At 35.4% G+C, this 72,089-nt stretch overlaps 3 protein-coding genes and 2 long non-coding RNA genes across 9 annotated transcripts in view; 4 read left to right on the forward strand and 1 right to left on the reverse strand.

Annotated features, from left to right (window-relative positions):
* The window catches only part of LOC132629251 (uncharacterized), a 2,828-nt gene extending 1,868 nt beyond the window's left edge, over positions 1-960 (forward strand). The window contains exon 3 of the long non-coding RNA XR_009578156.1: positions 412-960. This is a non-coding gene — a long non-coding RNA (uncharacterized LOC132629251). The remainder of the gene's footprint in view (positions 1-411) is intronic.
* Positions 961-2,699: 1,739 nt separating this feature from the next.
* Positions 2,700-17,212, forward strand: LOC132625981 (uncharacterized). Of its 3 annotated transcripts, none has more exons than XM_060340675.1 (17): positions 2,700-3,059; positions 3,563-3,785; positions 4,925-5,264; positions 5,352-5,423; positions 5,511-5,555; positions 6,399-6,608; positions 8,138-8,383; positions 8,482-9,237; positions 9,712-9,990; positions 10,871-11,295; positions 11,530-11,995; positions 12,505-12,741; positions 13,731-14,508; positions 14,595-14,653; positions 15,435-15,800; positions 16,003-16,041; positions 16,716-17,212. In XM_060340675.1, exons 1-17 carry the CDS (start codon positions 2,819-2,821, stop codon positions 16,896-16,898), a joined length of 4,965 nt encoding a protein of 1,654 aa, XP_060196658.1. In that variant the 5' UTR covers positions 2,700-2,818; the 3' UTR covers positions 16,899-17,212. The 3 variants fall into 3 exon arrangements, with proteins under 3 accessions (XP_060196658.1, XP_060196659.1, XP_060196660.1); XM_060340676.1 differs by having other exon boundaries at positions 8,144-8,383; XM_060340677.1 differs by having other exon boundaries at positions 2,925-3,059; positions 3,615-3,785.
* Positions 17,213-19,407: 2,195 nt separating this feature from the next.
* Positions 19,408-22,489, forward strand: LOC132629252 (CO(2)-response secreted protease-like). Its single transcript, XM_060344962.1, has 4 exons — positions 19,408-19,737; positions 20,584-20,764; positions 21,479-21,590; positions 22,197-22,489. Exons 2-4 carry the CDS (start codon positions 20,734-20,736, stop codon positions 22,417-22,419), a joined length of 366 nt encoding a protein of 121 aa, XP_060200945.1. The 5' UTR covers positions 19,408-19,737; positions 20,584-20,733; the 3' UTR covers positions 22,420-22,489.
* A 16,509-nt stretch (positions 22,490-38,998) lies between these two features.
* Positions 38,999-40,655, forward strand: LOC132629253 (uncharacterized). Its single transcript, XR_009578157.1, has 5 exons — positions 38,999-39,193; positions 39,292-39,390; positions 39,481-39,530; positions 39,961-40,024; positions 40,415-40,655. It is a non-coding gene; the product is annotated as an uncharacterized LOC132629253 (long non-coding RNA).
* An 11,104-nt stretch (positions 40,656-51,759) lies between these two features.
* On the reverse strand, positions 51,760-56,899 carry LOC132625982 (ETHYLENE INSENSITIVE 3-like 3 protein). Of its 3 annotated transcripts, none has more exons than XM_060340680.1 (4): positions 56,651-56,899; positions 53,766-54,528; positions 52,234-53,351; positions 51,760-52,151 (listed from the first exon to the last, which is right to left on the reverse strand). In XM_060340680.1, the coding sequence occupies exons 1-3, from the start codon at positions 56,683-56,685 to the stop codon at positions 52,266-52,268; spliced, it is 1,884 nt and encodes a 627-aa protein (XP_060196663.1). In that variant the 5' UTR covers positions 56,686-56,899; the 3' UTR covers positions 51,760-52,151; positions 52,234-52,265. The 3 variants fall into 3 exon arrangements, with proteins under 3 accessions (XP_060196663.1, XP_060196664.1, XP_060196662.1); XM_060340681.1 differs by having other exon boundaries at positions 51,760-52,164; XM_060340679.1 differs by lacking the exon at positions 51,760-52,151 and having other exon boundaries at positions 52,196-53,351.
* Positions 56,900-72,089: the final 15,190 nt, after the last annotated feature.

Here is a 72,089-nt window from a genome sequence, read left to right on the forward strand (position 1 = left end):
ATGATATCGTTCGCCGGTTCTGTTGTCGTGCGCTTTGTGATACATTCCGGTGTTATGCTGTGATTATGGTTCACCGTGCTCCTCGCTCGAGGGCCGGGTTCCACTTATGTTTGGCGTTATGATGTGTTTGGCGTTATGCTGTGTTGTGATGTGTGACGGGGATTCGGAGATTTGAAACTTTCTGGTGTTATGCTGTGTTATGGCGCCATCGACAGGCGGGCGACCACATTTTCCTGTGCCCTATGCATAATTTATACTTTGGAAATAAACATTTTGATTTTTTTTTTGTATTATTTTCTATATATCTGATTCGATTATTGTTCAGATTCATTTCTATACCTTCTGCTTTGCATACTCAGTACATATTTCGTACTGACCCCCTTCTCCGGGGGCTGCGTTTCATGCCCGCAGGTACGGACGCATAGCCTGGTGATCCACCTGTTTAGGACACCCTTTCTGCTATTCGGAGTGCTCCTCTCTTTCCGGAGCTTATACTTTTGGTATATATATTTTTATTAGTGCATTTGTATATATTCGTTCATGGGTACGACGGGGCCCTGTCCCGTCATATGATTCTGTCGGTCTGTTTAGAGGTCTGTGGACATGTTTGTGGGTTAGGGTCTTTCTGTATGGATGTATGTACATGTCGTTTGGGCGATCCCATACGCCGAGGCGGCCGGTCCGCATATGTTGTTTGGGCGATCCTATACGCCGAGGCGGCCGGTCCGCATATGTTTATATATTGCTTGGTTAGCCCTGTGTGGCTTTTGTTGGTATTTTCTGCGTGCAGGGTATATTGGATAGTCCGTAAAACAAAGGAAACTCTGCCGAAATTTTTCTGGAAATTACCTAAATTTGAAATAAAGCCTTGTCGGCTTCTGCTATTTACTTGAATGCATTTGAGAGATGGGTCTGGGTGCCCAAGTAGGGTGCCAGTCGCGGCCCACGGGGCTGGGTCGTGACAAGTCCGCAACATTCACCATATCAATTTGGGACATTAAACTCTCATTTCCAAACTAGAATTCATAACGACGACAACTAAAACACTAAGCGATATTGATTCATCCTTTGCCAAACATTGGGGCTATACACGGCCACACTACACACATATACATATATTGATGATTTTCATTCTCTTCTCCACTCTACAACAATCAAACATGCTACAAAAATTTTATTCATTAACCCAATCACACACCCATTTACACGGCTAGCTCCCCAAGCACACAACCCACTTCCAACATACAATATTTCACCAATTTCATCCATATTAACATACCACAATATGCATAAAACATTTATAGCCCATAAAACAATAGAAATTCTTACCTTTGTTCTTTACTCCACAAGAAAGTTAGGGTTTGCGATTTACAAAAAATGGATGGTTTGATCGCTCCAATAATGCTTCCACGCTACTTAGGGACCTCCAAATAGTGGGTTAACACCAAGGAATTATTTTTGGGAAGGCTATAAATGGGGTTGGATTTTTCTCTTCTTGGCCGTGAATAGTGGCGCCGTGAACAGTGCGCCTCCGTGAATAGTGGCGCCGTGAACAGTTCTGTCGTGAACAGTCGCCGCCGTGAACAGTTCCGACGTCATGAACAGTGCCCGAACTTCTCTCTCTCTAGGCTTGAGAGCCCTTCTCTCTAAAATCTAATTTGCAAGATTAATTGTAGTGTAAGTGATGACTTAGTCATCCACTTTGCTCATATATATCATCTTTGCAAAGTGGACATGTGTCAATTTTTTTTTTTGACATGTGTCCATCTTTATTCAAGTCCAACAATCCAATAATTTTTCCCACTTTTCGCTAATTAGATTAATTAATCCCTAATCCCTACTTAATAATCTAATCACAATTTATTAATTCCTAATCTCCAATATTAATATTTTTATGCTAAATAAAATTTATAAGCAATTTTTGTGATAATCAAAATTGAAAATTAAAAGCTCTTATTTCATGTCCGAAAATAATTCCTCCTTTAACTTGAGTCGATTTGCTTGCGGATAATTTGTCGTATAAATGTACGGGGTATAACATTCTCGAACACTAAAGATTGTGCTCAACATATACTTTTAAAATATACAAACAACAATAACAACAACAACAACAACAACAACATATCAGTGAAACCTCACAAAGTGGGGTTTGGGGAGGGTAAGATGTATAAACAGACCATACCCCTAGCTTGAGAGATAGAGAGACTGTTTCTAGTTGGCACAAGGAATATTTTTAAAATATTTATCTACAAAATATATATTATTTAATCTGAGATACATATGTGTCGCACATACTAAAAATTTAATACTTTAGTTTAATATATAAATTGCACTAACTGAGTTGATTTTTCCTTTCCCACCGTAAATTCCCGTGATTAGTCTTAACGGAGTAATATATAACTCCTTCTGTCCCAATTGCTTTTTATTTTCCGAGATTCAAAGTGCATGAACTTTGATCAACATTTTAAGATGTATTTTTCACCAAATTAATATGAGAAAAGTTGCAATTTAGTACTTTTCATGTAGTTTTCAAATATAAAAATTTTAATCTTGAAATATTGAGTTAGTCTAATCCAATTTAGCTTCAATGTTTGATCAACTTGACTCTCGAAAAATGAAAAGTGATACATTAATTGGGACGGAGAGAGTAATATTTTCCTTGTATAGAAACGTATAAATACCGGTTGAATTCTTACCAAATTTCGTTCTCTTCCTCCTCTCTCCAAAAACGCTTTGCTCTCTGTTTTTTTCTTTTTCATTCCAAAAACTCTTGATTTTCACTTAGGGTTTTTTCACACACAGATAAAATTATATATGTATGGACGCAATAGTGAACAAAGCCATTGAAGAACTCTGCATACAATGTTGCAAAGGCAGTAGTAATTCAGTTCCTATTCACAATCTATGGCTCAACTTAAAACCTTACCTTTCAAAAAATGGAATTTCGCTATGTGGTACCGTAAAAAAAGCAGTTTTGTCCAATCTTATTAACATTCCAGGTCTCGAATTCGAATCGATAGACTGCAGTATTACTAGCAGAGGCGGATCCACAGGTTCAGGTACAGGTTCATGTGTACTTAGTAACTTTTGCTCATACCCTATATATATATTAATAAGGGAAATGTTCAAAAATATACAGCCCAACATAAAATATTACGCCACGCAGTCTAATATACCTAGGGAAGCTTCTCTGCCTCCCAAGGTAGGGGTAAGATTTGCGCAAACTCTACCCTCCCTAAACCCCACCTTGGGGATTATATTGTGTATGTTGTTGTTGTTGTATACCTGGGGAAAGCATTATACATAATGTATTAACCTTGTATAAAAGTGTATAAAAGATGTTTATACACAAATGTGGGCTAAATTGGGTAACAAACTCAAAATATGGGCTACGTAGCGTAAATATTTTCTCTCAGTAAACATAGAGTGTAATTTTACCCATAAACAGAAATTCCATTAAAAATTTATAAATAGTTGATTGTGAACCAACTTATCATTGTAAGTTAATTATAAATTATTATAGGAACCCTTAAACCTTTGAGCAATCTTATTAACTTTCCAGGTCTCGAATTCGAATCGAAAGATGGCAACATTAATGATGTGGTTAAGTGCAGTGTGGAAGAATGCGAGAGATTGGATGATTTGAATATCGTTGTGCCGAAGAGTATGCTTGATAACTTTAGTAGGATTCATGAGGTTGAGGTTTCCAAATCTAAGCTATCTAAACAAGAGTTAGAAGCTCTTCATCTACGGAAAAGAGTCCTTCAACGCATCGCCATTGCAAGGTTTGGTTCATCTCCTCGATCTTTTCCTGTAATTAAGGCCAATTCAACAATTTAGGTTTAGTGAGTTTGAGTGATCGAAATTTGGTCTATTTGATATATATACATTTGTTACTATTATTATAAATGTATATATATTTAATGTAACAACAAAAACGACAACAACATACCCAGTGTATTTCCACAAGTGGGTTTGGGGAGAGCAAAGCTTACGCAGACCTTACCCCTACCTCGTGTAGATAGATTGGCTCTTTCCGAAAGACCCTCGAGTCAAGTAACACATAACAATGTAGTTTGAAAAAGACAATACAGAAGTAAAAAAGGCATAGCAAATAATAGAGAAAGCGTAACATGACATTCAGAGCAAAGTATGTGATAACCGAAGCACAAGAAACAACAAGTAGTAGCAAAAGTATATATATGCAATGTGCAAAGGAAAATTTAGGATTTAGAGTTCCTGATGCGGTATATATCTACACTTAGAGTAGGTAACTCTATTAAATATATAATCTTTAAAGAATTTTCATTTACTTTGACAATATACATGGTTAAGATAAAAGAATTGGTTCAGATGATGGATCCTGCGAAATTAAGATAAGGAAAGAAAAGACTGCTCAGTGAAGCATACTTGGTGCACTCGAAGACCTCATTTGGGTGTGCCTAGTTATGGATATTCAACATAAGGTCAAAATTAGAGCTTTTTGAACAGCTTTTGAGAGATAAAACTTAGGTAAACTTGTAAAATACAATATGTTCTTTATTACCCCCGGAATCCTATTTTGAAAATGGTGATATTCAGGCCAATGTGTGCCTCACCTCGACTATTCTATTGTATTCTTCCACCAAGTAACTCTACTTTTTCAAAGGTTAATAAATAAGAAGAGATTACCTAGCTTTTTTGCCTCTATCAAGATTTGAACCTTGGTCTTACTGAACCTGTCATGCTAACTGTGAGCAGAAGCAAAGTAAATATTTAGAAGCTTTTTTCTTTTTAATTTGTTTTTTGTTTGACCTCGACAACTACAAGTGTCTGTGCCCTCTACTCGGCATATTTAAGTTGAAGAGGCTTCTTTGTCTTTTAAAGCAAGTAACAAGACATTGCTTAACTAATTTGCTTATCATGGTTCCTTGTGCATTGACAGAGCAAATGGAATTACCCAGAGTGAGCTTACCAAGGAATTCAACACTAAAGCCAATAACTTCTTCCACATATTGAAGGAGCTTCAAACTCTCGGACTGATTCTGAGTCATCAAGTAACAGTTTGGGAAAATGAGACATCCAACGATGGAAAACTTATAAATAAGCATATTTCTACCAATATGCTTTATCTAAGCCTATATGGAAAGCATTTGCGCTATCAACAGAGACTTGAAATCTGGAAGAGAGGTTTGATGGCTGATGATAGAGAGAATGTGCTTATAAAAGATGATCTGCCCAGTTTGAGAGATATCTGTAATATTCTTGAAAAAGCTAAGGGGAAGGTCTGGCGTCTCTCGAATAATTGTTGGTATCTCAGGTTTTGTGAACATCACAATCCTAATCTTCTTTAAACTGTTTCATCTTTTCAGGTTCTTCGTATCTCAAATATTAAAAAGGACCTAGGTTATCGAGATGCTGCTGGACATAAAAGATGGGCAAATGTAAGTCTTTATTAGCTAGGATGCAATAAATTGAAATTCAAGCAATATTTATGAGTTGTACTATTTGTCTGATACATTTTCTGTCAGATCTTGCGCAAGTTGACACAAGCTCAGGTTGTGGAGGTAATTGAAGTAAGTAAAACAGTATCAACCAAAGATGCTAATAATATTTCGTCATCTTTAACTGCATGTTGCACTTCTCCATCTTCAATATGGATGATACTAATTTCATTATAATCCAACTTGTGGGGTTTCTGTTCTATGTTTTATTAACTGTTATACTTAGTTTCCTGTGTATCCAATAGCAGCATGAAATTTCAATGTGCAAAAAATTCCTAGGCTCATCATTGAAGTAGTAGTTTATATATTGATATTAAGATCGTCAAGGGGTAGAAGAAAAATGAGAAACGAAAGAAAGATGTAAAGTCATGGATTATGGATAAGGAGTCTATAATACACATGATGTTTTATACATGCTTTCTTTTTGTTTTTTGTTTTTTTCATACTAGAAATTAATAAGTAATGACAAATGCCTTGTGAAAAAAAGTAAATGCAGGGGAAAATAGCTTGAAGTGAATTGAAGGCAGAGGATGTATATAGGTTGATTATCTTGTCCTGGTGCTTGGAGGGAAATTCTTTCAGGTTCATGTAAGATAGATGACTTGTCATGTATGGTCTTGCGAAAATAAACTAAGTGACGGGCTAAAGATTTCATTAACTTTTCCATTTAAATCAGTAATTTTATGAATGGATTGATCAAAAGTGCTACTGATCGAGTTAGCAGTTCGGGGATGTTACATCATTGATATCAGCAAGGTGATTCAAATGGCACTTAACTATACCCAAAAGACCAAAATATTCTCATTCATTTTTAATAAAAGAGAATTTTCCTTAAAATTATTGCTGTTTTCATTTGGTAATATCAAATATGATCTGCATGTGGACTTTATTAATCAATTTATTCACTGTTCACAGAAGGACAAGTTTTTGCGTCTTTTAAAGGCATTTTCACCAATGCACTTCGATACTCGCAAACGTCGATCTGATAACCTTGGCCGAGAACAACCACCAACAAAAATAGAAAAGAGAGATCAGATTGGCCAACAGATTGTGGAGCTTCCCATTGAGCCTCAGACTTGTGGCATAATTCATGCTGAAGGATCCAGAGAGATCAGAGATGTTGAAGTGTGTAAAGTTCCTATTGTTGATATTACCATCTACCACTTTCATGGATATATTATTTGAATTTCAACTGCCTGGATCTTTCAGAATTTCTTCTGTAACGGTTCAGATATGGTCTTAAGAAGTAACAGTGGGTTACTTTGCTGCCATCTCTTTATGAGTATGAGTTTTTGCTGTGCTTTATATGCCATCCAGCTGTTTTACATCCTTCTTATTTAAGAGAAGTGTAGGAAGGGTTATAAAAAGAATAACAGAGAGTCGACTCTGGAGAAAAAGCATGAAAAATGCTGCGGTTCTCTTCTCCGTAGTCCTGGTTAAAGTCTGCTTAAATAGAAATATTTTTACTTAATAAAGTCTGTTGAGGATAACTGCTAAGATCAGACCTCAATTTGGGGCATAGATGCCTATACTTAAACCCTTTAGAAACATGACAACTGCTACGCCTTTAGTTTAATATCCCAGTCTTCAGAAGTTGATTTCTACTTTGTGAAATTTATCTTCTACCTTCTTGTCAGAACTCAAAATTAATATCCTTTGAAATATGAAATGGTACGAGAATACTAGTTGTCCTTTCCACCCAGTACATTTCTTAAGATTGTTTAATTAAACTACAAATTCTTGCATGAGGCACACTATCTCACGGATTCCATATGCCACTGTGTGATTTCTGCCTCTGCTTTTATCTGGATGAAGAAGGTTGTTTCCAACTTTTCTGTGGTTATCAGTCTTTCACCTTCAAACATAAGAGAGCAAAGACCAAATTATTTCTTATTACTTTGAGGCAACTTATGCATTTGTATAAACTTCACTCTTTGTTTGGTTGTGCGTTAGGATAGTATGGATATTTCTGGTGTAGATTTTACATGTTGAAGACATCTGTAGCAGAGCTTTCAGGGATTCTCATATGTTCATGCATCATACAGTTATAAATTGCATCAAAGAGGATAACGATCAACTTGGTGTTGAAAACTATTTTTGGTTTTGTGCCTTATTATTCGTTCCATAAGGTGATAAGGATCAAATTCAATTAACGAATAACAAAGTGTGAAATTATTTCAAGAGCATATCTTCTACTAGTAGGGGGCACGTAGTTTCTAGGTGAAAGGATAAACAATGGTTGATAATGATAGGTGAACTAGTATAAGGTTATCAAATAAGACGTATAGTACTTGAATCTTTATTTATTTATATATTTAGGTCTGCGATAATAAGATTAATGAGTCGAATAATTTCTGATTTAGTTCTTTCCATTTAGGGGTTGTGTTCTGGTTGCAGTAGGGAAACTATTATATCTCATGTTTGCAGTATACGGTTGTTTGTGGCTACTTGGGGTTCAGTGGTTATGGTAGTTTCTAGGTAGTTGGCATGTTTTTACCTATCACAAAGAAAAAAGGTAGTTGGTATGTTTTCTCAAGTATTGTTTGGCAGTGGGAACCAAATTTTTTATATTGATGCACATTCTTAGATTTACATTTCTGTACTCAACTTGTCCTGGTACACTTCTCACCTTTTTGTCTTTCTCTATCATGGAGGTCCAGTATCAGGGAAACAATAGAATGAGCACTGCACATTCTTCCACTGATGTGAGCAACACAGTTAATGACACAAAAATGCAGATAATGATGCGTTCTTCTGTATGTGACCTTGTTCCTGTAAAAACTTCGGCAACTGAAACAATATCCCCTAGATGCCAAGCATACAAAGCATATCCCAGTCATAAACTGCGAGCAGACTGCGCAAGGGAACAGAGGGAGCACTGGATACTTAAAATGTTGGAGGTATTGGGCATCTTAACTACTCTTTTGCTTCTGCATTGAGTATAGGTCTATAGATTTCAGTTTAGATGAATCAACTCGAGCTATTCTTCTTTGAGCAGGAAGAGAAATTTCTTATAAAACCTGACTTACAAAGACGACTTGAGAGACTTGAAAAGGGCAGGCACACATCAATGGATAAAAAGACCTTAGAACGCAGTTTGAATAAGCTTCAACAAAAAGGACACTGTAAATGCCTTGACGTTTTCTTCCCTGCTGTCACAAACTTTTGTGAGAACGCTAAAAGGGTCGCGGTTCTGCACCCATCCATTTATGGGTTATCTCCTGCACTGTTGGTTAAAATTTATGATAGAATTAGGTCCTTTGAAAGGGAATTGCGTGGAACAAGCTTTTCTAAGTTTCAGAAGGGGGATGCACTTCCGATAGTGTATGATGTGGGCAGAGGACTACAAAGAATAGAGATGGATGTCCAAGATGCACTAGTTAAAAAGAGTCGTGGGAAGAAGTCTCTGATGGAAAAAATGGCTCGTGCAAAGCTTCTTCACATCTATCTATGGGAGTATGTCAATAGTCTCCCTGATAGTGAAGATACTTCCTCATCTGGTAAATACGGTTATGATTTAAAAAATGATGACAGCAGTTGCAAATTGGTTGATATAGGTTCAGCTATCGAGGCCATGCAGCTTGAGCTGTTCTTACAAGTTTCAGGTTCTGCTCATATGCATGAGAATGTGTTTGAAAAATGTGGGGATTATTTACACCGTTCTGGTATTCCAATGAAGGACTACACGTGTTTGAAAGATACCCCTTCAATCAAGGAGCTCTCACTGTTGATTGCCGTTTTACAACGTTTTAAGGTATAATTGAAAATCATCTTTGAGATACTTGATATTTAAGTTCTAACCCTTATTTTAGCATATGCAACGCTCTCCCAAGTGATACAAATCTTGTGGTCCATTCTTTTCTAACTAAAAAAAAAAATAAAAAAATCTTATGTGTATGTACTCTGATTCCGGAAAATGATTTGAGTCCAGGATTTGGTCCATTATCTTGCTTCTATCCGCCAAACATAATATTTTTATTTCCTGGGAGAAGGATCCCAAATTGTTTTAATAAAATATTAAGAAACACCGAGTTTTTTTGTGTGGAAAATTTGCAAAAAAAAAAAAAAAAAAAAAGAAGTAGCTTGTTTTACAATTTGTAGAAATTGAGGATTTTGATACCATGAATATCTATAATATGGTTGAGGGAGTTGATTATGATCGAGTTATCACTCTTTCTTTTCTTTCTTGTTTTGGCAAGTAATGAAGTAGTTTCATCTTTGTTGGCAGTTGATCCGCCTTGTTTGTGGTGAACATATGGTAGACGCCACTCAGGTGACACAAATCACTCTTACTCATGCACTAGAGCTTAAGCCTTTCTCTTCAGCTGCAAGATCATCTTCCTTTCATGGTCCAGATTCTTGCCATCAAGTTAGACATGATTTTGTTCTTTCAAATAGAAAAGCCGTTGATGAGTACTGGAACACTTTGGAGTACTTTTTGGCTGGACCTAATCCAGAAGCTGCTTCAAATGCTTCCCCAGGAAATGATGTTCCTGCTGTTAAAGAGGTTTGATATTGTAAACACAACTTGCAATTTTGTCCTTCTATTGTTCTTGGATGAAGATGTTCCCCTATGGAAATGATGTCAATGTTGATCCTTTGGATGTTCATCTTGTAAAACTTTATAGGGCTAAGAAGCAGCGATAGGGCTCATTTTGCTATATCTGCACAAGAGCCCTCTCCTTCAAGCTTGAAGACACTTTACATCCTTTCTCTCTTTCTTTTCTTTTTCATTTTCTAAGCTTAATGTGTTTATAAGATTTTATCTTGTGGCTGGACCAAATAAGTTTGAGTTTCTAGAAAACAGCAAAGGTGTCTCGAAATCATTAAATAAAGATTGTCACTTAGCGTTATTATGAAAAATTTACACCCAAGTTATGCTTTTGGGGTTTGCAAGGTGGTGTTGTTGTTGTTTTTTTTTTTTTTTTTTTGGTTGAAAATATGCTCTTCCTGCCTTAAATCTGTTAACAGTATTTTTCAAATGAAGTTAAAGATCAGCCCGCTTGTCTGCCAATTGTGCTACTGCTTAGCAGTTAACTTCTACCTTTAAAAATATCAGTTTTATTGAACTTAAGCATGGTCACTTCCTTTCTAGAAATTGTAAGCATATTTGAAATTGCTTTTAACGGATTATGCATATACAAGAAGATGTAAGTGATAGAGAGAGGATATTGAAAACTGAGTTGAAATAAGAGGAGCAGGCCCATTATCTACCGAGTTTTTAACCATGCGCCAATTGGCCCTCGGGAATTTCTTGGTTATCAAATAAATAAATAAATAAATAAATAAGAGAAAGAAACAAAAGCTTAAACATTATTTCATTTTATCCTGCATTAACATATTTTACGCATTTTTATTATGAATGATTTAGAAGACACAATGTACAGGTACTTCAGCTTTTTCACAATAGGAAGCAAAAGCGTCTCTCTAGATCCCAAGGAGTTTTAAATTCCAAATGGATGGTTCACTTCATAAAAGGACGAAATAATTCTTCACGGAAAAGAAAGAGGTCATCAGGCGGAGTGCCGTCAAGACATGTAAAGCTACGCACTTCAGATGTACAACAAAGTGACAAGAGCACATGTGATACTGTTGAGCAATTCCCTGATGAACAAAATGCTTTCGTGGTTTCTCCAGGGGACATTGGATGTAATTCTCAAATAAATTGTGTTGGTGATCATAGGGAGGTTACCGAAGGGATAGAGCAATGGGAAAAAAATGAGGGCAATCACTCTTTCATGAAGCGAAGTGATCTCTCAAGTCTGAAGCCAACATGCAGAGCAATTTTCTCCTGGACCGAAGATGCAGACAGGTATTTGCATGTTCATTGTAGATAAATGATTTAGAGGTAGTTTATGGAGTAACACATTTTAGCTTCTTGTCTATTTGGTCTTGTTCTGAAGTATATTTCTGTGGAATATCCTATTTGCATGGTCTGCTATGGATCGTCATGCAGTGGGTGACTTACTGCAGCTTACTCAGCATATCTAACATATCTTAATAAATAAGTCTATTCTGGATCTTAACATATAATGAATCTGTCCAGGCAATTGGTGATTGAATATGTAAGACTCCGAGCAGCCCTTGGGCCATATTCTCGTTGTTTTAAATGGGCCTCAGTCAAAAACCTTCCAGCGTCACCTGATGCATGCAAATGTAGAATGGCCATTTTGATGAAAGGCTGTATACAATTCAGAAGTGCTTTAATGAAACTCTGTAATGTAGTCTCAGAGCGTTATGCACGGTACCTCCAGAACAGGTCCTTAGACTGCGGTGATTGTGAAGAGATGGTTCAGCGTGATGCCTCAGAAGATTTGAATCAAGGTGTCTCTGACAGCCCTGAACATTCTAGAGAGGCTGCAGAAGAGCGGTGGGATGATTTTGATGTCTACAATGTAAAGGTTGCCCTAGATAAGGTGTTGGAATGTAAAAAGATGGCTAAGTTGAATGGTAGCAATGGAGTTCAATCTGCCAACGCTAATTCAGATCTCAGTATAAATGCTGAAAGACCTGTAAGTCCTTCTGATGTTGCAATACGTCATATATGTGCATGACATTTTATGCTTGTCCAAGTTTGTTATATTCTATTTGCTATCTGCCCAGAGTTATTTAATCAGAGGTTTGACTCCGTAAGTTTAAGTTTGATATGTGAGCCATAATGTCCTCTATCACCTTGGTTGCCCCTCACCAGTAAAAAAAAAAAAAAAAAAAAGGAAAGAAGTTCACCAACTTTGAGGAAATGAAAAAAACAAAGGAACTCCAGATACGTAAGTAGAAAACTCCGAGGTCTGGACCCCTATTTCTATTTGATCTGTCCATCTGCGTGGGGAAGTATTGGTCAAGTTTTTGCATATAATATCTAATTTCAATCTGGCAAACTAGCTTCCCGCGGTTAATATTCTGTTTATATTCCCTGTCTCCCCCTTTGTGTCTGCATATCTGTTGCATGATTATCATTATGTTAAATTACAACCCCCCCACCCCCAACCCAAGAGTTTGACAAGATGAAACAAATTCTCAGGAGAAAAGCTCGCATTGGGTTCCTAAGAGGTGTGGTCATCCTTTAATTGAAAGCAACAATATACGCAGGCAACCATTTGAATCAGTTGCAGTTGCGAACGCAGTAGAGCTATCAAAGTTGGCAGTCCTGACCACCTCAAGATCTCAACTGGTGCCAACTTCACTTGTCGAAACATTTAAGCATTACTCGGAGCATGATAAAGTTCTTGCTTTCAACTTCCTGAAAGAGATGAAACTGGTAAATATTTTTTCAGGTCTTCTGATTATATACCCATTGCACTTCCTGACCATATTACCACTTCGCATATATAACCTGGCTGGCTGTTATCATCAAGTGATTGAATGGTTAAACTGGGAAAGCAATCAACGTATGCTGGAACTCATGATATTTGAATTTTAAGTACTTCCGTTCCAATGTATGCAAAGACCCTGTATTAGTAAAACCCTAAATTTTCTTTGCACTTCGAAAATAAAGATTCATGTTGAAATTCTAATTTGAACTATGATCTGAACTTATGCCTAAACTATGATCTGATCTTATGCCTATTGAACTAGCAATAAAAACATTATGATAGTACTTTTCTTTACTCTTAGCAATACCATATGGAAGTGAAATTGAGTTCGTGACTTTTGTCTAGTCAAATAGTGTCACATTAATTGCAAATCAGGAGAAGCATTTGATCGTAAAAGATGCAAGAAATTAATATCAGTACTATATATTTGAAAAAAGATCACGCCTTGTTCGTAGGCTGCAGCATTAGCAAGACATGATTTGAGCAAACATATTTTACTGCAAGTTCTTATGTTTGTTCAGTTGAGTAAAGGATTCTACAGAGGGGTTAACTATATCTGAAAGTGAAGTGTATACAATAATGGAGAAGTAATATATGTTAGCTGTTCAATTGTGTCTATGATTCTTGGATCTTTTCAACAGGAGAATTTAGCATTATGGCCAGTATTCCTGTCTAGATTTTAACAAGCATGTAGCTTTGTCAATACAAATGCCCGTTTGTATTATTAGCTCACTTTCTTGGATAGTAGTTTGCGGGTGAGACCAAGTTGGTCACCTACTTCTTTAAGCCGTTTCCTAACGTTCAGATGACTCAGTGACTTTGGTATATAAAGATATATGAAACAAAGTGCACATTTCATTTTATCAGTAGCTGCATCAGCAATTCTTTTCTCCTTATTATACACTTCCAAAATGTCCTCTTCACCTTTATGCAGATCGAGAGTAGAGCCAAATATCCTGTTGCGCTTTCTGGGAAATTCTTTGACAGTATGTTTTCATCTCCATTTCCAATCAAAACTGGAGAACAAGCAGCTAAATTTTCAACCTGGCTGCATGAAAGAGAGAAAGAGATGGTGAATGGTGGGGTTGTTCTTCCGCAGGACTTGCAATGTGGTGACGTCTTAAATTTATGTGGTCTATTGTCTTCAGGAGAACTGTCAATTATACCATGCCTGCCAGCTAAAGGTGTTGGAAAGGCGAAGGATGCCAGAACTCTCAAACGTAAAAATAATATTACTAACTTTCGTGATGGAAGCAGGGGTAAGACATACAGAATTGGTGAAAGTGAGGCTCGCCGAGCAAAGGGTTTTCCTGATATTAGTTTATCCTTGAGCCGTGCAACATTTTTCAGCAGAGAAGCCGTAGAATTTTTTAAAAATGACGAGAATCAGCCGTTGACACAAATTGGTGAAGAAAATCAAGTCAAGATCATGTCAGTTCCTGAATCTAGGAGCAGTGCATCTTACTTGGAAGGAAAAAATAATGTAGAGGAAGCACACGAGAATGGGAGTTATGGATACACAGCAGTATCTTCCAAAGAGTTGCTATGGAAAGCCATGGCAAGCTCTGCTGAACACTTCTGCTCTTTTTCTTCTAAAAAAGAAAGTTCTGCATTTAACCCAGAGCTCTTTAGGTCTTTACTTTTAGCCATTCAAAAGGCTGGTGACCAAGGTCTAACCATGAAAGAAATCTCAATGTCTGTGAATGTTCAGGGTATGCAACTCTTCTTTTTTCATATTACTTTTCTATTTGATTAAAATATCACAAGATTGATGCTATGAGTTTTTGTTTTTTATCAGGGGAAAAGATGCTGGATGTTATCATCGACGTCCTTGAAACTTTCGGACAAGTATTAAAGGTACTGTGCTTTGTAGTTGCCAATTAATTTATTTTCCTAGTGGTAATATTTTGAGATTAGACAAGCAGAAAAGAAAGTAAACAGAGAAGTAATCTCTCCATCCATTTTAATGGACCTCCTTTCTTTTTGGTCAGTCTGGAAAAGCTAGAACTATTTCGACAAATGGTAAATTTAAGTCCCACCAAAAATTCATACTTGTATAGGTTTATTATTACTAGTTTGTATTATTTCAAACTTGATGTGACATATTTTCAATTAACTATTCCAGTCTATCAAAGTTCAAACTATTATATAAGCACTTCTCTATTCACTTGGAAACATATTCAAACATGTTACTCTCTTAAACTCCACTCGGGTCCATGTAATGCTGTTTCCATTTTTATTGGTAATAGTGTCCGGAAAAATGTCCCCCTCTAGAGAGTGGATAGATCGTAAAGGTACCCAAGCTGTTTAATGAGGGTTGAGCCAGAAAATAAGAAAATAGTACGTTTGTTCAATGTAAGCTAAGTCGATGCGCTGGTGCTGGTAAATGTGTTATCCACCAGACATATTCGCGTGATTGATACACATGAGTAGTAGAAAAGGTGTAAGTTGGCAAAAGATGGACAACTTGACATTTATCTGATTTTACGATTGATCCTTTCTCGCGCTCCTTTAATCTTTGGTAAACGGGTAATGGTTTTTCTGTGATGCCACAGAGAGAAGATATGAAAGGATTAATTAGGGAGGTTTCCACTTTTTGTAACGCCTATAATTTCTTTTTATTGTACCCTCCATGCAGGTCAATGGCTATGATTCTGTTAATGTGGTTGATTCCTCATATCATTCCAAATATTTCTTATCCACCGTACCAGTTAATCGACAAGATTCTTTGGTCACTCTTGCGGGAGCTGATGATGCACAGAAAGAACTTGGTATGAATGCCGAGTTCCATAATCCCACTAATCGAGAGCAACCTTCTGAACCTTTACTTGAAAGGCAAAGCACAAATAGAAATGATTCATTGGAGTTCCAAACTGCAAAATCTCATCCATGTAAGCCAATATTGCCTTGGATCGATGGCGATGGTACTTTCAACAATGGTGTCTACAGAAAACTTGTGTCTCGTGCTTTGGGTATCATAATGCAGAAGCCAGGGATTCTAGAGGTATGAAATTTTTAAACTTATGGTATTTTATATATAAAATATGGTGCATAACAATTAATAATGACATGTAGCTGTAGACCATTTACATAAGTTATTTTGGCACCGTTAGATCACATGGATAGAAGGTGATTACTGCGGTCATTGTTTATGATCAAGTTGTTCTGATATGAACTTATAAATACATCTTTAATTTTTGTTGCAGGATCATGTTATCGACCAGATGCATGGAATGAATCCTCAGGTAAATATCCATTTATAAACCATCCATGAACAAACTATTAATCTGTGCCCCCAGTATACTTTTCCCATTGACTGAACAAACAGAAGTTACCGCGCGAAAACATCATAATGATTCCTTCATCTCACCTGAATTTTCAATTTATCAAGACTCACCATCACCTAAGGATATGATACTGAATTACATTGTCACATTTCTGATATAATAATATCTGAGGACATTTTCCACCTTGCCCACCAATAATGAATGTAATTTGTTGTTCTTGTTCAAAACTTATCAGTCTTAACTACGTCTTCTTGCTCTCTAGTATTTGTTGCTATAAAGAGGTTTGCAATCTAAGTTTAACTTGTACTAGTTTTTCTCCCATTTATCTACTCTTGGGCCCCACATAGTGGGATTATTCTAGGCTTGTTGTTGTTGTTGTTGTTGGAGCTAAGTATCTGAGAGCTTGACGTTCACGTTCTTTCCAAGAACTTCTGTATTTCTGGGATTTGCACTAAAGTAATGTCTATCGTAAATTGCTAACTAGATTTACTTAGCTGAGAAAGTAAAAGTTTTCTTTCTTAGTGACCACAAAGTGCCAGACTATGTAATATTGTATGCAAACTGTAACTTAGCATTAGTACATGCTTCGAATGCCTCTGAGAAATGTTAATATGTTGCTTTTTGTCTTAAAGAGTTGCAGAACTTTGTTAGAGATGATGATTCTGGATAACCATATCGTTGTGCGCAAAATGTTTGAAACTATAGCCGGGCCACCTGCCATTCTCAGTGGCCTTCTTGGAACACAATTCGTGAAGTCAAAGCTTATTCTAAAACGACATCTCTTCGCGAATCCCACGAGCACTTCCCATTTGTAAAGTTGGAAATCTTTATCTGTAAGTATAAGCAACAATTCATCAATGTTGTTATAATTTAAAGTCTTAAGTCTTTTTTTATTGCAGAACCACAAGTCTTTTTGGATGCTTATTGTGTACATTTTGGTGTTTTAAAATCTCAAAAGAGGAAGCTAGAGATGCATTAGTTTATCATTTTGTAAAGCTAATATATTGTTAAGATTGTAGATTATTAGTGCCATACTGGAAAGCCAATGAAAAGATCATAGTGTGCATGAGAAAACTGTATGAAAAGTTTTCTTGTAGTAATGAGCGGTAAAAGAAGGAATTAATTACTTTGGAAATAATACTTGGTTCAAGAGGAATATATAACGTCATACAATTACCAAAATTATAGATAGTATAAAGGTCAAACTTAGTGAATTGAAATACGTGTTATTTTTAACGAACACCGTGGAAGGTCTTAACTGATTCAAAATATTCTGTAGCAAGTAGCAACTACTTTTTATTTTAGAAATAATAGAAACTGTAGTTTTGATTTTTAGAAATAATAGAAAATGTAGCAACTGCATACACACACACACACACACACACACATATATATATATATATATATATATATATATATATATCATATGTGTGTATATATAATATATAATAGTGTATACCACTGTAGTATATGTAACATTTATATATAGCTATATAGAACAAATACATTATTCATACACTGTAATTTGAGTTGATTTCATGTGTTTATACAAAGCATATACATTATATTTACAAAGTATATTAATGTTTTTATATAGCTATACATAACAGATACATTATCTATACACCAATAATATCAACGGGCTATATCGGTTGCAAACTAGATACGTGGACTGTCTATATGAGTTATTTCCCTAACAATACGGACCAGTGGATACCTTTATTTATTTTTTATTTTTCTTTTGTAGTGATATCATATGCAACAACTGTTTAAATCAGAGAAAAAGTAGTTTGGGAGGTAGAGATTATTTGCAATAAAATATAGTTCCACCTAGTGCACATGCATACTATATTTTAATGGATACTCTTGTCTCCAATGTAGATATTCATAGATTAATTAATTGGACATCAAACATGTGCGCACTAAGTAAAGGAGATAACAAGTGTTGGTTTGCAATTTCGAGGAAAGGAAAGATTAGACATATTTATTCCTAGTTATGGATTAGTCATAATATCCAGTGTTATAAAATGCAAAAGCATGGGAAGGGACGTTTTACTTTTATTTAATTCAGAATAGGTTTAAGTAAAAAATTATCTCATCTTGATAATTATATCAAATAAATGAATACATAATTTACGTTTTAACTTATAGTCTTATACAAAATCATAGTAAAAATGTTCAGATTCTACCTTTAATTTTTTATTTAATCACGATAAAGTAATATGATTCATATAAATATCGGGTGGAAATGTGTTTTTACCAAAAAAAATAGAGTTTATTATTATCTTTTCATTATCTGCCACACTTATTTTTTAAAAATATTTAAATATTTTATTTTCAAGATCTGCCACATTTATAAAAAAAAAAAAAGAAAAAAAAAGGGATATTCTCTTCTTTTCAAGATCTGCCACACTCTTTTATTTATTTAATAAAAATAAATATTCTCTTTTCATGATCTCCCAATTCATAATGATTCTTATAGCATTACGATAATTAATCACGTGATCATCAAAAATAGCACACCACATTAGAAGTTTAGATTTGTGCTGATTGAATCGGTTTATTTTTCGGAGATGAATCTTAATTATTAAGTGTATTTGTTTTATTTCACATTCGCTTAATAAGTGAATAAATCTGAATGACTAAAATATAATGTTTTAATATAAATAAGATATCTATATAAAGATTTCTACATAAATGACATTCATCGCTATATATTCCGTACATGCACGCCAACTGTCACTGCCCCTTCCACCATTATCAACTATCACAACCCGTAACCACCACTATCCTCAGCTACCATCCTTAGTCACAAACCGCCACCGTTGGCAATAATACAATCAACCATCAGCACTGCTAGCCATCATTTACAATCATCACCATGAACCAACCTATCACAACAACCATTAATCACCGCCAACAATTACCACAATCAACGATCACTATATATTATCAACTACTGTCATCATTCACTACTCCATTAGCTATCACTATCATTTACCACAATTATCGGTCATCATCACCACCAACTACCACATCAACCGTTGTCCACTACTTTCCGCCACTATCTATTACTGATCACAACCGCTACCATCAGCCAACACCATCCACAATTGGCACTCACAACCATCATCTGCGGCCATTATCACTATCAATTCCCACATAATATATTTGAAAAGTATTATGTTGATCACATAGTATTATATTAATTTAATACTTCAATTACATTTTATATTAATTTACTTGTAAATGAAGTCCACTTTCATATTTTCATATGTGAGAAACCAAACTGTCTTAATTTAAGTATTTAGATACATTCAGACACATGAATTTCTAATGCATATTTTAATATTCAAATATTTATTGAGATTCATCAAACACCTTAAACAAATAAAGAGTGGGAAACAGATAGGAAGCATCACAAAACAAATCAAGCTTTTCCCCCTATTTATATAAACCACAAACTTTCATCAAGTTTCGGACACAAACATGAAAAATGTCTCTTTAGTTTTCTGGTTTTGTCTCTTCTTAATTTCTTTTCTAAGAGAATCCAAGGTAGCTTCTCAAGGAGAAGGCCATGGAGTTTACATTGTTTACATGGGTGCCAAGGGTTCATCTGATGATCAGCTTCAACTTATGAGCTCCCTAAACAAGGTAATTGGTTGTAACTTAGAGCGAGTTAAAGTAGGTTGAGTTAGTGCCCCATTCAATACTTACTTGGGCTGAAACAATGGGTCATAATCATAAATATTTCAAAGAGTAGCCTATTTTGACACTGTCACTTAATCTGTACCTAATTTTAAAAAAAGAATTTGTACATATAGCCATTTCAAATATGTGGTGTAAGAAATTAAGCTTAACAAAACTAAACTTAGATACAAGTAGTTGCACTTTAGTTACATATACCTGAAGTTAAGTCATTTTTGCCAGAAGTTGAGGCGATAATATTAGTTATACTTCAGTCATTTTTGTCTAACTTTGACCACTTTTGTCCAAAGTACATGCTATGTGCATGAAGTTCTATAAAATTGGCTGAAGCCAATCATTTTGATTGAACTTTAGTCATATGTTTTGAATCCCTTTAGTAAATCTTGGCTCTGACACTACTGCCCTACTAACCAAATTACTTCATGTCGTTAACTTGTTATTATATCTTTCTTTTGTAGTGGACAAAGAAGAGGTTGTTATGATATTTCTGAGAAATAACTCCCTCTAATTGAAAAGCAATTCACATTTTACACATAATGAGACTTCATTTCTGATTCTCAAAGGTCTGTTTACCTTTTGATTATAGGCTTAACACATAGCCAGCCCCTTAAATTTACCAGGATATTCTATTTAGATAATCGAACTAAGCATGCTCCGATTGAACACTTGAATTCCTAATAAAATGTTCCAATTGGACACTTTTGGTCCAAATTTTGAAAAATATTTGCGTGTATTTTCGTTCGTCTATTATAAGTAGTATAACATTATACATATACATATATATTGCATTAGGAGAAAGAGTGCAATGGTGCACAGCTACAAAAATAGTTTCTCAGGATTCGCAGCGCATTTATCAGACGTTGAAGCTCAATCGAATGCTCAACAACCCGGAGTTGTCTCTGTTTTTCCCGATCCAGCATTTCAACTCCACAAGACGCGATCATGGGATTTTCTGAACCATCAATACGATCTGGTACACAATTTCCTTTACAGTTCTGGCTCAAATTCATCCTCAAATGGAGCAGATACGAGAAAAGGCCATAAATAGTCCGTGAACTATGGGTGTAGGTCTAAAATGGTCCCTGAACTATACATTTACCAGATTTAGTCCTTTAACTATTCAAAAACTTATCAAATTTGGTCTCCGTCTATTTTTTATACAAACAGCGTACAAACTCATAAACCTTTGTGAGTTTATGAGACCGTCGGTTTTTTAAAATGACACCATCGGTTTTTATTTTTTTATTTTTTTTTAGCAAAACCGATCTACTGGGTCGGTTTTTCGTCGATTTTAACCGACGCAGTCCGTCGGTTACGAAACGCGAGAGAGATCTTGAGAAAAAAAGTTGAGGTTAGGGAACGAACTTGAGGAAAAGGAAATAGAGAGAGAGAAATATAGGTCTGAGAAATGGTTTAACGATTAATCTCATGATGATTTATGAGTTTGTACGCTGTTTGTATAAAAAAATAGACGGAGACCAAATTTGATAAGTTTTTGAATAGTTAAAGGACTAAATCCGGTAAGTGTATAGTTCAAGGACCATTTTAGATCTACTCCCATAGTTGGCATTTTTGACTCGGGTAACTATACTAGGAACCAAACTGCAAAATATTTCTTGCACTTATTTAGTTTGTTCTTTACTATTATTACACTAGTAAACTGAATAACATCACCGTATTATTGTAGGAATATGGCCGGAATCAGAAAGTTTTAATGACAAGGGAATCGGTCCAATCCCATCGCGATGGAAAGGAACTTGCACCCGAGGTTATGATTTCAATTCTTCCAGCTGCAACAGGTAAAAGCGTCTTTATATGCATCCAAAAAGTGGATCCAGTTTGTAAGCTATGGAGTCACGAGAACCAGTAATTTGTAAAAAGTGGATCCAGTTTGTAAGCTATGGAGTCACGAGAACCAGTAATTTGAGGTCGCTATAAAACCCATACATTTTAAAGGGGAATCTTCATAAATAGCACTATTTGTGCCCCTAGCAAATTATGGCTGTATTATTGAGTTTTTAAAACATAGCAACAGTTTTTTTTTTTTTTTTTGGCTTAAACAACATCATACATACACTAGCGAACATACATACATATAGTCATACATACATAAGTAGCGGTCTTAGATGCATACAGTCATACATACAAACATGCATACATACATAAATATATACAGTAAAAAACAGCTATCAAATGAAAATTTAGCTAGTTTTTATAATAATTTAAAATTATTTCTATAACGAGTAATTGGTGGGATTAAGTCGTTATAGCAAGTAATTTTTCCAATTTTGAATCCTGGATCCGTCTTTGTATCGAATATGGGCTATATGAAGTTTTGTAAGTGGTGTTGGAAAAATAAGTTTATGATAGAAATGTTAATGCATACATTCATGGACCTGAATCAGGAGACTGATCGGGGCAAGGTTTAATGACGATCCTGGCGAATTTAAAACGCCTGTTACGGGGACACCTAGGGACCACGACAGGCATGGTACTCATGTTGCAGCCACAGCAGCGGGGAGTCCAGTGGGAGGTGCATCCTATTACGGGTTAGCAGAAGGAACAACCAAGGGTGGGTCTCCAGGGTCCAGGATTGCAGTAGACCGTATACGTAGGTTTGAAGTTTGAGGGAATTGGGCAAATAAGGGGATATTATGAGTTATTATTTAGTTGGGTCGGGTTTAAATGATGAAGCGGGTTTAAAAAATAATTTTGAGTTATTTTGGGAGATAATTTCCGTCAAGACAGGGGTATATTTGAAAACTTTAAGAATGAGGGGTATTTTTTATCCAAAATAAATTCGGAAGATATTTTTAGCTCTTTTTTTAAAGTAGAGGGGTATTTTTGACCCTTTTTCCTAAAACAAAAGTAATTTTAAATAATTTTTTTGTGCGGAGTTCCCTTCAAATGCACTGGTCTTTAATTTTTGCCCCTCAAATTGCTGATCTTTAATTTTTGTCCTTCGCCTAAAACTTATAGGTTCCGGTTTCGAACCTCCGCTCAGTCAAAATTTTTTAAAAAATTCGCCAGGTAGAACTTTCATAACTCTGTCTTAAGGCAGAATTTTGCCCAAAACTCTGCCATAAGGCATAGCTTGCAGGCAAGAGTTTGTATCACTTTTTTGTGTGGAGTTCCCTTCAAATGCACTGGTCTTTAATTTTTGCCCCTCAAATTGCTGGTCTTTATTTTTTCCCTTCATCTAAAATTTCTAGGTTTCGGGTTCGAACCTTCGCTCAATCAAAAATTTTAAAAAAATTCGCCAGGTAGAACTTGCATAACTCTGCCTTAAGGCAGAATTTTGCCCGAAACTCTGCCATAAGACAAAATGTCTAACAAACTATGCCTTAAGGCATAGTTTGCCCCACAAACTCTACCTTAAGGCATAGTTTGTCGGCAACCTTTAGCGATTTTTTACCTAAGCAGGGGTTCGAATTCGAAATCCTGATGTTTTAAACGAAAGATAAAAGTTAAATACTTTTATTTTGATAAGCAACAATTAAAAATCACCCCAAAATAAGGGCATTACTGCGAATTGCCCATTTTAAATACTCTTTTGAATGACTACTTTAACTTTTAAAATATTGGGCATGTGCTAAGCGCGGGCCAAATCTCATCTAGTTAATGAAATAGGAGCTTCTTGTTCTCCTATTCACATCAGTAATTTTTTTTTTGGGAGAAAGTGCCTAAAAGTTGGACAAACTTTTCTTGGGGAAACCTCATTTCAGCTAATATTAAATGAAGCATTACTTAAAAAAGTGTGTTCGAATTTTATTAGCGGACGGTCCTAGAAAATTCAAGACTTGAAATTATTGAAGCAGTAAGAAGATTAAATTAATATCCAAAAAGAATAAACAAACAAATAGATAAGAGAAACAAGATGGAAAAAAAAGTGCTTTATTGAGGTAACTTAAAGCATGGGAATTAAAGCGGCAACTCAAGTTTTTATTTTTTATTTTTTCCTATTCAGTGTCCGGTACATGTATTATATCGTGCTGGAAGTTTCATATTAAAGATAAAATGCTCCCTAACAAAAATAATTTTATACCTAAAGCTCAAACTCAAAACCACTTGCTAAGGATCAAACTTTTCCACCTCTTCTTATAAATATTAACCGCACATGGAAACAGAAAAAAAAAAGAAAAAAAAAAAAGCAAGTTGTCAAAGTAATACACAGAAGCAGCTTAGGCTTGGAAGTGATATTGAACAAACTATTTCGCATGCTAGAAGAATCTTTTACAAGCTCAAATTCCAATATCATGTATAGTTCATTGATGAAACCAGAGCGATTTTGGTCGAACCCTCTAAAAATATTATTGTACCTGTGTTGGATATTGGGAAAATGTATAGCTTTTGGAGGATCCGACACATACTCAAAAAGTCCAAGCAACATAGCACATAGGGTGATGGGGAACAGAGATAATTAAACATTCTTCCCCTAAGGAAGTACTTGTATTTCCAGTTGGCTAAAGATTTACCTCCTACTTATGCGCCATTCAATTTTGAATCCCGAATGGGCCTTATGCGACATGAATCTGGATTTAATCGGGCTCCAATGCGAGTACCGGATACTGGGTGGGAAACCAAAAATAAAATAAAATTCAATTTCGAAATAAGTTGGTAAAGATTAATAAATTCTAAAAATTTCCACTTTTACTTTTGACTCCTATTTTATGGACAATCAATCTCTCTATAATAACTTGGTCGTTATAATATAGAAGATGTCTGTAATAGAGAGATTTGACTGTACTAGAAAGCTTTTCCATAACAAATAACACAAGTTTGGTCCAGGCTGCTTTTTTTTTTTAATTAAAGGTCACTAGGCTTTTTGTCACCTAGTGACTATTTTATTAATAATAAAAAAGGAACTATACAAAACAAGATAGTGTCTCCCAAAAAGAACGAGAAAAGCAAACTAAGAAAGAGAAAAACAAAATAAGAAAGCTAGCTATGTGTAGCTTCAAAAATCGCTTCCATCCCTCTGCTTGTTGCTTTGTATTTTCAGTGTTGAACATCCGTCTTCTTCATTTGAACTGCTTATGAATTGTTGATTTTTATTCCAAAATTACCCATTGTGAGATATTTGCAATTTGCTGATTTTTATATTTCTGGGTTTCCTGAATATGCAATGTTGAGATTGTTGTGCTGGTGTATCTTGGCTGGTGTTTCTTGTTTGACCCTTTCTTTACTCCTTTTCGTGTTTGAGGTAGCTGCAAAACAAGGAACTAATGTTAGATAAAATTGTTTCCCATGTTCTCCTCCCACAACAGGATTTGAACATGGGAAAAAAAGACTTGTCCTGCTTCCTTCAATGTGTCCATTCATCTCTTGCATGGTCTGATCCTTAAGTATGGTAATTGTAACTTATCATTGTTAATCCATCTCCTCCCCTGAATTCCCAACTCCTGGAAAGATTCTGAAGCCACTTCTCCATGATCTAGTGCCAAATTAGCCAGGTGATCCGCTAGCATATTACCCTCTCTCATTATATGTATCACCCTAACTGTTTTATTATTCATTAATCTCCAGATTTCCTCCACCATTTCAATTATCTGCCAGGGAATTTCCCAAACTTTGAGTATGATATTCTTTAATAAAAGAGAGTCTGTTTCAATTATAATCTGCTGATACTGCCTTTCTTTCATATATCTCAGAGCTTGTACTATAGCCATAGCTTCTGCCTGAGTATTAGTACAAGTTGGTTCTTCCATCTCCTTAGCCTTAGCAGCTATCAAGTCTCCAGTCTCATTTCTCACACAAAATCCCCATGATCCTCTTCCAGGATTTCCTCTAGACGCCCCATCGGTATTGCATTTCACCCAACCAGTATCAGGGGGCTTCCAGAGAACTCTAATCACCTTAGTTCTTGGGGTATAAGATTGCAAAGTCTGCACCAGTGTATTCCAGTTGTAGGCTGCCTGTTTGAAATTGCTTCTTCTTACCTTCATGAACATTATAATGTTGTGCATAATTTGATATATCAACTTTACCTTGGACATTTTCCCTCCATGTCTTATGGCATTTCTCCTCTTCCATAGTTCCCACACAATAATAGCTGGAACAACCTGAAAGATGTACTTCACATGATGATTAACATGAGTGTCCCACCATAAGTTAAAAAGCTGACTTAGATGTAGGTTTTGAATATTGATGCCTATAGGTCTGCAGAAGTACTTCCAGGTGTATTGTGCTACTGGTGACTGAAGAAACACATGAGATATGGTTTCTATTTCTGGTTCCTCACAACAATAACACCTAGAAGGAAATTGAAAGCCCCATCTCTTCACTACATCATCCAGTGGTACCTTTGTTCCCCATAATCTCCACAAGAAGAAAGAGATTTTGATAGGCAAACCTTTTGCCCACATCTTCTTGTAAAGTATATTAGGTTCCACCCTTTGTCTAATTAAATTAAAAGCTGTCCCAACAGTGAATTTGCCTCTAGAATCAGGTTTCCAGTGAGGTTTGTCCAGTTCCTCCTCTTGACCAGGTGGCTGCAGTTTCTGGATAATATGATCAGCTAGATTCTCTGGTAGCAACTCCCTTATCATGTCTTCTTCCCATCTTCCTTCAGTCACCACTTCTTTAATTAGTACCACAGTATTGCCCCTTCTGAAGTTTTCAGGAATAAGTTTGTATAGTGCTCCCCATCCTGTCCAGTTATCAAGCCAAAAGTAAGAATTTCCTTGCTTAGTTTGCCACCAGATTTCTGATTCTATCTCATCTCTACATTGCAACATTTTCTTCCATATGTATGTTCCTCTCTTCCAGTGGACAGTGACTGCATGATCTTTTTTTAGATACTTATTACTCATGTACATCCTCCACAATGATTGTTTGGTTCTGAAATTCCACCATAACTTTGAAAAGAGTGCCTTGGAAACATCTTGTAAGCTTCTAAAACCCAACCCCCCTTCCTCTTGAGGATGACACAAAGTAGTCCAGGAAACCCAATGCTTGCTAGAATTCCCAACTGAATTACTCCAAAATAATTTAGCGAACATTTTATGGATTTGTGCCAATACCCCTGAGGGAGGATCACAAGCTGATAGCAAATGAATAGGCATACTCTGTAGTACATGCTTTATAAGTGTAACCCTTCCGCCAATCGATAACAATTTTCCTGTCCAAGATTTAAGCCTATTAAAGATCTTATCAGTAATTTCCTTGTAATGTGCTATCATTCTTCTTCCATAATATATTGGTACTCCCAAGTAGGTGAAAGGAAACTCCTTTCTAGGAATTCTGGTAGCGTTATTTACCAAGTTTTCCACCTCTTGCGTAACATTATGATGGAGAAATACTGCACTTTTTCCTTTATTGATCTTCTGCCCACTCACTTTCTCATATGCTGCTAAAATTTCCATTACCACTTGTAGAGATTGTTCCTCAGCAGAAGTAAAGATGATGGTGTCATCTGCATATGCCAGGTGATTTATATAGGGGCTCCACTTAGGCATTCCAAAACCCGAAAACCTTGAGTTATAGTGCAACGCATTCAGCGCCCTAGATAAACATTCCGAAGCAAGTATGAATAAAGTAGGAGATAGAGGGTCTCCCTGCTTAACACCCCTTGTTGATTTGAAGAAGCCACAAGGCTGACCATTAATAAGAACCGAATACCAATTGTTGGAGATGATTCTATAGACCATGTCTATTAGAAATTCTCCAAAACCCATTTTCCTCAGCACTTTAGTTAAGAACAGCCATGATACTCTATCATATGCTTTTGTCATATCCAACTTGATAACAACATTAGCAGGCCTACCTCTTAACCTCATATCATGAACAATCTCCTGGACAAGCAAGATATTTTCTACAATACTTCTTCCCTTCACAAATCCTGTCTGCTGGGGGGAAATTAAGCTGGGCAGTATATGAACTAGCCTCTCATGGATGATTCTGGAGAATATTTTACTTGTAAAATTACTAAGACTGATAGGTCTCAGATCTGAGAAAGAACCAATCTCCTTGGTCCAGGCTGCTGCTAAAGCTTGGACACATGAAAAAAATCCTTTAGTGATACTACCAAAAGAAGAGGTGAGACAAGAAGATTTTTTTTTTTTTTTCTATATCTTATATTATAGAAGAGCGAGTAGCAGGCAGCTGGTTTCAACATGGCTGTTATTAGTCATTTAATAAAAGAGTAAGGGCAGTTTTGATTATTGCCTAACTCTGTGTCCTAATGCTGTAAGAATCGTCTAGAAATTGATGGAACAAGGGCTTCTGTGAGGTTGATGAAGATTAGGACTTGTGTGAGGTTGAGAGATTGAATTTTATTGTTTCAAGTGTTGTGTGAGCCAGAATTGTGATGATTTTTGAAATTCCATTTGTGAAGGACTGACTAATTTTTCATGTCCGTAGATTTATAGGGTGATATTTTCTTTCAATTTTGCCATTACTGTTACTAAGTGTGGCTATATATATATATATATATATATATAAAATTGTTAATTAGTTTAGATTGACCATGCATTTGTATCGGTTAAAATAAACGTTTTAAGTTCTGATAAAAAAATAATTCTACATCATGAATTCAGGATTAGTGTTTCATAACTACACTGCATTACAAACATTATTCTTATCTTTAAGTACTTTAATTTAACTTGTCGTTCCAGGATTGATGAGTGTTAAATGTCATAGAGTAAAAAAAAATGAATTGATAGTTAAAGTTCTCAATGAAAGATAGTCAAAAGATGTCAAGAATTGTTAATGGTAAAATAAAAAGGAAACTGGAGTAGAACTTAAATAAATAAAGATTCGTATGAAATGACAGGACATGTATTCCCAGAATAATTTATTTGACCTTCAACAATTAATGCTGAAGAAAATTAACTGAAAAGAGTGAATTTGTAGTAATAGAAATAGGATTTAATGTATCTATGCCTCATGGTGGCCCAAAATACATTCGCTGGCTATAATTTTATTGTCACCTCACGTTTGCTTTGTTTGCTTGCATCACGAAAGTTAAAGACACTTTTCTTTTTTTATCTTTTCTAGACTCTTGATAGTCTGGGAAGTACCAAAAGGAGGATAAACAAAAGTTACTTTATGTTGTCGACAGAATATAGATTTGTGGCAGACTTCTGGCTAATTTTGTTGACTGTGATGATATTAAGGTTGAGCATGTTAATGGTTAAATTAATAACCTGAATTAATTAGTGGGTTATTGGATTAATGGTTCGGGTTAATAGATTACTGGTTTGGGTATCGGGTGGTGTCCTGTGGTTATTGGCTTATTGGGGTAGGTCACGATTTGGCCATTTTGTTAACGGTTGAACCGATAACCATTTATTTAATTATAATTTTACCCTTCCATATATAAAGTCACTTGACTAGATTTAGGGTTCACTTGATTTCCACTTCATAAACTCAGTCTCTCAAGCGGCGATTTCAACTTCAGAAACCCTTCTTCTCCAACCCGCAAGACGCAAACCCAACGTAAACTATCTTTTACTTCTTCTACAATCTAAATTGCTTTCAATTCTGACTCTTATTCCTGTGTTTTTGTATTTCTCTTGTGGTGCTAGACAAGTTATTGCTAACTAATGTTATGTAAATGCCTGAAGAATGTTTCTTATTTCCCTTATGCATTTGTGTTTGCAGTGGCAGGTTTGATAGAATCACACCTTTAGTTGGTCCAATTTTGTTTACGTCCTTCATATTTCAATTATATTATTTTGTTCGGCATAGTCTGAGGAGCTGAAGCTACTTTCAGTTTTGAAGATGGGTTCTTTGTTCTTGAATTTTTTTTCTGTGAAATCTTAACGGTTAAACCGATAACCGAACCGATAACAAACAACTACCGATTAACCGATAACCCATTAACTGATATCTTAACAATTCTTTAACGGTTTAACATATCTACAAACCGATAACCGATAAGTTGAACCGATAACTTTCAAACCCGAACCGAACCGACCGATATGCAGCCATGCAGCCCCAGATGATATTAGTTAATCTGTACATTCACTATCCTATCTAGATTCAAAAAATACTTCTTCTTCATTATTATATAAATAAATCTAATAAGTTGGTTATAGTTTACGGGATGAACTGAGAATTGCTGCAATTTCTGTTATTTGCAGGTCTCTTTTCTATAAGAACTTGATATAGAAGATGAGGAACTACTTACAAAATGGAGTTGGGAAGTAAATCTATGAAGAAACAGAATAGATAATACTCACAACGAAGTGACGTTAAGCTCAAACTTGCTGCAGTTAGTTGCTTCTTTTCTTATCTTTTAAGGTACTACTAATACTCCCAAAGACATGAAAACATATTTAAAAGGGCAGAGTCGCAATTACAAGTCATATCACTTTTGTATTTGTTTTTGATATTTGTTGAGTCCAAATCTGGTTCTTTTGGACTTTCTTAATGGTGTCTTTGTGGATTCTACACCTACATGTGATTATTTATTCAAACACCTTAATTGGTACTATATGCAAATGTTGGAATTAATTACATCTCTGATGTATCTGAGAAGACAAAGGAAACTTTTGCAGAAAAAAGGAAAGGGAATAAAGTACAATTCACATGCTCTGTGTAGTATTCAATTCGTAGTGCTGTGCACATTAAAAGATCACATAGTTAGTGCTCTCAATTAAATAAAATATTAGTAGTGCTGTGCACATTAGTAAAAAATCACATAGTTAGTGCCACAAATAAAGTAAAATAATCACATGATGTGCACGTTAATAGTGCTGTCCACATTTGTCACGCCCCGAACCATGGCCTGGACGTAACACGGCACTCGGTGCCTGACTGCATGTGACCGAGCGAACCACATGGATTAAAGAATCATCATGATACATAACATAAGTGGAATATAACATGACTGCATGATGAACCTTTATAAAACGTAGTAAGTCATAATACTTAATAAAGTATTTGTTTAAACATGAGTACGAAAATAACATGAATGAGCCAAAATGGCTATACGACTCCAAATGTCTGACATGACATAACTGACTTGTCTAGTCTATGAAACTTCTATCATGAGTCTGACTGGAAAACATAATTACTGGGACAAGGCCCCCAGCATACCTTAGATGCATAACTAATCATAAACCAAACGTTAACTAAACCCCGAATGAGATGGGGCTCACCAATAAGCTGGTACGTGCAGATCCTAATGAGCGGAGGCGTCGTCTTGTAAGTTCGTACCTGCATCGTGAAATGCAGGCCCCCGGGCAATAAAAGGGGACGTCAGCATATTGAATGTACTGGTATGTAAAACAACTGAAAGAAATAACATGGGACATGGAATAACATGATAAGAACTGAAACTGAAAACCTGGACATGAACATGAGTGCATACATGTATATATATAAAACATGGTAAAAATATCATAAGTAGGGAGAGCAATAACTTATAACCGATCCATGGTCTGGTGCTTGCGTCCCGCCAGCAGAACACTCAGTCCTTTCCAGGGAACATGAGATTTAATAAAATATGAAAGGATCCAGTCATTATGAGAGATCGTCCGGGACATGGGTGGAGCGATCCTCATCCTACGGTGGCTACGTAGTTTCAGGCTATCTGAAGCGCTCCTCGGTAATTAATGCAACTCCCAAAACATGAACATGTAAATAGTGGCACTTGCTGCCCATGGTATATCATGAATCATAACTTGCTTGTACATAGTGTTCATGAATCATAACTTGCTTGTACATGGTTTTCATGAATCATAACTTGCTTGTATAGTTTCATAAGATAACTTGTCATAGTCTTGCAAAACATGTTTTTGGTTCATGAGTAATAACAATAGTTCGTAATCATATATATATATATATATATACTTGACTTGAAAACATGCTTGTAACTTGTTGGATGAAATCATAAAGTTTCATATAAACATAATGAGAACACATGAGGAAGAATTCATGATTCATGGATTAAGCTTGGATTCCTAATAACCGTAATGGAAGATTAGGAATACAATAACGAATATAGATACAAAATTCATGCACATAAATACATAAATACGGGCTACCAATATGTTGGGTTTAATGCCCTAGGATTTGAACTTCATGGATTTTAAGAAACGGATCATGGGGAAGAACGTAAAAATTCCCACATGCGGATGGAAGTTCTACATACCTTAGTTGCTCTAAAATTTGAATTAAAGACTTGGGTTTTGGAGAAGATTTCCTAAATCTTGATTCTTGGATCTTGAGATGGGTTTTCTTGAAAACCCTAGATTAGGAATGATGATTTCTTGCTTAGATTACAAGGATATATGTTAGAATTGAGTTGGAATAATTAAAGTGAGCTTACCTTGGTGTTCTTGATGATGGAGGAAAGTAGGAGGTCGTTCTAGGGTTTGAAGGAATGAAAAATAATGAGTTGAACTGATATGGATGAATATATATATATATTGTCCTGTGAAATTGCAATTTACGACCTGAACAGTGCTGGTCGTATTTTCAGTTTGCGGGCCGTAAATTGATTTACGGACCGTATTTTGAGTTACGGACTGCACTGCCTCGCTTCAGTAAAATGGTCATAACTCTTTGCACAGAGGTCCGTTTGACCCCCATAATATACCGTTGGAAAGGTATTTCAATGCTCTACAACTTTCATCAAGGAAGTTTTCCCAAATTCCAAATATATTTTGAAATACGGGCCGTAAAGTGAAATACAGTCCGTATTTAACCATATGACCTCAAAATGTCAAATTCCAGAATGTTCAGAAATTCTTGGTTTCAGTTTACGAGCACTGTTCATGGTCGTAAATTGAAATACGACCACTGTTCATGGGTGTAAACCACCATATCACAACTGAACAGAAAAATTTCAATTCCCACATTCTTTATCTGATTTTCTAAGTCTAGGATCGTGGTCAAAACTTTCGTTAAAGGTACGGGGTGTTACAATATCTCCCCCTTGGGATCATTCGTCCTCGAATGATGGGTCATGGTTAAGGATATGGCTGGACATGGCTTGAATACATGAACGTGAAGAAACATGACATGGAACATGGAAAACTGACATGACATAGTTTCATGGAAACATGAGTGCTAAAACGTGAGACATGAATAAAGAATACATGAACTTGAACGTGAAACGTGAGGCATAAATACATAAGGGACATTATAACTCTTCTCCAAAATGTCATTAAGCCATCATTAATTCGATACTTGTAATTCTTGCCCGACACACAACATATACCTTGCTTTCCTTAACAACTTTCGTCTCTTACCTCAAATGTCTTTGAAATCTCATTTAGAATCATTAAATATTACTTCTTACTCGTCAACATGTCATATACGTCATACTCTTCGTGGGTCTATTCGCGGTACGCTAACGGGGAAATTTCCAAGGTGTAACATTCTCCCCCCTTTTTGGAGCATTCTTCCTCGAATGTTAAACATTCGAGATTCTACAAAAATTTCGCCAGAGTTTCCCCTGTAATATGGCACTACCAACCTGTCACAACAGCTCATAATATCATTGCCTCACAGGGCTACATCACAATAGCACTATAAATTGGCCACACACAACCAAAAGCATGAAAAGAAAGCTTACATACCTCAAAATCTTGGTGTTTCATCATAATTCTCTTCTGCGGGCTGAAACAAGTGCGGGTACATGAATTTCATACCCTCCTCAGCTTCCCATGTAGCTTCCTCAACTTTCTGACTCCTCCACAGGACTTTCACTGAGGCTACTTCCTTAGTTCTCAACTTGCGAACTTGACGGTCAAGAATGGCTACGGGGATCTCCTCATAGGTGAGGCCATCCTTAACTGTTATAGTATTAGCAGGAACAACCAACGATGGGTTTCTTATACACTTCCTTAACATGGATACATGAAACACTGGGTGTACAACAACCAAATCTTGTGGCAACTCAAGTTCATAAGCTACTAGACCAACCTTTCGTAGAATTCTGTATGGCCCAATATATCTGGGACTGAGCTTCCCTTTCTTGCCAAATCTCATAACACCCTTCATGGGTGAGACTTTAAGGAACATCCAATCATCCACTGAAAATTCTAAATCCCTTCGTCTCACATATGTATAAGACTTCTGGCGACTCTGAGCCGTTTTCAAACGCTCCTGTATTAACTTGACTTTCTCCATAGCCTGATAAACCAAATTTGGTCCTAACAACTCTGCTTCACCTACTTCGACCCAACCAATTGGTGATCTGCACCTTCGTCCATACAAATCTTCAAATGGTGCCATCCCAATACTAGCATGATAACTGTTATTATAAGAAAACTCAATGAGAGGTAAGTGATCATCCCAATTACCTTTGAAATCCAAGACGCATGCTCTCAACATATCCTCCAGAGTCTGAATAGTACGCTCTGCCTGGCCATCTGTCTGCGGATGAAAAGCTGTGCTGAGGTTCACTTTGGTACCCAATCCTTTCTGAAAGGATTTCCAGAAGTTTGCCGTGAATTGAGCACCACGATCTGAAATAATTGACACTGGGGTACCATGCAATCTGACAATTTCATTAACATACAGCTTGGCATAATCTTCTGCTGAATCTGTGGTCTTGACTGGTAAAAAGTGCGCCGATTTAGTAAGCCTATCAACGATCACCCAAATAGAGTCATGTCTCCTGGATGAACGAGGTAGACCTGATACAAAGTCCATATTGATCGTTTCCCATTTCCAGACAGGAATATCAATATTCTGAGCCAAGCCACCAGGCCTCTGGTGTTCGGCTTTCACTTGCTGACAATTTGGGCACTTAGCTACAAAATCTGCTACATTCTTCTTCATATCATTCCACCAATAAATCTCCTTAAGATCATGGTACATCTTAGTGGAACCTGGATGAATGGAATATCTGGAATTGTGAGCTTCTGACATGATTCGCTCTTTGAGCCCATCTACATCTGGAACACATAATCTGCCTCGGTACCTCAAGGTACCATCATCTCCCCCTTGTTCGAAAGTCGTCGTCTTATGTTGGTGAATCCCCTCTTTCAGCTGCAACAAGTAGGGATCATTAAACTGTTTCTCCTTAACTTCTACGACTAAAGAGGAAAGAGCCCTATTCTGAACAACCACACCACCATTCTCGGAGTCCAAAAGTCGAACGCCAAGATTGGTCAAACGGTGAACTTCCTTTGTCATAACTCTCTTATCCACATCCATGTGGGCTAAACTTCCCATGGAACGCCAACTAAGAGCATCAGCTACAACATTCGCTTTCCCGGATGATAAAGAATATCCACATCATAATCCTTAAGCAATTCGAGCCATCTCCTTTGCCTAAGATTCAGCTCTCTTTGCTTGAAGATATACTGCAGGCTTTTATGATCTGTGAAAATATCAACATGTACTCCATACAAATAATGACGCCATATCTTAAGTGCAAAAACTACAGCTGCCAACTCTAAGTCATGAGTCGGATAATTCTTTTCGTGAACCTTGAGCTGACGAGATGCATAAGCTACAACCTTACCATGCTGCATTAAGACACATCCGAGACCAACTCCCGAAGCATCACAATAAATCACAAACCCTTCAGTTCCCTCTGGCAACGTCAAAACTGGAGCAGAAGTCAATCTCTTCTTCAACTCTTCAAAGCTTCGCTCACAAACATCTGACCATTGGAACTTAACTTTCTTCCGAGTCAACTTAGTCAACGGAGCAGAGATAGAAGAAAATCCTTCTACGAAGCGTCGATAATAGCCTGCCAGACCCAAGAATCTTTTTATATCAGAAACTGACGTGGGTCTGGGCCAACTCTTTACGACATCAATCTTCTGAGAATCAACTTTAACACCTTCACCTGAGATCACATGGCCTAAGAATGCCACTGATTGTTTAGTTTGTTATATAGAGGATGAAGTATTTGAAAGTGTACCTAATGATGCGATCATTGATCGTTTTCAAAAGATGACAACTCGTCGAGTGCAATTGTAATGATAATGCTTATATTTATGTAGTGTATAAGTAGTTTGTCGCCTTTTTGAATATATTAAATACCGATATTTGTTCGTTAGTTTAACGGTTGTTATACATTAGCTTGAAGTCGTTGTCCTGTCTTATGATTCGAACCCCCTGACTTGAAATCCTGGCTCCGCCTCTGCTCACTGTATAACGCATCTCTCAACCAAACAACCTCTTAAATGTTTAACCAAATACCTGTGACTTTGGAGAGATTAAAGGTAGAGTCCGAAGCCTAAAGGGTACAAATTTGCCACCAAAAAAACAAAGGGGGTTGCCCTTTCCACGATAAACCAACAACCTAGAAGGCAAATCCCTTGCTGTTGTAGGCAGGGGGTTTCGAACCTAAGATCTCCATTATGAAAGTCTTACGCTCAACCAACTGAGTCACCCTTGCGGGTCCAAATACATTCATATTTTTTGGCAGTATATGTTTGATTTTATCTCAGGATGTTTAAAAATCCCTCCCTCAAGTCAAACTTGAAAAAGTGAGCAATCAACAATACTCAATGGAAGTTTATGAAGAATACTCTCTACATTCGGCTGAAAAATTATTAGCTCGTGCTATTTTTTCTAGGTTATTTTTTTATCAAGTTTCTCTGGGATATTATTTAAGTACCTTTTGGAAGAAATCCAATTGTAGAATGGTAGGGTACATGTATTACATTCTTAGACATTACTCATGAATTTGAGAGTGACAATATTGGATACTGAATGAATTTTTTTAAAATAAAATAAAATTCCAGCCCATGCCTAGAGCAAAATGAATAACAAATCAATCAGACAAAATATATAAACACCAGAACATGTTAGCATGCTATAGCCAGCAACATGAAAACTGAATGAGCTGATTTGTCGTTCTTTATAGCTTTGTTCAGCCATTCCATTTGGTCAGTGCCACAGAACCTTTGTCTTCGTATTCATCTTCAATGTCTTTCTATGACTTTATAATTACGTACAATTTTACCAGTTTCAAAGAAAAAAAATTACTACTATTAATTTTATAATTTTATATGCTTGTAGAATGTACGTTGGGGGCATCAAATTCAAGTCGTGTTACAGAGAAAATTTTATGTTAGTGTTCACTGAAAATGAAAGATGAAATGAAACCTTCAGTCCATTCCTGGAACCTTCGTTGGAAAACTGGAGAATAAACAAATTCAAATTTAAGACCTGAATTGATGCCCGTTATATGCAAGTATTAATACTTGATACTTCACCTATTATTTTCTCAACCCTCTTGGTGAGTTCCAAAAATTTATTTTGCACTTAAAATGACTACCACCATATACAGTCAAACCTCTCTATAATGGCAGCGTTTGTCCGAAAATTTCATGGCTGCTATAGTGAGGTGTTATTATGTATGTATACTGTCATTTGATGTTTAGATCTCATTTAGCTATTATAAACAAAAGTACGCAAACAATTATTTTTAGTACTTTCTATGTTATAAACGAAAATAATATATATTTGTTAATTTTAAAATCTCAATTTATTTTCATTTCTCATTAATTAAAAATTGAAATGACTAATAAATTACCAATAAATCCATAACTAATTGTACCATACCGATAAAATTAAAATCAACGGAACATATGCATTTAAAATTAATTGAGGATTTAAATATTTCAAGTTTGATGTAAGAATTCTAAATTCTAGTCTCTTAGTGATTGTTCGCAATAAATTTTGCTAGCAGAAAATAAATAACTGCAATCATAAAACAAATATGAGAAAAAAAAATCATTTTATTGATTATTTTGTGAGTACAACTCTGGATGTATACATTGATTCTAATGTCCATGTTGCTCGCCTTGATTCGAGGACCAATGTAGCGTCTTTTTCGAATGAAGGATGAACTTCTATTGATGTGTTGAATCTTGGAAGAACTTTGAGCAGCACTTTGGATTGTTCTTGAGGGAAGACGTTTCTCGAACTCTCCTTCTTGTTGAACACCTTTGGAGAAAACTTATGTAGATGTCGTTGCTCTCCTTTTGCCTCTATCAAGATGGTGTGCCATTTTCAAGATGTCAAGATGTCTTTAACATGGGATGTGTGGCTCCTTTATATAGATGTGAGCTAAAGCTTGGGGGTATTTTGGTCTCCAATAAATTCTAGCAGCCTTGGGCTAGAAAGATGTGGGTTGGGCTCCTCTTGTAAAGGCCCAACTTAATGAACTAACCCTGTTGTAATTTGGATTACATTCAAGTCATGTAATTTTGACTTAAATAATTAATCTTTATTAACCAAAATATGACTTGGTCAACATAAGCTTAGAACTTAATCCAATTTTTGTATGGATTAATTCAATTAAAATTTTGATGTCTACAGTGATAATATAACGCTTGAATTGACAAAGAATTTTGTCCAAACTTTCCGCAAAAGGGAATTTAATAGCTTTATGTTGAAGACTATCTAAGCTTAGCAATTGACTCTTCTACTATGTGCATGACATTAATGATGATTAACATAAATACTGTAACATTTTATTTTTATACATAATATATTTCTTACAAAATATAATTACACAATATCTAAGTATGGTTGTTATAGAGAGGTAATTTTACGAAGAGGGTATCGCTATAATAAAATGTCACTGATGTTATAGGTAGAATGTTGTTATAGAGAAATAAAATATAACATGAAAAATCGATTCCGGAGAAATTAGGCCGTTATAGTGAAATGTTATTATATCCGATGGCAATTAGAGGGTGGTTGACTGTAACTGCATGCGCACACACACGCAGAGAAATTTAACCGATTTATAGTTTTTTAATAACTTCTGTAGACAAATTTAAAAAATCTAAATATCTAAACTCTCGAAAGTGCATCTTTCTTTGGGTAGGAAAGGTGTTTGATGATATGTTCGACTCAATTTATTCGAAGTAAAGAAGTCCACAAACTTTGTTTTAATCTTGGTGTTAGGAGATTTGTGTATTTCTTTCCCGCTTGCTGGCGGGATGCTCAGGTTAACATTTTGATATTGGGTGCAACATTTAATACATAATATTCGGTCAACACATTTTTCAGAATAGGAAGGTAGGATTTCTTGAATTAATGTTTATTTTCTCTGTGAACAAGAGTAGTTTAACACATTGGATTATGCAGCTAGCCAATAATGTCATGATGATGATGATATTGATTTCTTTGGAGAGGAGACAGGGGAGAAAAGAAGACAGCAGAAACAAGGGAGGCTGGTAAGGTATCTACCAAGAAGAAAGAGTGAGCTTTGATATTTCTTTCTCAGTTGCTTTTGTGTTCAATGCACAATTACTGTGGAAAGAAAATGCAAAACATCATAGAAGTTGAATGTGGAAAATATGTTCCTCAAGTAAATCATCAATAAGCTTCATTTTATTGTTTTTACTTTTTGTAGGTGAAAAGTCATCCATTCACTTGGACGTTAAGCCTTGGGATGACTAAACTACTTTGAAGAAACAGGATGAGGTTGTTCGCAATGTTCAGATGGAAGGGCTTTTCTGGGGAGCATGTATGACTTATTATTTCCATTCAACTCTTTAACCACTCCCTAACCATTATATATCTGAGTTTGGTTATTGACAATCTGTTTTTGCATCTCTTTGACAGCCAAATAAGATCCAATCGCAATGGGATTAAGAAATTCCAAATCATGCTTATCATCGTGGATGGCCTGAAATTTGGGCTGCGTAGAGCCCCATGTTGTTGGTAAGGTTTCGCGCTTTTGTGCTTGAGATTCTGTGGATTTCCTTATGTTTCTTTTTATAGCATTTCTTAATGGAGAAAACTATATGGTAGGGAGTCGGAGTTGTTATTGTTAAAACTTGAGAAGATGCACCATAATGAAGGTAAAATTTTGAATTGCAGTTCTATCTAAATTTGTCATTTCTCCTTTTCACTTTTGCTTATGTAAAATGATTTATATTCCAGATTTGGATTATAGTTTAATATCTATTTTAAGGCTGACTAGAAAATAAAGAAAATTTGGAGCCAAATGAACACATTTGTGGTACATCTCCGGGAAGGTTGAATTTTCTGGTTCAATGTTGGATCAAATAGATGCTTCCCTACTGAGCTACTACTATTCTATATCTCAATTGAGTATCATTGGTCAAGCTCTAATCTTTGTGTTCAACCACATAAGATACAAATATGACACTTTATTAAGCCTTAGTTTCTACAAGTTACAATATGATTTCAGGCAAAATAACTTCAGAAACGACTACTACAGGTCAATGTAGCTTTTTCCATTTTGATTTCTTTAGTTTAAATATGCAGGGAAATCACAAGCACTTCCCAAAAGAGTGGAGTACCTCGAACCAGGACAAACAAATAGGCACAGGTAAAGAGAAAATCATTCTCTGTTTAGATTTAAGTTGGACTATAAACATCACCCTAGGGATTCAAAAGCATGAATTTCTAGATTCACTTTACTCTTTTACATATGACATCCCGTCTAATCTCTTCCAATAGTCTTAAAATATCGACTTCTTTGCATCTAGTAGCTATTTTAGATATTAGCTATCTTACAATAGTCTTAAAATATCGACCTTTATATGCATCCAGTAGCTATTTTAGATAGTAGTCGGATTAAAAGATTAGATTTGGTTAGCGGCTTAAGAAAATGTTCTAGCTGATTAGAAACACCTCAGAGAAGTGCTTAGACCAGTTCCATTATCTAACTTTTTTTTTGGTAATTCCATTATCTAACTTATTTACTCATATAATGTAGGTCGATGTACTGCCCATGCAAGTGAGCAATCTTGCAGCAGCCGTTTCTCAATTGAGATGATGTTCTTGAAGAATTTTGCGGCTGATCTATATCTCTATGTATGGAGATGATATTTGTATTACTTCATGATCTTCCACCAAATAGGAATGCCCTTTACGTTTGGAAAGAGGAACTGGTTCATTTTGTAACTTTTATGTAATTTGTATTGTTTGCGACTGGAATTGGAACTCTATTTTTTGTTGATAATTTTTGTAGGTTTTTGCATTAGAAAGCTTCTAATCTTCACACGTTAACAGCCTTATTTTATTGGTTATTTTGTGGACTTCTTTCTCATTTGAAATCGAATAAGAAACAGGGTACTATAATACTAAGAGCTCTTTTCGTAGGAGGGCTTAGCTAAAATAGTCATGATATTAAATGCGGTATTATTTTATATCATGTTTGGTTGACATTTTGGGGCATGTATAGCTAATACATGGATTGTTTAATACACCAAAGGGTGTATTATCTTATCCCACCACTATCATGGGATAACTTATCTTTGGATAAAAAACTAAAATGACAAAATTGGCCTTGTTTTGTTCCAAGAAACCTATAAAGGCCAAACATCTAAGGGTATAATTGTAACAAATTATTTTTTAAGTTTTTAAAAATAAATAAATATTCAAATGATATCTTTTGTGTTCAATTTTAGTGCAATGAACCAAACGCCCAACAAAAATAATCCTTGTATCATAATTCATGTATTACTAATCCCTACATTATTAATTCTTGCGTTATTAATCCGTGTACAACTTGTCTTTGAACCAGACGACCCCTAAGAGTCTAAGATCCAACTTAGGTTCAGAAAAGTAGTAGTGAAACGTACAAGTGGGTACTTTATGAGTGATAAAAATCCAAAAAGGTTAAAAAAGAAAAAAGAAATAAGGAAGAAGTAAAGAACTAAGTAGGTGTTCGGCCATAGAAATCAAAAACTTTTTCACCTTTTTTGAAATTTTGGAGTTAGAGTTGGAGTCGGAGTCGTGTTTGGTCATAGTTTTTGCAAATGGTATTTTTTTTTTGTTGAAATGCACTTGTTTTGGTTGTAAAAAAAGTGAAAAATTTGAAAACAAGTTTTTGTTGTTTTTCAAATTTCAAATGCAACTTGAAGTTGTAATTGGAATTTTTATAGTCAAACACTAATTTTTGAAAAAAATGAAAACAAATTCCGAAAAAAAGTGAATAATTCTTATGGCCAAACGGGTCCTTAAAGAACAAACATAACCAGGACCAAGAACCTGAGTGAAGAAAAACCAAGGATATATGTGACAGACGAGTCAAGTAAATACTTTTCTCACCTAGATAATTCTGAATGATACTTATCCATTCTAGGTAGAGCATCCACCTGCTGCTTGCGTGCACCTTTCTATCTGCTTCTAATATTTTGCTTTAATGGCTGGACTTTACAGTTGTTGCAAATCAAGAGTAAACTATATTCCCGTCTTTTATGAACATCTAATCACATTGAATGTATGCACCTCTTTCGATGTTTTGGAATGACGAGATTGCAACACATTAAAGATAGTTTCGACAAGAATACTCTAATGGAATGTTCGACAAGAATACTCTAATGAAATGTTTTCAAACACTTTCAACGTCTAAAATATTTATTCATTCCATCACTGAAATAAGTACCGTTGAACCAAAATGACTTGTTAAGATCTTCCACTTTGATATCATAGAATTTTCAATTGTAGCCATGAATCTCCTTAAAATTGTTGGTGAAAATACAACAGAAAATACGATTACAATTGAAATAAAATCAAGAAATAAAAGTACTTCAGGCTGAGGCGCGAACATCTCGCTCTCTTTAAGGAGATTCAAGCCCATTGCAGCAAATCTTTACCAGTCCAGCAGTAATCATCTTTTTTACTTGTCCCCTCCAGGATACAATAGCCCGATCACGTCGTACAAATCAACAAACTCTAGACAAGAAGCTCAGTCCAAAGCTCCACCAAAAGAACACCTTCCTTCAACTAAATAAACTCTCTTTTTTAACTTACTATTTCATGCGCTCTATATTTTTCTCCACCCACAAAAACTAAGGGTGACTTCTATTTATTGGTGAGAAATTCATCCTTGGAGTGAACAAGATGAGTAGTGGGAGAGTAGGATAATCAATTGAGAGAATACAACATACCCAGTGAAATCTAAAATCTGAAGAGGGTAAAGTGTACGCAGACCTTACCTCTATCTCGGAAGATAGGAAGGTTGCTTCCGAATCAATTGAGAGGATATGGAGTAATAAAGAGTCAGAGGTTATAAGAGTTACAAGAGCAATAATTGCCACATTCTACCGTAACTCATATGAATAATGAGATAGTGGAAGCACAAAACTAATGGCCAATTATGGCACCAAAACGTAAGAAGAAAGATGGTCTGACTCTTTATGCCCACTGAAAAAAGAATGAATATGGCACTTCAATATTTTAATGTGTAATATTAAAATGCTTCAAACAACCAACAGATTCTAACGATATATAAATGATATATAAACCTAAAACGATCCCCATAACTATACTAGAATTACAGAAACTTACTTCACGACGAATTCCCTACGATTCTTTTCTTCAACCGTTCTTGACTCAGCAGTGTCAGGTAAAATAGTCATAACTCCTAGCACATAGCTCTTATTGGCCTAGTACTTATATGGTTGGAAAAGTATTTCAAAGGGCTAAAACTTTTATGCGGAAGTTTTGCCAGATTCCTTTTAAATGTTTCCGTATACTGTCACACACCATTTTTACCCGAAGGGTTGAAGTTAGAAGTATGACGTATTGGAGATTCCTGTTTTTTGTTTATTGTTAAGGAGTCGCCACCTAATTATTTATGGTGAATTAGGACACCTAAAGTTTATTAAAGTTATGTTTAAAGTTAACTCTGTTTAAGATCTGCGAAGCTTAAGATTCTAGGTAAGGGTTCAATTAGTCTAAAGGGAAGGTATTAGGCACCCTTTAAGACTCATTTAACAATGGTTAACCGACCGGACTTAAAATTTAATTAGGCTAAATATAAATACAGTATTGTGGAAAAAAAGTATCTTTGAAGTATGGCTAAAGTTATAGATGTACATGTAAAAATGCCATTTAAAATAGAACTTGTAGAAAAAGTAATAATTTGTATAAAAAAAAGTGTATCTTTAATGCTATTTTGTGATATGACTTATAAATGTTGTTAAGGTTTTAAACGAAAGTATAATAGTATTGTTTAAAATAATACTTGTAGAGGAGATTCCACAAAATGTGAACTTTATTGTATAAATATTGCGATGTAACAAATCTAAAACTTATTTTATAAATAGGATGCACACGAGAGTGAGTTTTCTTTTTTTATTAACTTATTTAACTAATTCGGCTAAAGGTATGCATAGTTGAATGTCTTAAAAATAATGTTTACAAAGAATACTCGGATTAGTATTTACATATTAGTGACGTTTGAGAATTTTAAGATAGTAAAATAAAGTATGATTCCTTTGACTTGAAATATATAGTCATGCTATTTGAAAATCAATTACCCGAATAAATGTTATAGATATCATTAATAGTTTAGAACATAACTAGAAGTGAATATAAATTGTGGAATTAACTACCCATTATTAAACTACAACCCTTAATATACTAGAATTTATCTAAATTAATGAAATAAAATAAGATATTAGTCATACAAAGCAAAATAAAAATACACAACAAATAAGGAAGAGAGTAAAAGAGTAAGTGGGTTTGGCCCATTTATTGAGGCCCTGCCGAACTATTCATGCTTATTGGGCTTAGGCCCAATAATTTCTCTATATTGCTGCTGTGGACTGAGACTGAACAGGAGGGAGGCCATGTTGGGCTTTTGGCCCAACACCAAATGCGGAGGAATTGACGAGTCCGAAGGACTCATACGCAATGTTCATGCACAAAAGAAAGAAAGGATTAGTATACGATCAATAAACAAAGTCAAACATGTGAGGTACAAACTTCGAACAAATCAACAGACTGTATACATGCTGCATATATTTTGGTATATTTGAAATATATCTTATATATACATGGATATACAACCTCAGTACCTTAATAGAATTGAAGCAATTGTACTGAAAATGTTCTAACCATCTAATTAGGCTAAACACAGAAAAACTCAATTTATAGATATTTCCAAAAAAACAGTAACAGTTGGGTTTAACATTTAATTCTCATCAAATGAAAACACCTGCTTCCTTTTAAAGCCAGTGATTCACTTGGTATGGTTTTGACATAAAAAATGTAGCAGCCAAATGCAACAAAGAAGGAAAAGATGAAGGGATTAGTATATGAAACAGGTGTTAATTGTAACGCTAATAAATAGGCAAAGTTAGGTGTATGCAAAACAGTAGATAAAATGGAAATATACACTGTTACTATATAAAGAAAGGTACAACATAATGACAGTCTTAATGTAGCAGCAAATTAACAGCGATAAATGGCAATAGAAGAGACCAAAATGCACAGTTGTTAGTGGCATCACCTGGCTGCGACTAGGTGTATCTTAACGCATTTGAAGATTTGCCACATTCAAGTGGGATGACTAAAGCAGGAGGCAGACAGAAGCAATCACAAAGAGGCAAAGTGACAGTGTGAACAGTGATGAATAACAAAGGAGCATAAGCAAGAAACAACAGACAATTAAAGGAGGAAAGTTACACAACCACGTTAAAGAACAGAGATGAATACGCAGAAACAGCGAGTGTCCAAAGGAGGAGATACTGCAAATTCAGGCGCGGTTTGAAACAAAGCAAATATGAAAACAGGGAGAGAAGGCAGCAGGGGGGCAAGCCATATGGCACATAGAAGATCAGTCTATCTTAATCTAATTTAGACTTTCAGAATGAACACACCGAACCCGAACATTTATTTTTCTTCTAATCCTTTTACCTGTACCAACCTCCTTCGACAACAATCCCAATTTCAGCAACCAAATCGAAGTAAAGCATATCATCTTTATTAAGACAAATCAAGCTAAATATAGTATAGTCCTCCAACAGAATGTAACCAGAGACCTATACTAAACATAGAAAACTAATGGCAGCGGGTTATTGTTGCGAACAACAGCTATGAACCATCATATGCCTATTGTATTAATGATCTCAGGCCACCACAGTTTAGAACCAAAGCAACAAACATCAATCCACACTACAGTTAACTTACACACGTGAAAGAATCACTGATGCCTTAATAATGACTGAGTCCAAGTTAAAGCCTAGAGAGGATACCTACAACCCTTAATGACTTAAAACTACATTATTAAGCTATGGTCAAAACAGAAATGAAAGCAATTCTAAATATGCTAAAATCACCATAGACAGACAGTTTCTATTATGGGTTAAACCAGAACCAAACAACATCATATGATCATGGTTAGGCTAGGCAATAATTCAGCTGGGCTAAAGACATACTAATCAGTTAATCATGACAAAGACCATGACAAGATAATGACTTAATCACACTTGGGATCTAATGCTAAACCAAATATCATTGTACTAATATGTTAATCAACAGAAGGCAACAGAGACAACAAGAGACTAGACGAGCTACTATCGTCTAATATTAATCGAATTTGACTTAAACCATACAGCGATGACAAGGTAAACTGGCCTAAGTCTCAAACTAATCATTCAACATTAATCTTATCAGTTTAAACAAACAGCCATGATCTTGCAGACCAAATAAAGTCAACCAATATCGATATGCCATATAATCATTTCGTCACACCTAAACCCAGATAAATTACATTCGTAACAGTATACATTTTTCAATTCATTCTTTAGCAGTTAATATCCTATCCTAACAGCTAACTGTCGAACAAATGGAACACATCAACATATGAAACAAACAGTAAAACACTTAAGCTACTGATAAACAAATAACGAATGGAGATTTACCGACCTTTTGTAAGTACAGTGAAGTGGGGCGTCGACGTCATCGAATCTACGCTCGAACACGAACGAACGACTCGAACCTCAGATCGAAACGAATCAACAGGTTTTATGTCAAGAAGTGTTCAAGAATAATTTAAAGTGGTTCAAAATGATTTTCAGGTTCCAGCAATGGCTACCAAAAGACCTTTGAATTTTCATGTACTCGAATTTGAAACTATACTGGGCAAACAGAATAAAATGTTTTGGAATTTCAATCGATGTCAAGAAATCATCGAATCCCCTCAAGAACACTGAAGAGAATCCCCCTTTCAACTGAATAATTCTGTAACTTTTAGAGTGAGGAGAGAGAGGAGCGTATGAGAGAGAGGAGTGGGGGCAGAGATGAGTGTGAGGGACAGCGGTGAGTGGAATTCAGAGGTGAAGGTGGAGAGGAACGTGAGGGGGACAGAAAGGAGTGGAGAGACAGAGCAAGTGGGGAACAGGGGTAAGTGGGGAGAGCGGGAATGGCAGAGGCGGCTAGGGTTTCGAAAGGAAGGAGAAGAACGTGGGAGAAGAGAGAGAAGAGAGGGGTGGGGGTGTGCGGCGGTGAGGATGAAGAAGGGAAAGAGAGCGAGGGTTTAGGGTAAAAGAATAAGGTGGTGGGCTGGACCGGTTATTAAGAGATGTGGGCTGGTCCAATTAGAGTGTGGGCTGTTCCAATTAAAGTGTATTTTAGTTAGGCTGAAAATGTGGGGTTGTTGATGTGGGTTGAGTATTAAAATGTGGGTTGCTTATTTGGGTAGCGAAATAATATTGTGTTGGTATTTTGGGCCATTAATTTGGCTGAAAATTGTTGATCCTTCCTCCGCTATTTAATTATTTTTGGGCTTCTAATTTAATAACTGGTAAAGATGATAAATAATTAATATGTAAAAAAAAATATTTTGCAAAGTGTTGTCTTGTAATTAATTTAATGAGTCCAAACCCGAAAACGAGACGATGACTAACTCTTCAAAATTTGTGATAAAAGTAGTGATATTAATAGTAGTAGCAAATAAAATATTGTGAAAAATAAAGCATTTAGCTCGTCAATAAATTTAGAACAACCGAGCAAATAAATTGAATAAAGGAGGGACAAAATTGGGTGTCAACATATACTCACTTTAATTTCCCAAAGAATTCCCTCATATACCTTTTATAGGTTTCAAAGCATTTCCCACACTTCTCATCACTATTCCATTATATCCCAATCTTACGGGTCAACCTTAGCCTGAAGGTGCCGGGCGTTATAATATGCACGATATATGACATTATACAATTTTATGCACTTACTGCAGACAATGTATCAACCTTATATAAAAGTATATAATGGTGTATAAGAGATGTTTACACACACTTTTACACTGTTATACAAAATTATAAAAAGTTATATAAAAAAATAATTTTGATCCCCTACGAACTTCAACTACAAAACCCATCCGAAATCGGTCAAATCTTTTTCGAATAGCTTCGAATCTACACATATCCTTAAAAAAAAAACACCTGATTTACATGTGATGTCTACAGACCTGAATATAAGAATCGTGGAAAAAGAAAAATAAGAAGAAGCAGTAGTTTTGGCTATGTTTAGCATTTTTTCAAATCTAGAATAAAATCTATGGCTGAGGGGAAGGGGGGAGGGGGTGGTGCTACATCAGCAAGTCACTGATGATAACAACTGCGGGCAATGACACAAAGCCAAGAAAAAAAATAGCAAAAAAATTGACGAGGGCTAAATCGGGTAACAAATCATATATGGACTAAAACGGGTAATTATTTTCCCTAATTATCATAGTGTAAAAATCCCTCAATTAAGTGTGTAACTGACTTTTCGAAATAAGTTTATGGTGCTTATGTATTTTCCCAGATTTATATGTATGTTGTATACGAGTACGACAATAATATGTTGCAAAATTTGAACCACTTGTTGAGAGGTATCTTAAGAGCAAATTGCATTCATAAACCAATAAAGAGGAATGCAAATTAAAGTAATAGATAGAACATATTGTATTCTTAAATATATTGAGTAGTACATGATGCAAAGATGTATTAAGAAAATTTCAAACATCTTTTGAAATAATAGAATGAAGTTGTTTGCAGTGGATAAAAAAAAATAAAAAAAATTAAAGACACACAACTTGGTTGATACCTAAAGCTTAATAAAAATTCAAAAGTCGAAGTTGAGTTCAAATTCAAAACCACTTTCTTCTCCTTCTTCTACTTCTACTTCTTCCTCCTCTTCTTCTTCATAGCCTTCCTCTTGGGAGTTTCTGTGATGACCATGTAATAACTTTTTGGCGATTTTCCCAACCTTTTTCACCAAATTCTTCTTATCCTTTTTCTTATCTGCATTGCTTTCATCATTCTCGTGTTTTTCTTCTGGCTTGTTTTGAGCTGGAATATCATCTCCATGTTTGTGGTGTAAATGAAGCTTATCCTCGATCTTGTGCAGGATTCTTGACGTATTGGTATGTACGTAGTTTATGTGAATTGTTAATGCACAGTGTATCTGTTGAGCAAATGGAAGTGATCGAAGGTAGTTGGATAGAACTAAGATGTCTAGCATTCTCTTATTGTAATTAGTTGTTGACCGTTGACGCCCTTTTTCAAATTCCGAATATAACGGGAGCTTAGTGTACCGAATTACTTTTTATTTTTTTAGTTGTTGACCGTCCAATTTGCTTTAGTGCTCAGTTGACATAGTCTTCATAAAAGTGGGTGGCGGCTAGCTAGTCGTTGCTGGGACGGAAAAGGAAATAGCAAACCGTGTTCTATACCTTTTAATTATTGCAAGTTGTGTCCTATGGTTTGGTGGATTAATTATTGGATTTGGCTATGGTTGACGATGTCGGGCTTAAAATAGGAGCAGGTCATCAGGGGCGGATCTACATGTGTTATCGAGGGTGTTCGCCCAAACACCTTCGATAATAAATTACAGTATATATATAGGGTATATTTTCTATGTTTATGTGCATATATTAACTTTTGAACATCCTGAATAAATTATATTTAGCTTCTTTTTTTTCGAACACCTTGAATGAAAATCCTGAATCCGCCACTAGGTGTCATGGGAAAGCTTATAATTGTATAAATTAGACAATAAAAAAATTATACTACACACGCATAATTTTTTGATGTGATTTAATCAATTGACCTCCATATGAGAAAGCTAATACTAATAATATTATTAAGTAAAAATAGAAACTATTGAGAGATTAATCACTCCCTAAACAAAATTCATTAACTTTAAAGGGCTACATTGTGGATATTATTATGTTGTATGAGAAGAAAATATCTTTTAATTATAAAAGTCCAAAACTTTTCTTCCAAAAAAAGGATAAATATGATAAATGCCTTTTCCACCAATAAATGTTTTTCGAAGTAAATCACAACTATGACATAATAAAAAGCTAGTTTTTGGTTGTAATAGGAGTTCAAGTTTTTGAAGACCCAAGTTCTCCTGCCCCTGTTTTTCACGAGTTAATACCTTAAATAATCACTAACTAATAAAAATAACCCATCAAAGTCACTTTATATTTCTAGGATAATAAAATCACCCAGCTTGTGGGAATAACCTCCGAAAGTCACCATCTATTGCTATTTGATTATAAAAACCACCCATTTAACAAAAGCAAAACCAAAGGTTTACCAAGATATGATTTTATAATATGAGCAAACCAAAGGCACCAAATCTTGAGACTAATGGATTGTTTGGCTAAATTTTTAAAATTTACTTATTTTGAGAAAGTGTTTTAAAACAATTTTTTTAAATAGTAGCAGTTTGTGTTTGGCTGTTGTGCCGGTGAAATCAGTCCATTGACAACTATAATTGTTTCAACCAAAGTCGAACACTAATCAATTTGAAGAACACTTTAGTCAATATTAGATAAGCAATTATTACTTTGGCCAAAGTTCAAAAAATGCTTCTAGGAAAAAATAGTTTTTTCAGCTTCCGAAAATAACTTCTGCTACTATTCAAAAACACTTATAGTATTTTTTCTCAAAAGCTTGATCAAACACCTCAAGTCTCTAAAATAAACATTTAAAAAAATACTTTTGACTTCTAGAAGCTCGGCTAAACTAGCTTTAAGAGGCGCTCCAAGTATTAACAAACTCCAAAACTGGAACTTTATGTCATAATATAACAACAATAATATATATGTCTCAATATTAAGCAAACCAAATCTATATTAATTTTCAATTTTCATGTAATCATGTTGCTCAATTTAAATTTGTCTAAGTCTGTGTTGACTGAAAAATTAGAAATAATTTATGATGCTTAGAGTTGCCATTTATTAAGCGGTGTAGATAGTTTTTTTTTTCCTCACTCAATATTTGATATCTATTTTGCGACTCGATTAATTCGGATCACACCGACAAGTGTTACTGCAATACCTAATGGGGATTGCTAATAAATTCACTTACAAGTTTGTGTGCACAAACCCCACTTCTTATTGAGTTCAAATGATACATAAAATTGCTTTTCGTAACAAGCAATAATTCAAAAGCATCTGCATCGATCAATTGCAAGTATCAATGGTAATACTTCCAAATTTGAAACAAATTGGTTCGTTGGATTTAACATTTGAAGTCTATGAGTTTTTATTATAATCTTAAGTAATAGTATACAATATATATATATAAATATAAGCACGAATAATTTTCGCTAAATGTTGAATGACGAAAATATCCCCAAAATATTGATCAAACAACTTTTATAAATAGAAGCAATCTGCTGAAAGAAAATTCCTCGCCGTCTGATTCTCAATACCTTGCCAGTGTTTGTCTGAATTGATATATATATATATATATATATATATATATATATATATATATATATATATATATATATATATATATATATATATATATATATTTATTTATTTTTACTTCAAGAAAATTGATATATTTTCTTGCACTTCTTTGTTATTAATATTCTTATCCGATCTTAACTAACTAATGTATTTTGCAAACTAGTTGGTTATAGTTCAGGTAGGAAAAACGAACAACTGATAGTTAACGTATGTTTTGCAACTAGTTGGTGATAGTTTAGGTAGAAAACTCTCACACCTGATAGTTCAGGTAGGAAATTCAAAAAAAGGTGATACTTGGTGTGTTTAACTCTTAAGCCTTCATATATTTTGTTGCACTTCTCTGTTATTTTTTTCCTTTTCCAGTATTATCTAATTAAGTGACAAGAAGAAGAGGTGAGGCAAGAAAAAGATATATGATGAGACAAGAAAAAGATTATATCTATAAGCACCAAATCTAGAAATACCGTATGAATTGTAGTCAACAAACGTGCATAAGTTAGCACAAAATGAATGTGAAAAATTACAATAATTATGGTAGAAGAAAATCAAAAGATAAATGAATTAAAGACAGCAAATTATCAGGCGGAAAGAATTGTTGATATGTCATAAATTGGGCCAACAATTAAGCCTTCACTTTTATAGTGAGAAAGAACCAATAAACATGCTACTGTAAGTCTGTAACAACAAAATGGTTTACATCCATTGCTCGTGTAGCACAGTCAAGAATGTTTCGAGAATGATGAGCAAGTTTACAACTTGTAAAAAAGATGATAAAAACTCTATGTTTCTTGTGTTTACTACTTACAGTACTAACTCATTTACATGTAGCACTTTCTTCAACGTCGAAAAAAATTGAGTTTGCTGTCACTGGATTTACATCTGACTTCTGGATAAGAAAACTAGGCTCATAACTTACTGTCAACCTTCTTTTATGAGAGCAAGACTTGTTGCAACCTTTACCGCCTTCCTGCAGAGAAGTTCTTGTAACGAGAAAATTAAAAACAAAACGAATGAAGGAGGGAAAAGTAGTTCATTTCAATAACACTCACATTGCAAATGTTGTCCTTCCTTTTATAGTTGTCTATGAGGCAAAGAATGACATGAGTTCTTTGTCAAATTCTAAATCATAATCAGTATTATCAAAATGACTTTGGACATCAAGCCCCAAGTCAAATGGGCTGCCTAGTGTAGCATAAGGCGAGCCAATAGGAAGTGAAGACTCAAAAGGCATCTCATGGTTATTCTGAAACATGTCCCTAGATATATCATTTCCACTTCCGTGAAGTGATGAACCAACTCCAGAATCCCTTGGTGTAATCTGAAGTTCATTGCACGCCAACTGGGAACCGTGTTCCTCATGTGTCGACCCAAATTCAGCTGAAGAATAAGAGTGATATACAGGAGGTTGATTGAAGTTAGAAAATTGAGACACCTGTAGTTCAGTGTGTACAACAGAATTCTGGGGTCCATAATGCAACCCGTTGTTTGGAGGTCGATAATGCGAGAGGGAAATTTGTGGTTCATCATTTGTGCCTTGAAATTGATGCTGAACAATAGAATCTTGACTTTCAATATGCAGTCCTGATTCATAAGGGACAGCTGTAGAATTTTGAGACATCGGATAAAGTGATGGACCAGCGCCTATATATGTATCCTCTGTAGAGAGCACATTAGCTGATGGAACCAATGATAGGTTTGAGTCTTGTAATGGTAACCCTGATTGACTCTCTGTGTCGTTCTCTACAGCCAATAGTGTTTCTGAACCGTTTATATCAGGTAATGTGTTACTATGCTCGTCAAAGTGTACCAGAGATGGTTGAGTCTGTAGCTCGGTAGGGTTTGACCTAGCACGTTTTTTTCTCCTTCGATGACGTCCATCTCCTTGCTCCGTACTTTGATGAGATTGAGGAACGACATTTAGAGGACGAACATCCAACTGTTGATTTCTCGTCTCGTCTCTAGACGATACAGAGCCAATACCATCGTCGGGGCCATCAACATCATAGTCACTGTCACTGATTACGGAAGGTTTCTTCTTTTCACTACGGCTTCTAGCTGGTGCTTCTATGCTAGATGACCCATTCTCACTGGTTTGTTGCTGGAGGATTGATTCCTCTTTGCTTAAAACAGCCAACCAAATTGAGCTCTCCTTAGCAGTCATCTTGTCCTGCAAATAGAGGTGGCAAAATTAGCCCATGAAAACATGACCCACCCAACCCGCACAACTTTGGGCAGGTTATTGACCCACCCATTTATTAACTCAGCCCATAAAAGTTGGGCTGTATGTAGCCCAAATTGACACATGTAAATCTTGTCAAAATATTTTCAAAAAGACATTTTTTATTTGATATGTTATATATAGTCGTAATAAGGAAAAAAATAGTTTTATTAGATACTGAAAAATTATAAAAGAACAACGAGATTTTAGAACTTAGTAAGAATTGCGAGTTGGGTTATGACCCGCTTTTTAGCTTATTTCAGTCTAAGTAACTTTTATGTGGGTTACTGACCCGTCCATTTATTAACTCAACCTATTTTGACATGCCAAATTCAGCCCAACCCACCCATTTGACACCCCTACCTGCAAACACTTCGATTGGCGGACTAATCTCCTGATCTTCGCGATATTAGGCAACATATGCTTAATGACGGCAGTTAGAACACCAACTTTGAACAACTTCTTCAAATCATGCGGCTTTTTGTATGGCGATTTCTGACCTTTAGGTAGTCCCGCTTTAGCCCACCATTCCTCACTCCCCGTAGGCCACCACGGTGGTGAGACACCTTTCTCCAGGGGGTACTTCCGTTGAGGTGGATCACAGTGTTGCATTAAAGAAGACAAAAGGGATCCCAAGGTAGAATCTTGCAAGTCTTGCAGAACACTTTGTGAGTTCCCGTTTTGGCTGCCTATTCCCTCTCCTCTTGCGAGACATTCTGCCTCATGCTTGGCTATTGCAGCGGGACCATTCTTATCAAACTTCACCTTCTCCTTCCACCAAGCTCTTAAGTTATCCGACGAACCACTCACAGGTTTACCCTTTTCAGGAATGATGCCATAAACAAACCCTCGAGCATTGCAGACCTCCATGAGCTTCAACATGTACTTCAAAATCCCATCTTGAGCTCTTGACATCTTTTTCCGCCTAGCCTGATCAGTGACTTGTTTATTGTTCTGCTTCTCGAGAGCTTGCCGGGCTGCAATTTTCTGTTTTTCCTTGAGCCGCTTGAGCTTGATTTGGTCCTTCCACATCCGTTTCTCCAATTCTTCTGGATCAATCTCCTCATCACTGACATCCTTTTCTTCTATGTTGTCGCACTTTATATCATCCATTTCAATGTCCGAGCTGTTCCAGAACTCATCAACATCAATCATACATTACTCAGTTCAAAAGCAAAATGCCAGTAAAACTATATCTATTCAACAAAGATCCAAACTCCAAACTCCAAACCTTTTTTTATTCGTAAAACCAGCAAACATAAAAATGTCAACGAACGCACCACTCAGACTTGCAAACACCGAAGACTAAAGCAATTTCAAAGTGACCACAAAAAGCAACAAACTTTTTTTTATAACCGTGAGCACCTCGACTAATTCCATGGGTACCTACTACCTCCCACCAAGCGGACCATACAAAGTAACAAATTCACACTGGCAAAACACAAAAGATTCGTTCTTTCCAATCCAAGATTCAATTTTTAAGATTGCTAATGCAGAAACCTCATTAAATTTCCAGCAATTGAACAAAATCACAACCAAAAACTCCACTTTAAGTTACTTCTCATACCCAAATCCTCAAATACTACAATACTACAAACGATCTGAACTCATAAAACCCTTCAAGATTATAAAGATTAAACCTACCCAAATCACAATTCTGGTATATTGATGAAACAATTGGTCACAACCATCAAAGACTGTACATTGGGTTTACACAAAGCTCAAATAACATTACAACCTAAAAAGATAAACACAAAATAACGACAAATAATGAGAGAAAGAGCAAATAAAACATATCCAAGATTCAATTTTTAAGTTTGCAAATGCAGGAACCTCATCCAGTTTCCAGCAATAGAACAAAACTCACCACCAAAAACTCTTTCCAAGTTAGTTCTCACATACCCAAATTCTCAGATAATAATAACAACAACATACCCAGTGAAATCTCACAATATGGGGTCTGGGAGCCCAAATTCTCAGATAATAAAAGAAATTTAAGTAACATACACAAATGATAAAAGCTCATAAAACCCTTCAAGATTAATAAAAATAAAACTTACCTAAATCACAATTCTGATAAATTGATGAAACAATTAGTCACAACCATCAAAGGTTTTACATTGGGGGCTCAAAAAACATCACAATTCAAAAAGACAACAGAAAATAAACACAAATAACGAGAGAGAGCAAATAAAACATATCCAAGATTCAATCTTTTTTTGAGAAGGTAAATGTAATCCAAGATTCAGTTTTTGATATTGCTAATGCAGGAACCTTGCTATCAAAAACAACCTCTCTACCTACCAAGGTAGGGGTAAGGTCTACGTACACTCTACCCTCCGTAGACCCTACTTGTGGAATTACACTAGGTATGTTGTTGTTTGTTGTTTCAAGAACCTAAGTTGTGCGGACTCTTCATTTTCGATGCCGCACCCGTGTCGGATTCTCCAAAAATACACTACTTTTGGAGAATCGGACACACCCCCGTTGACATTTTTGAAGAGTCCGAGCAACACACGCAGGAACCTTGCTCAATTTCAACAATTGAACAAAAATCACTACCAAAAACTCTACTTTCAAGTTAGTTATCACATACCCCAATTCTCAAATAAAAAAGGGCAGCCCGGTGCACTAAGCTCGCGCTATGCGCGGGGTCCGGGGAAGGGCCGGACCACAAGGGTCTATTGTACGCAGCCTTACCTTGCATTTCTGCAAGAGGCTATTTTCACGGCTCGAACCCGTGACCTTCTGGTCACATGGCAGCAACTTTACCAGTTACGCCAAGGCTCCCTTCATACCCCAATTCTCAAATACTAATTAAAAAAAAAAAAAAAAAAACTTAACATACACAAATGATCAAAACTCAAAAAACCCTTCAAGATTATAAACATATAAACTAACCCAAATCAAGCTAACCACATAAAGCAACAAACTCACACTGGCAATACACAAAAGACTCATTCTTTCCAATCCAAGATACAATTTTTAAGGGGAAAAAAATCTTTTAAAAAAAAAAAAAAACAAATTTTAAGATTGCTAATGCAGCAACCTCAAATACCCAAATTCTCAATTACAAAACTTTTAAGTAACATACACACAAATGACCAAAACTCATAAAACCCTTCACAAAACTTGTCCAAACACAATAAAAAAGCTCAAATAACATCATAACTCAATTAAAAAAACACACACACACACAAAATAAACAAAAATAATGCAAATAAAAAAAATAATTAAAAGGTTCTAACCTGATATCAACTCCAATTTCATCCATCACAACCATGTCTATACACAACAGTTTTGCAGCAAATTAATTCAACTACAAAAAAGGGTATTAGATTTTATTCTTTTTATTTTTCAAGAAATGGTCACATAGCAAAAAAAAGTGCAATTAAAAAAAATTAAAAAAAGGGGTTCTAAAATCAAGTATATTTAAATGTAAGGGGTTAAAGATGAAGACAGATAGAGATTGAAAATCCAACAAAAAAGAATAAAAAAAGATTTATTTTATTTTATTTTAAAGAAAGTAAAGACAAAGATGCTTTTAAAGGGACACAAAAAGAAGAGGCGGAAAGTAATTATACTTTGTCTTAATTAAGTAATTAGTAATTGAGTGATCTTATAAGAATATTTAGTATTTTACCTTCTTTTTTTGTATAAATATTGAATATAAGGTAAGAAAATGATGTATGTGTGATTGGGTTATCTTATAAGAATATTTAGTATTTTACCTTCTTCTTTTTTTGTATGATGTAAATATTGAATATAAGGTTTGGAAAATGATGTATATGTAATTGGGTTATCTCCAGTTATCTTATAAGAATATTTAGTATTTTAACTCTTTTTTTTATTTATGATGTAAATATTGAATATAAGGTAAGAAAATGATGTATCTGTAATTGGGTTATCTTATAAGAATATTTAGTATTTTGCCTTTTTTTTTTTGTATGATGTAACTATTGAATATAAGTAAGGAATTTAATACTGTACTATTTTCTAAATGAAAAAGAAAAATAAAGTTCTTGATTAATTTAAAAACTTTAAAGAAATAAATTTTATTAGAAAAGTAATTTAATTTATTTGAAAAAAGTTTACGTCTAAAAAAATCATACCCCAAGTGGATATGATATAAGCAGCTACCAGTGACGGTGCCAGGATTTCCGCCGAGAGGGTTCAAAATATAAAAAAGTAAGCATACGAAGAAGCCTAAGGGGGTTCAACATCTACTATATATACATAAAAAATAATTTTAACCTTGTAAAAATAGTGTTTTTTTCCGTCGAGGGGTTCGGATGAACACCCTCGGCATAGTGTGGCTACCCCAACACAATAATAAATATTAAATTCTACGACCCAAATCCATGACCTATAGATAGATAATATATTGTTAAGGAAGGAATATGATTAAGAAAAAGAAAACATGAAATTTGCATATGTAGCTAATTATTATAGAAGCAAATAGCAAGAAAATATGATGTGGCAAAGGTGGAGACAAACTTCACAATCCTATAGATTGCGGTCGCTGTTGGTGTCTTCTTAAATTATTTGTCATTTTTTTTTTTAATAATCCCTTTAAAAATATTAATTAGGAGGGGTATGTGATTAACTTTATCATTATTTATGTTTAAATTAATCTCTCTCGTTAAGTATTTATTTTATTTGTTTGTTATCTCTATTAATCAGTGGTGGATCCACATGCATCCAACGGGTGTCAACCGACGTAAAAAAGGACTTTTCTTATGTATTTATATTATGTGTTGAGCCCCCCTTAATTTCATTGTGTATTTACTTTTTTATATTTTGACATCCCTTAATAAAAAATTTAATTCCGCCACTGTTATTAATGACAAAATTTTACTAAATATAAAATGAAAAAAATATAATTAATTGTGTCTTGAATTTTAAAATAATAAATAATTTGAGATAATTATTTTTAGTAACTTAGATAAATAATTTTAGACAGAAGGATTAACACTTTCTTAATGATTCAATCCTATTATTTGTCGTATTCTCAAAAAGAACAAAAGATGAAGATTGGAAGCATGTGAAAATGTCCAGGTTCAATTAATTAATTTGTGAATGCATCCACATTCAATGAATTTGTGAATGCATCCAGATTCAATGAATTTGTGCACTATGAGTCCATGGGCTATTTTTTTTTTTTTTTAAATACTATTTGAAGTTACGATTTTAAAATTATCCATTTTTGGTCCTCTTTAGGGATGGAGGGAGGAAAATATTATTTTCTCTCTTCCAAGAAAATGTTTTTTTGTTGAACCAGAACATGAGAGTCAATCTCTAATCTGTGACCTATCCGAGTTAGCTCTCTCTCAAAAAAAAAAAAAGAGGTGGATATTATTTGATCTTGAAATAGTTCGTCCTGACTATCCTATCTTTTATTTATTCATTTGGTCAGGTATTTTAAATCATTAGATTAAGAGAATTCAAGGAGAAAACTTGGATGACTTGCTTGAGATTGAAGCATTGTTGTCTTTTAAGATTGGAGGGCTCACTCTAGTGTTAAATAAAAAAGATCTTCGATCAAGGGCTACCGTTTCAACAGCCAAGAAAAACAATAGTGATGCAAGTTATCATCAAAGCTCAAACACTAAGGACTAAGGCTCCTTCATCTTTCTTGTGAAAAATCAAAGCATCAACGACATTGGCCACCTAATAAAAAATTGACAGTCGATGAAGAAGAATGCTTCAATTATGGACATCTGAGCGCCCCCCCCCCCCCTCCCCCCTCGCGTAGTTGTCCTGTTTTATATATCCACATATATTAAATTCAGTATGAAAAGAAAGAATTAAAAAAGGGAAACATAACAATTTTCCTTTATTTCCACTTTTTTTTTTTTTCCTTTCAAAATCATACAAAAACTTTAGGGCTGGTAATTTATTCACTAAAACCAGCAGCCATGAACACAACACAATCGACTCATCAAGGTTAATGTTCAATTTGCTTGTCATATTCTTCTGAAAGTGACATAACCAAACAACATTCACCTTGACTTGACAATTTCTTCTTTCATGGCAAGTGAAAGAGCATTTAAACTACAACCACTTTCTACTACTACACCAGGCATTGCCACAGCTCTACTCCCCACAAAACTGCCTTCACCTATTCTAACTTTTCCAAATTTCACTACCCCTTCACCTTCATATATGTGTCCAAATAACAGTGCTTCTTTGCCTATACATCCACCTCTTTCAATCTCTACCATTTCAGGATTCAACAAAACTCCACTGCTATCTACATAAACCCCTTGACTTAATTCAACTTCTGATCCCATGAGTTTCATCCAAATGACAAACAAGAATGATCCTGTTGTCATTTCCATGAAATAGTCACTAACAAGTGTCCTAAATGCTTGCCATAATGTTTCCATCAAAAGACTTTTGCTCCATATGAGTGCTTTTCCTCCATCTTTCTTCTTTGTAGTGAAAAATAGTTTTGCCAATACACAAGCCAATGCTGCTAGTAGCCCTGAAGATATCCAAAAGAAAGGAAAAAAACAGTATAGTGGATGCTTTGTAGTTAAAAACATCAGCCAATTTAGAGGACCATGAACTGAATATGCCAAGAAAAAGTATGGCAAGAATGTTTGCAATAGTGGCTGAACAAAAGTGGACCAAGAAGTTTGATACCATGTTCTTGATAGAGCTACTTCTTGATGACTTGTTTCTTCTTTTACTTGTAGTGAAGATGCAATAGGACAACCAGAGAGATCAACTTTCACATCTGATTGCTCTATGAAGTTCTTCCAGGCTTCTGGAAGTGGTTCACCATTTCTCAAATGCTGACAAATTTCATAGATCAACGAACGACCGTGATCGATTGAAGCACTTTGAGAGGCTGATGTGGCCTTCACAACATCAATCTCGTGGCATCGACGAAAGGGGTTGAATTCCAGCTTCTCTGATTGCTCCTTTGTGAGGTTCTGATCAAGAATAATTTCACCAACATTAACATGTGGGAATTCAGATTCATCCCATGGCCTAGTACAGTCAAGTGCAATGTCTTGTGTTGCTTCATCCTTAGGCACTGGCCTGAATTGTAGTTGGAAAATGTAGCGAATGCCACCTGGTGAACTGACCCTTTTCTTGAAATCATCAGCAAGGAAAAGTAATGGACGCGTGTCGTTATCTTTCCTAGGAATTGCACCTGTTTCTGGAGGAAGTATTCCAATAGGCTCAACTTTACCAGAATCTTCACTAATGTTTTCATCAAAAGGCCTTAACTTGAACTTCACATACATTTCTTGTCCATCTGTGAACCTGAAAAGCCTGCATATATTCGAGTAATAATGCATCTCTGTATACGAGTTCGAATCACGTAGTGACATCCATACTGCATCACGAACATGTGGAACGCGTTTCACGTGCTCCTCCCTTGCTGCTAAGCCGCAAACAAGCCATGTTGCGAAATCAGATATAGTCCGAGCATAGAAAGCTTTCCCTGTCTTCAATGTCAAGTCAAGAATCGGTCTTTCATAATCTGAAGTAGTATCAGAGAGTATTCTCAAAGCAGCACCACGAGCATCAAGCCTTGCATCATCATCGGCACTTAAGCTGTTGCTGTGCCGGACTATGACAGGAAAAGATTTGCCAGATTGAAAGATTTTATGATCTGGCAATCCTTTGATATTGTCATACATCTTAAGAACTCCCTTTCCACTAACACCAATTCTGTGAAAATATCTTGTTTTGACCTTGAGAGTTGTGGAAGCTAAATTAGCAGCTAGATTGCCAACTATCTTCTTATATTTCGTATCCATCTCTTCTATCCTTTCATCCATGGCATGTCGGGTGTTCTTTATCATGACTGGGACTTGAGATCCAACGTAAATGCCACCACTATGAAGAACAGAATTCATTGGAGCAACTGAAAGTGCACCAAGAATAACATTTTCTTGGATAAGTGACTTAGGAAGTACAACACTTTGGCTCCCAACAACTGAATTGTCTTGTACCTCAATTTTCCCGCTTGTGAATCCGCTCGAGGAATACAATCCTGTTATAATCCTGCTGAAGTCACCTAGATGGACACCATCACCTAGTGTTATCAATTTTGGATCGGAAATCGGGTTGATTGCTCGGATAGAACAATGTTTTCCAACTTTTGCACCCAAGAGTCTCAAGTATATGCAGAAAGCTTCAGTACCAGAAAGGAGTTTAGTAAATCTGAGATGGCATGAAACGTTAATTCTATGTTTCAACCATATTCTCAGTGAACCATCTGTGCTTTTAGAGAGAAAATTGTTTACTACTATGGTAAGAAAGCTGAGAATCAAGCCATGTGCCAAGTAGGCAGTTGCAACTGAAACAGCGAAGATTATCGGACTTGTTGAGGTACTAGAAATAATGGTCATGTAAGCAATGATAGTAAAAGGTAACCAGTGGAATGCTCCAGAAAGACAGATTAAGGAAAAGTGTGGAAGAGATGGAGATTTTTGAGCTAATATTAAGTACAAGAAATAAAGGATAGCTCCTGAGAGAGCGCTTACGAATCCGACAATGTAGATTCCCATCAAGTGATATATAGCTGTACAGAGACCATGTTTTGTTTCATTTTCAGGTTCAATGACCTGAAATCACAATAGAAATGCATTATACTATACTGAAAAGATATACCAAATAATCTTTCGGGGAATATAGATATGAGGTCAGATGCAACTTGAAGTCACAACTACTACTCCCTTCTTTTCATTTTATGTATAGTTTGACTAGTCACAGAGTTTAAGAAAAATAAGAAAGACTTCATAATCTTGTGGTTTTAAACTACAGCCATACAAATATCTATGACTTATTTTAGACCACAAGTTTCAGAAGTCTTCCTTTCATTCTTAAACTTCGTGCCCAGTCAAACACCTTCACATAATTAGGTACAGAGTGAGTACTTTGAAACTGAGGGAGCATTAGTTTCTGTTCAGGAGCTAAACAAGAAAATATGAAGACACTTTATTTTCAAATAAAGTTCACAGGATACTGTTATAAACCTTAAAATAATGTAATAATGAACTGCTTGTTGTAGATAAAGAGAAAGAGACATAGTGATATTATTTAAGGTTATAAGAAGCTTAACAAGCAGAAAAATTTAACTTTTGAAATCGGAGTCCTCACCTTCTTACTACTATTTGATCTTGATGCTGCCTTTACTTCTGTTTTCTGTAATGATGGTACCTCAGTCCCTTCTCCCAAAACACTTCCTTTCTGGAGTACAGCATAAGGACCGACCGAACAGTTTTTTCCAATTCTTACTGGAAGGAAACTCAACATTCCATTTTTAACTTCATGGCCTTGAATTAAAGCTCCTTCTGCAATAACAGCTCCATCTCCTATCGAAACGAGTGCTGGATCAGTGATATCGATGGTATCCAGTACGACCGATGATCCTATCCTTGCTCCAAATACTTGGAACCAGTATTTCAGAAATACTGTTCCTCTCAAATGCACTGCCATAACTTTAGATGAAATTTCTTGTGCCTTACATAGCGCCCACCACTTAACGAAATCCAATGACCAGATGGAAACCTCTGGGGTCAGAGAATAATTTGGTTGAAGGACCGAATTTCCAAGAATACCGATGCATATGCATGTTGTAGATATGCATAGAAGCCAAGCAAATGGTGCAAACATCAAAGAGATTGCATAACCAGCCCAAGGAAATGAAGTCATCAAAATAGGACTTTCCAAAATCAGGTTTCTATAGAAAGATATGGATGAGTATGCAGGAAGGACCAGCATGAAAATGGCATAGACAAAAGCAAGAAGTTGCAATAGCATGATACCGAATTGACGAGACGAGGAAACTTCTTCAGCCACCAAATTACAAGAATCATCCTCTGAGTAGTCTGGAAGATAAGAAGGATTTGCTGCATCGTGTGGTTGAGATTTCATAACTAAATCCTCCGTGAAGCTTGCCAAGTCATCGATGCAAGTTGCTGTGAAGATATCGATTGCACCGACTTGCACTCCAAGAAAATCTGAAAGCTTTTGAGCTGCCCTTACTACGCCAATAGAATCAATACCATAAGCTACTAAGCTTTCAGTAGTAGTAATCTTGCTGATAGAGATTCCTGTCTGCTCCGATACGATTCCCTTTAGGAACTCGACTATTGCTGTTTTAGTCATTCTTGGAGTTGGTGAAGGGACTGTTCTATTCAAATGTGGCCTTGGTGTATTTCCCTCCCTGCATGAACCTGTGGTGAAAGATCTAAGAAGTCTCCGCTTCGACAAAATTTGATCGGGCACCACATCCAATGTTCCATCAGTGAATTGTTTCAAGCACTCAAATCTCTTTATCTTTCCAGATGTTGTTTTGCTGATTGTTCGTGGCTTGATCAGCTTAACAGAAGCCAAAGTGACACCATGTTCTTCAGCTACTTTCGCCTTAATTTCCTCAGTGACATCTTTACTAACGGATTTACCGTCTCTAACTTCTGCAATGACAACTAAGCCAACTTGATCAGAGTGATCAGGTACTGAAACTCCTTTGCTTGATAAGGTCTCTTCTGGTACTCCAATAACAGCACAACAACCCGGGCGGAGGATTTCAGACGAGCTTTCGACAGTCTTTTCTATATCTGATGGGTAAATATTTCTTCCAGCAACTATGATGAGGTCCTTGATTCTTCCAGTTATAAGCAAATTCCCATTAATTATCCTTCCAAGGTCTCCAGTTCTTGTGTATACCTGTTGAAGAATAGTTCAAAGTTGTAGGAAACCAGAATTGGTTAGGATTTGGTATTATTTTTTCACTTCATCTCTAAATAGGACTTTTAGTCAGAATTATATAGGAATAGGTTTTCCCATTTTTAGTTAAAGTAGCTTTCGTCCTACAGTCAGACCTCTCTATAGCAGCCATCCTCTATAACAGAATTTCACTATAATAGTCATGTTTTATGTGGAACCGATCTTTCATTTTAATTTATATTATATGTTTTCTATAACAACATTTTTCTATAGCAGCCAAAAGCTATCGAAAAAAATAGCTCTGTTATAGAGAGGTTTGATTGTATTACAAATAGAGATGCTACTAGCTATTTTCTTATGTGGTGAATTGTAGAGAGCATTCAAAGTTTTATTGAGTTTATGAGTAAATTATTTTCTTTCGATACCTTTTCAGAATGCGAACCGAGCTTGTTTCTGAAAGTTTTTTCAGTCAGTTCCTCCCTGCCCCAGTATCCAATGCCTGCACTAGGACTGCTGATCCATATTTCTCCTTCCCTTCCGGATTCCTCATGCACATCACCGCTTTCCGGATCAACTATTTTGATATCAACGTCCGCCTCATTTTGATTTGTGTAGCCACAACTGACTCTTCCTTGCCAATCAACCAAGATGGGTTTTCCTTCTCCATAAGCACAACTTACAAACACACAGTTCTCTGCCAATCCGTAACCAGGAGCCATCACTCTCTGGGAAAGACCGAAAGGTCTCGTGAGCTCAATAAATTTCTTTAGGGTTTTCTGCCTTACTGGTTCAGCAGCAATCATTAGAAATCTAAGTGATGACAAATCATACTTCCATTCCTTCTCTTTGTTTGCCTCTAACCTCCGTATGACAAGCTCAAACGCAAAGTTTGGTCCAGCACTGTGAGTTGCTTGGTACTTGCTCATCGTCTCGAGCCACATGAGAGGGTTCCTTATGAATGTCATTGGAGAAAACAAAATTGCTGATCCTCCACTTACTAGAGCTGTGAAAAGGCCACCGATAAGTCCCATATCATGGTACTGAGGAAGCCAGCTCATTAGTATTGTGTTTGAAGTGCTTTTGTAAACTTTCCGCATTAACTTCACGTTATGGATTAAGCCACCATGAGTTATCATAACTCCTTTAGCATCTCCCGTTGACCCTGATGTAAATTGTAGAAAGCATACGTTGTCCGGTTGAGGCTCAAACTTATCAATGCTATTCCAATGCATTTCTTTGACATTCTTAACCCAAGAATCTGTGTGTATCCAAGGAAGATTAGGCCAGCGAGCGGAGGTTGTCCCGTTTTTACGGTTCAGTGATAACAGGGTCTTCACAGAGCCCGCTCGAACGGCTGCATGATAACCGGAAGTTGACAAAATAGCCACTGCTTTGCATGATTTAGCAATGTTTTCAATCTTGAGTAGTGCTTGTCCTCCTCTTTGCATTGGATCCGATGGAAGTACCGGGACAGGCAATACTCTGGCTCTTAAACAACCAAAAAAGGCATCAATAAAATCAAGCCCCGGGACATAAACTAGGAGAACTCTGTCACCTTGCTTCATAATCGGGTTTTGACTAGCCAAGAGTTTGTGAGCAATACAAGAAGCATTAGCATTAAGTTCTTCGTAAGTCCTCTCATTAACTACTTTTCCTTCTTCACTAATCCATTTGTATAATGTCTTCTTGCAGGTTATGTTATGAGTGGCCCAGTGCTTCAAATAACCATCAAGGCTAGACAATTCCGGGAATTCCACTTTCTGAGATTCTGTCAGAGCTTTCGGATTCTTATCCGAGCAATCAGATAATAGCGGAAATAATCTCTGCAAAACCAATGATTTTTGAATTGAATTATTCACATGTCACACTTCAAGTTTTTCTTAAAGTGCAACTTAATCTGCATTTCAGTCTTTGTCTGTTTCGGTACCTTAACGTAAGGAAATCTCGGTTGTGGATCAGTATGTGCAAAGTGCTTGGAGATTAAAGACATTGAATAGGATGAATTTCTTTCAGTGAGCTCAAATGCCATTAATCCACCGACATAATAAGTGTTTTTCTGACCTTGTAGCTGGTTTTCCATTTTGTCATAGAACCCCTCCTTCATATCTGTGTTCAAATTCCAAAAAAAGTTAGTTACACCAAATTTCTAGAGTTAATTTTTGACAGGAAGGACGTGTTTTTAGTTATATTGCTTGAACTCTTCAAAAATTCAGCCAGGTGCGTGTTGGAAGAGTAGTGCATTTTTTAAGGATCCGACACATGTCTGGTAACATTTTTGGAGAGTCCGAAAAACATGAATTTTTAGTGATAAGCTTCATATACCTTGGCTATTTACATGAGGAAAATACTTGAATCGTCGTTGCAGGACGACCATTTCAACTTCACCTCCAATCCTTTTGACAGCATCAACAGCGAGCTGTAAAACTGTTGAACACTCGACGTTGGATGAGTTTCCGTAAGACCAGAATAGGAAGATGTTTGTATCGGGATAGAATCTCTGCATGGCAACTGGATTTCCTATTGTTGCAGGATCATTCATAAATTCCTCAAAGTAGTAAAATCCAACTGGCAAGTGTTCTAATCCTTTAATCTTCAGAACCGTCGTGTAATAATCAATCGTCTGCACTTTACAGAACATATCCTTTTCAAGTTCACTCAATTCCAGTACTTCACTTTCAGGATCTGTCATATCAAAACTAACATTAGCATCAACCTAATAGTCTGTTTGGCCAACCTTCAAAAATCTTCTTATTTTGAAAAGAGCTTCTCGAAAAGTACTTCTAGAGAGTAGCAATTTGTGTTTGACTAATCTATTGAAAAGTAATTTTTTCAATAGTAGAGCAGAAATTTCACTTTGCCAAGGTCCCAAAAGTGTGCTTCTGAAAAAAAAAACTTCTGCTACTACTCAAAACACTTATTGTACTTTATCCAGCTTTTGAAAAACAACTTCTGCTAAATCTCTTAAATAAGCCCTTTTTTGAAGGAAAAAAAAACACTTTTGACTTCTCAGAGACGTGGCCAAACAGGTCAATACTCAAGCACGAATGAGGCTGCATATCTTGATGTACAGACTTATCGTACCTGCTGAAATGGAATTTGGTGATCTATAAGTCTTTCCACTTCTAAACGGGAACGCCCCGGATAATATGACTTTATCAAACTTCATACTTTCAAAATCACCACTGCTGTTTTTGACCTCAATTTCAATGCCTTTACTGTCACGTCTGATTGAAAGCACTTCTGTTTGGCACATGACAGTTATTGGCAACGATTCACTGACTTTCTTCCACAGGCTCGTGTATCCATCTTTGAAACGTCGAATTTTCCCAGCCATAGACGTTCGAGTGAACTCGTGAATATACGCATAAGGCATGTCTTGAACAAATCCATATCCAGAAGCAGTGTATCCATAAGCAACAGATTTTGGAACAGACGAAAAACCGCGGCTTTCAAGAAATGCAGGTGTCATATCAGAAGCCATATCACTCACAGCATGAATGCCAATTCTACCTGAATCCTTTGCTTTGTCCTGTAAATAAAATGTTAAGTCAGACCTCTTTATAATAACCATCCTCTATAACAACATTTCACTATAACGGCCAAGTTTTCTTTTGGAGCCGATTTTTTACGTTAAGCTATATTATATGTTATCTATAACAGTTTTTGCATAGCAACCGGAAAATATTTGGACAAAAGACGCCATTATAGAGAGGTTTGACTGTAATTCATACAAGCTGAATTTACAAGCTCGCTTGTTTGTAGAATGTCAGTGATATAATAGAAATAGACTGACCTGGAGTTCTAATGTCAGTGATATAACAGACACATAATCATCTGCAACTTTATTGTCCTGATAATTCCCTGTTTGGCTATCAATTAATGCAAGTTTGTGAGAGTTTAATTCTACAAGCTCACTTCCTGTTTCCTTTGCCAAATGGAAAATTGTTGGAGCACTATTTGCTGCAAGGACTTGACCTCCAAGATCATAAATTCTTCCTGTTAACACAAAAAATGTGTCATCACTTGAACCTCAATCTAAAACTACATATTGAACGCTTTAAAGTAGAAATCAAGGTGAATAAGGAAAAAAACATATAAAATGTGATACACACTGATAGTGTAAATAATTTTTACACCAGTAGGCAACTTAACCAGCTATAGCAGTTTATTACTCAATTTTACATGTCAGTGAGCACAGGACATAAACTCTATATACGACATTTGTGTATACCATCAAGATCATAAAGTCTTCCTGCAACATACAAAATACTTTATGTGTAACAGAATCTCAAACTAAAACAACCTACATATAAAACAAGTTTAATTACATACACTGACAGTATAAAAAGTTCTTACACTAGTACTGTAATTTAACCAGCTATAGCAGTTTATACTCTATTTTACACTGTCAGTGCACAGAACATAAATTCTATATACGACATGTGTCTATACCTTCAACATCAACAGATTCACACATGCCACCAACTGAGTGATGTTTCTCGATGACTGTCTCACTTTCACATTAACAATAACAACAACATATCCAATGAAATTCCACAAAGTGGGTCTGGGAGGGTAGAGTGTACGCAGACATTAACCCTACCTTGGGAGGGTAGAGAGGCACTTTCACATTGACAGTACAAAGATTTTTACACTAATAGTGCAACTTAACCGGCTATAGCAGTTTATTAGTCTATTATACGTTGTCAGTGCATAGAGCATAAACTCTACATAAGACGTTTTTCCCGTACCTTCAACATCAACAGATTCACACATGCCGCCGACGGAGTGATGTTTTTCGATGATGGTGACACTGTTGTAACCAATATTACACAGTGCATAAGCAGCTGATATTCCACTTGGACCTGCTCCAACTATAGCTATTCTTGTGTTCACAGGAAAACATGGATGTATCTTTGAGAATTTATCTTCAATAGATTTTTTAGCATCCATTTTCAATTGTACCTGCTGATACAAAATAAGAATTTTAGCATCCAACTTCAACTTCCATCATGGTCCAAAGTATCTAATGAAAAAAAAAAGGAATTCAAGAAGATATTTGATGATCAAAGTGAACAAGAATAATAACTTAATGGGAACAGAATAGACTTAGCCTGCCTTCTTATTATTTTAAAGTACAGAAGATTTGCTGACTATAAATAGAACTATATATGGCAAAAAGATTAGAACAGAACTTGTTGGTTAAAAAACATTTAATTGATGAAAACAATGGTCGTAATCATTTTTTATCCGGATGTACATGCCAATGTAATTATGTAATGCCAATATATAAAGAAATATAAAAATAGAAACAAGAAGAAACAAAGAGAAAAGTCTGTTCAATAGCAGAATCAACATATATTCCTCAGTTTGTCACAATTGCTAATATGTTACTCTCTGCGTCCTAATTTGACTAGGCACAAAGTTTAAAGAATAAAATGATACTTTTGAATTTTTGTGGTCTTAATATTAAAGATGTGTGTAATGTACTAAAATGTGCATTGAATTTTGTGATTTTAAATTTACCATGTATAATGTTTGAATTGTTAACTTACTAAATATTGAAAGAGGCACTCTTTTTTGGACAAATTAAAAAAAAAAAAGTGAGACACTTAAATTAAGACGGAGTGAGTATTTGGCTTTTTTGTAATTAATTTTCTGCAAACCTCCACAAAAAAAGGGCTACAATGTGAACAATGTTTATGTTCCCCCATGGTTTCCAGCATGGAAGTATTTGCAGCTTTGATAACTCCATTTATTATATTTTCCTCCGTTTATTTTTATGTGGCGGGATTTTAGTACAATGGTTAAATGACTTAATTTTCAATGTGAATTTGGATATAAATTGTTCAATTTTTTTAATATAAAATTTACAAAGTACCATTGTACCTTATAATAGTTAATAATTTAAAATATATTTTTTTTTAAAATTGTTGTCAAAGATAATCGTTCTTGACTACCCAAAAATATAATAGTATCACGTAACATGGAACAAACGGAGTCCTCCTTCTATCCCAATTTACCTAATACACTTTCCTTTTTAATTTATCTAAAAAAAAGTGATATTTTTATATTTAAAAATAATTTAACTTAAATCTTTTCTTTTTATCCTTAATGAAATGATTTACAGTCACACAAATATTTATGATTTGCTTTAGATCACAAGTTTTAAAAGTTTTCATTTCTTTCTTAAATCTCGTGCCTAGTCAAACTATATCACATAAGATAAGCTACTTCTACAAATTTGGGAAGAGAGAGAACATACCTCAAGTTTGAACTATATGTGATGAACTTTGTGTTGCTACCGTAACAAGGTGAACTCTGCGATTAAATCAACAACTGATGTTAGAAGTCAGTTGTTGTCATCATAATCTTAACATTTCTGTCATGTTGTTGAACTTAAATCACTAGTGATTAGTGAAATATTTGTTATAGTTACAGAAGCGGATTTAAAAGTTGAAGTTTATAGATTTCTACGGCCTTAAGTTGATATACAATAGCATACAATAATAACTGCATAGACGGATTCAGAATTCAAAGTTTATGGATTCTTACAGCAACCTCAAGTTAATATACAAAAATAACTGGGTTCACAATTACTATGTAGTAATTTGTTAATATATATAGGTGTATGTAAAAGTTTCTAGGTTCCCGTGAACTAGTGGGTTTTTTTTTCTGGATTCGTCCCTGAGAACTGAGTTTTATAATTAAATACTTATAAATATTTAGTAAATTTCTTAATATATGTATATAGTTTTAATATTTATGTTTTTATGTTTTTATGTTTTTTTATTATTAAGCCGAGGGTCTTTCGGAAACAGCCGTCCTACCTTGGTAGGAGTAAGGTCTGCGTACACTCTACCCTCCCCAGACCCTACATTGTGGGATTTCACTGGGTTGTTGTTGTTGTTGTTGTTGTTGTATGTATGTATAGTGTTTGAACAAAAGCTACTAGTTTCACGTGAACCCATGACCTATAATCTATTTCCACCCCTTTGATGGTCTCCAACTCCATGACAAATCACCCAATGGCGAAGTCAGAAATTTTGTTAAGCATCGATGTTCAAGATTTAATATATATGTATTAAAAGTATATTTTGACCTATATACTTAATATATTTTTTTCATATAAGAAATATAATTTCGACTGATTATCCTTCACCATATGTAGCTACGCTATTGAGATCATCAACTTCCTTAACCATCGGGCACTAAACAAGCGCCAACCCCATAAAACACAATCTTAAGACTTCAGACCAAATTGTGTTTTTGATAAACGGTCACCCGAATATGGTCATTGCGACCTAGGTCGAAGTTATTAAACCACATCTAAGCAAAACTATAAAGAAATTAATAACCAACCACTAAAAAGCTAATTGTTAAATTGATCTATTAATTGTTGCTGATCACAAACGATCCATCCTATACATCATGCTGTTTTAATATTGAAATCCTATTAATGATGATATAGCCTCGTATGATAAATAGGATCTATTCTACTTATTATATGTTACATGAGAAACTATGTCATCCAAAAAAACAAGGAATACAGGCAAGAACCTATATTACTTAAACAAGAAACATCCATGAAATATTAACACTTTCATATCATTATGCATGAGAGTACGTTACAAACAATAAGCACAAGATCACTACTCTAAAACCAAACCCCTAAAGAAAATAAGATATTTCCACTTACCCACCAACTTATTTTTCCAAACTTACTTGAAAATGAGAGGTGATGTGAGCAATATAAATTAAAAACCAAATATTTAAAGCACTATCTATAACAACCTATAAGGTGACATAATTGAGCATTTAAACGCCAAATGGGCAACACATAAAAAAACTTACAATTCAATTGCTGAGGTGAGACTTGAGAGTATATTAGGATTTAGAAAAAAGAGAGATGCTCTTAATTTCACAACGGTAGCAGACAAAGTGTGTGTGTGTGATGTATATATCACATCAAATACAAATTAACTTAAATTC

The sequence above is a fragment of the Lycium barbarum genome, chromosome 2 (genome assembly GCF_019175385.1).
Source record: "Lycium barbarum isolate Lr01 chromosome 2, ASM1917538v2, whole genome shotgun sequence".
NCBI lineage: Eukaryota > Viridiplantae > Streptophyta > Magnoliopsida > Solanales > Solanaceae > Lycium > Lycium barbarum.

Excerpts from the sequence above, each read along its gene's own strand:
- LOC132629252 (XM_060344962.1), top strand. The coding sequence starts at position 20,734 with ATGGGATTTTCTGAACCATCAATACGATCTG. Across the intron at positions 20,765-21,478 it reads TGAACCATCAATACGATCTG|GAATATGGCCGGAATCAGAA; the intron begins GTACACAATTTC and ends GTATTATTGTAG. Across the intron at positions 21,591-22,196 it reads AATTCTTCCAGCTGCAACAG|GAGACTGATCGGGGCAAGGT; the intron begins GTAAAAGCGTCT and ends GACCTGAATCAG.
- LOC132625981 (XM_060340675.1), top strand. The coding sequence starts at position 2,819 with ATGGACGCAATAGTGAACAAAGCCATTGAAGAACTCTGCATACAATGT. Across the intron at positions 9,991-10,870 it reads ATGTTCCTGCTGTTAAAGAG|GTACTTCAGCTTTTTCACAA; the intron begins GTTTGATATTGT and ends CACAATGTACAG. Across the intron at positions 14,509-14,594 it reads AATGTCTGTGAATGTTCAGG|GGGAAAAGATGCTGGATGTT; the intron begins GTATGCAACTCT and ends GTTTTTTATCAG.
- LOC132625982 (XM_060340680.1), bottom strand. The coding sequence starts at position 56,685 with ATGGTTGTGATGGATGAAATTGGAGTTGATATCAG. Across the intron at positions 54,529-56,650 it reads GAAATTGGAGTTGATATCAG|CTCGGACATTGAAATGGATG; the intron begins GTTAGAACCTTT and ends GTTCTGGAACAG. Across the intron at positions 53,352-53,765 it reads GCCAATCGAAGTGTTTGCAG|GACAAGATGACTGCTAAGGA; the intron begins GTAGGGGTGTCA and ends CTCTATTTGCAG.